Raw genomic sequence first — 72,089 nt, forward strand, 5'->3', positions numbered from 1 at the left:
GGAAGAAATACAGTGCACTATAACCTGGCAAAACATTGTGTGCCTAAGTTCTTTATATGGACTAGGGAATGAACTTCAAGTCGAAATAGAAGAAAAGCCAGGAGCTGCCAGAGAGGGTGCAGTGAAGGCTACAGAGATGATTTGGGCTCTGGAGGAGACTGTGGGAGCTGGGCCTGTTCAGTCCAGAGAAGGGAAGGCTGGAAGGGGATGTCAACATCTCAGAGGTATTTGTCACTAATGCCAGTGGTGCCCAGTGACAGGACAAGGAGCAATGGACATACATGAAAATACAGAAAGTGTCACCTCAGCATGAGGAGGAACTTCCTTGTATTGAGGGTGGCAGGGCACTGAACAGGCTGCCCAGTGAAGTCTCCTTTTCTGGAGACATTCCAAACCCACCTGGGCAAGTTCCTATGGCACCTGCTCTAGGTGACCCTGCCTTGGCAGGGATGATCACCAGATCCAACCTTAACAATTCGGTGTTTCTGAATCTTATGTTCATAATTTTTAATCCCTCCAGTTCCTAAGTTTATCTTCTGTTCATAGAACAATATGAGAGAATGAAAGTAACTGATTTCAATTACATAAATATGCATAGCTATTAACTAGAAGACTTTTTGGGCATAGGGCTAAAATATCAGCCCTAAATTTCAAACATTTCATAAGTGTACAGTAGTCAGTTCATATAGAGTTTATTTTCCTTATTTAAAATTCTTCAAATCTTTTATTCTCTCTGTATCAAATAGATGACTACATCTTCAATACTTAATTGTTTGCACTAAAGAAAGTAATCCCCCTTAACAGTTGAGATAATATTTAAACAGCTTTTCTTTTTTTTGTTATTATAAATTAACCAAAACATGATGCATGATGTATAAGGTAATCTACTGATGTATACATGGACATCCAAATAAGAATAAAAGAAATGTGCTTTCTCTGATCTTTGAAAATTTGCATTCCATTTTTGCATCATTTTATGCATGGTTTGGGAATCCAGACAGATTTAGTTACATGAATTTATTTGCAGAGTCATGCCATTACGAAATAGTAGCTACATTTCTTTATTTTTGCAGAAGAATATAGGTCTGTTAGACTTACCATGAATACCAGCTTCTCATTCCCGAAGTCATAGGCAGCAGCTTTTGAAGTTGGTGAGGGTGGGATCCTTACCTGAAGTCTGTGGTGAGACAGGAGAGCTTTTTCAGTTCAGATATTCTTGGAGGAAGAGGAGCTGTTTGCTTCCCCTGGGAAGCACAGGAGTCTGAACTGAATGCGAGTGGGACAGGAAAGTGGAACTTAATTTTTTCCATCTGAAATCTATTGTTAGAGATCTTAAGGAGAGTGTGGTAGAAATATTTTTGGGGGGATGTAGCTTAGTTCTAGTCTTTAAGGTATTTAACATATTTCAGTTAGATTTACTAAGAGTCTGGGATGAGTGGAACTTCAGTGAAACTTCTGGGAAGTTTCCCAAGATACACTGTGATTATTCAGCCAGCTTTATTTGTTTCTTTCAGAAGTGAGTGACCTCTCCATGTAGTGTACATCCTCATCAGCAGGAGCAGGATTTCCTGTTTAACCTGCTGTGTAACCATTTCTGTGGTACCTGGCATGCCCTCTCCTTGGCACAAATATTTCCTGTGTAAAATGCAGAGCACAGGAATGGGTCACAAGGAGTCACTGGTGGTCCTTTCCATATTTCCATATGTGACAGAGGATCCCACATTGGCTTGGAGTGGCTGTGATGATGTATTTAAAATAAGTGCTTGCTGTACAACAGGATGTCAGAAATATAGACTTACACACACAAAAAATGATTGTAAAAAGTGTGGAGGTGAAACTATGTGAAATTTGATCTGTGGACAGTGAGAGCAAGTGAGGGTTTTGACATAAATCCAGGTTTCCAAAGAATCATGGGTATCCTCTGAGAAAACCCTTCCTGTGCTTATGCATTTTGATTTCTGTGCTTTCCTAGTTCTGCATAAATCACATGTCAGTTTATCTGGAGGACAGAAAAAGAGAAAATACTAGAAAGGGGTTAACTGTGAGAGCTTCAGGCTGCCTCCTACAAAAGCACCTCTGCAATAAGGGGAGAGGCTTCCCTCTGCTCAAGATGTGGGCAGACAGGTAAAGATGTGCCCACAACAAGAGGAGAAAGTGGTGGGCATCCTCCTTCTTCCTAGCTCTGCATCCATGGTTTGGGACATGTCCCAGCAGAGCAGAGGCTGCTGGAGGAAAGGGATTTCCACATCCTCACCCAGATTACACCCACTTATGGAAACAACCACTTTCCAAATAAAGTTCTGTAACGTGTTATGAGGCTGTGTGGGGGTTTGTGTTGAAACACCCTCCTCTGGAGAGCTCTGAAACACAAGCTATGAGTGTTCTTGAAGACATGTCACTCAGCAGGCTTTGCTGTGATGTCTGGTGACTCCCTGGCATGGAATGTGTGGGGCAGCCTTGCCCACGTGGGGTAACACAGCCCCCTTTTCTTGCCCTATAGACTGGTGCCTGTATTAAAACACCAGTCCTTGCTTGGGACATCCTTGTGAGTGCTGACATACTCGGTAGATTCAAGCCACTGGGGAGTCCTCTGGGATGATTTTCTCCCTCTCAGTGCCTCCAGTAGCCTGTGCTGGTGTGTGTGACCCCCTGTCTCCCCAGGGGACAGCAGGAGGGGCAGGGTGACACCAGGGAAAGCTGCATGTGAAGTGCTTTGGCACAGCACTGGCAGTGAGTGACTTGCTGGCCTGGAGGAAAGGGAGAGTGGAAAAGGCAGGGAGGGAGCAGAGAGGTAAGTGTCATGCAGCAAGGAAGAGACTTGACAGATCTGTGCTGGCATTTTGTGTTCATAAGCCATCCTGTGACTGATGAGCTCCACAATGAAATCCCTACTGTCTGCAGAGACTGCAGAAATGACCCTTTTTGTTGGGGGGAAGAAAGCACAGACAAAAGAGGGAGGGGGTGAACTCATATTTCTCAACATTTCATCTGAGAAATGTCTCCAATGCATTCTTATGAAAGAAAAAGCTCTCCATCAGCCCGTGCTGCACTGGCTCACCATGACACAGAGTGAAGGTGACCAGTGCAGGAAGAGCCATTCAGCATTTCAGAGCCCCAAGGAGTTTCTCTGTGTGCCATTTTCCGTGTAAGGCCAGGGAGGAGGGGAAGGTGGGGTCAGAGTGAGCATAGTCTCATTGCCAACAAGTGGCCTCTGCCAGTTGTATCATGATGGGCTGTAAATTGGGCAGTAGCTCTGAGATCTTACTTCTCATGATCAGCAGTGATAGATAGATAGTCCCTGCTCGCAGGGGCACTTCTGACAGAAATTAAATTTGTGTTTGTTCAAGCAAGTAGCAGAGACAGAGAGGGAGGTGTTGCTGCCATGCTGAAGAAAACATCTTAACCTCCATCCTCACTCCAGTGTCACCCTCACCAGCTGCTCCACTCCCAAAAGCAGGGGTGTTGCTATAGGACACGAGAAAGCACAACACGAGCCACTACAATGGCAAGGTAAAAAGAATAAGGTTTATTTTCTGACTCTAACTTTTATATTTTTCCAAAGGTGACAGTGGATTGGAGAGTGAATGGGCCACCTCTCCAAAGACATTGGACAAACCACCAGTACATCAAGTCCTCCACCCCCACGAAGGAATGCAAAACAATATGTTGCTTATAGAAAATGTGTGGGAAAGTTTTCTAACAGAATGTAAACTCAGAAGGCTTTAGAAAATCTTAAGAATCAGGGCGACACAGGGGTCGTTCTGAGAACCTGCATTCAGGGAGACATCCCGAGGAGGCAGAGAAAGAGCAGCAGCCACAGCTCCTCTGAGCACTTCATCTGTCTCCCTGGAGGCAAAATCCCCTTCCTCTGGCTCCAGGGCAGAGCTGAGTTACATAATGCCTTTGGTCTGCCATCAGAAGGGGAAGGCTGTGTCAACACCGAAAATGCTGTTTGCTGACAGGTTGTTAGAGACAAAAGAGATGCAGTCAAGATCAAGAATAAAAATAGAAGTTCTCAAGTAAAAAAGATGTGAGAAAAGAGGGAAGATTGATTGTTGAAGTCACAAAAGACAGAAAAATGAAGGGAAAAGTAAAAAGACTATTAAATCAAATATGCCTGCCCTTTAGAATAGCATTGCTAAAGACTGTGGATGTGAAGGGTAAAGGTTGAGACACAGCTAACTGAGGGTCTCATCTGAAAATTTATGGTTAGGGAATAAATAGATCATTTGGTTGATGTGAGTATTGTTTCTAAACCATCAGATATTAGAGGGCTGGAAGGAACACATCACTATAAACATGAAGCAGGTGTCTGAAGACCATCCAGCTATGGAAAAAAAAATAAAAAGAGCTTATGTTTATTTCTTTGCTTGCTTCACTCTCCCCTCCTGCTTGCTGCAGAGAAGTCAGCTCAAAACTAAGTAAGACAACACACATTTTTTGTTCCCTGTTATAACTGGCCATATGAGAAAAAATGCTTTAATGATGTCTTAGATTTCTAATGAAATGCCTGTTAAGCTTTATGGTATAAGTGCAAAAAAGATTTAGGAGTGTTCCTTCTTCAGGTCAGCCTGGGTCAGAGAAGAGTGAGTGCAATTAAAAGAAGCAAGAATTATTAGAAAAACCTGGATAGAGACAGAAGTAATCAAGAAAAGGTTGATTATGCTGAATGAGTAGACTCCTTATATAGATATATTAATATTGTAAATTGTGTCAGCCTGTGCAGGGGCCCAACCTCTTGGTAGCTGCATCTGTTTCTTTTCTGTCAGCTGCAGAATCAAATACAGTCATCAGGAAACAGACACATTTCCAGAGTGCAATTGTACCACACTGGCTGGAGCCCACCAAAATAGCTGGATCATTCCCTCGTTGCCTCACAGTTCCCTAAATCTCCCCTTTTTTTTTTTTTTTTTTTTTTTTTGCCTGCCACTTTTCAAGTCTGCATGTACCTGCTCTCCAAATCAAACACAACTCTTCCTTGGATTGCTTTTTTTTTTTTCTGAAGTGTTTTCTTTGAGGCCTATTCTATGCAATGCCTTCTCTCCATCAAATAGGGAGAAAAATGCAAATCTCAAGAGTATAATTTACAAAGACAGACTGTTGAATCCTTCTCTGAGCTCTTTTGCTTGAAGCCTATAATTGTATTCTCTAAAAAGCCAAACTGATTTTGCTCACCCTGGAGAGCATTGTGTTGTAAAAAATCAAATCAGATTTCAGCAGTTGATAATGGGAATAACTTCCTTTAACTGATGTAAAAGCGATTTATATTATGAAATGTATGTGATTACTATGAAATTATGTATTTATAATATGGGAATTCAGAGCCTTCAATGATACACTTCCATTACAGTTTTTCCAGACTCTCTCAATTGTTTGTTTTGGAGAAGGTATCGAGAACTATACTCTTTTAGCCAGGGTCCCAGACTGTAATTAAATGGAAATGTGCACCCCTTCTTGTCATCACTGAGGAGACTGGGGTGGTGCTGGGGATTCTGCACCCGCTTGTCTTACATGGAGAAAAGTCTGATGGATGTGTAAAACACATGACCTGGTGAACTGAACTGGCCTCTTGTCCAGACACACCAAAGATTTCCTATGTGCCAACATTTGTGTGTAATTGCACCTCTCTAAAATGGTACTATGGTTTCTCACCTTCATCAGGGAAAGCCTCTGACCTCTGCAAGTGTTTGGTGTTATTGATAAAGGCAGAGCCTCTCACTCCTGAGTTCTGGGCTCTTCCCTGACACCCTGAGCCTCAGGTGGTGCTCGTGATCTCTCTGACCAGCACTGCACGGTGCTATAGCTCAACACTGCCCATGGGCACCCTTCTGCACTGAAGGATTAAGTGTTTACTACCATTTACACCAGTTTGGATCCAAAGAAGCAGAAGTGTATATGTATAAAACCTGTATTAGTGTGCAGATTTGTGCATATGCGTCTGTAAGACAGAGGACACATCCTTATTCCTTGGAAACTTTAAAGATTTTCTGCATGATCTTCTGAAGTGACTGTGAACTTTCACATCTCAGATTTGGGATTTACATGGTGGTCAGTGGCTTTTACTTGTCAGTCCTCTGGATTTTCTTTTCTCTTTTCATTCGATGCCAGACTCTCAGTACTCTTTTCTTTCTGTTCACTTACAAATAGCAGGACTAACAGCCAGAAATCGCCTGAAAACTGACTTGGGTCTTCCTGAACTAGCCCAAAAAAACAGTGTATTGGTGGAGTTCACTACTAAGGTTGTTTTTGGTTTTGGTTTTTATTTTTTTTTTGCCATTTTTTGAGGCCTAAAAGTAAGCTCACTTCTCAGCACAGGATATTTCTTACTTGATCTGAGCTCTGACCAATTTGGTGTGACAGATATTTGTTGCAGGAAAAAAACCCTAGCTTCCTGGATTTTATGAAGTTGGTCCAACTTCACTGAAAATACCTCCCAAAGGAAATTATTCTCTTCTTCCTGAATTCTTTCTTTCTGCTACGAATCGTTCACCTCCGGGAACCCATTGTTCCCAACGTTGGAAATTTCTGCATCTTTCCAGTTATTTCATGCTTTTGAAAGTAGCAACTCCCCTTACTTCACTCTGCTTTTAGGACTTATCCAGTGAAATTCCTGGTGGCTTCCTCTGTTTTTGTCATTGTTGTCCTGTCACAAGGGACTTCTCAGCTGCTGTGTTATCCTGCTTTGAGTTAAGGATGAACTGGGTTTGTGTCTCAAGGAAATAATGCAAGACCTCCAGAGAAAAGAAGGACCTGCTCAAGGCATTCTGCCAAAGTCAATGGCCTTCATTTCCAAATAAATAAGAAAAGGGAAAAAAAAAAAAACAAACCCAAGGCCACCGTGGAGAAACCACAAGCCAGCTCTGAGCTGTGTGAGAAAGAGAACTGCAATTTCAGAGGATGGAGTAACACCCTGACTACTGGTTGCAGCATGGGAGGGAAGTGTTACTTGTCATTCAATCATATGTGATAACTGGAAAATACATGTTGCAGTATCAACCCTTTAGTGATGAAAAATTCGTGACTGAATAATATCTGCTGGTGATACGAGCCAGGCACCAAGAAGCTCCCTTTATGATTTGTGCTCTGAGGTCAACATGTTTGGGTTATTTCATCCTTGCACTTCTTTACCACTTTCAGTACTGGCAGACACATTTTTCTGCTCAATCTTTGTCCTTCTACAGCCTTTTCCTATAATATGCCTGTCCTCCTCTCCATTCCTCCCCTTCTGTGGCCTTACCTCTTACCCTCCACTGGAATCTTGACCGCCCTTCACCAGCATTCTCTTCATGATATCCTGGATCACCCCAGACCTCTATGGCAGCGCATTTCAAATTACTTTCCCACCTCTGCCTCCTTCCCTAATTTCTGCCTTTCTAGATACTGTTGCCAGTCACTTCGTTGTGGCAAAATACATATTCCTTATTCATAATCCTCACCCATGCTCTTCAGATTTTTCCCCTCTAACTCTACACCTTCAGGACACTTCTAAATCCTAATCCCCATTCTTTGCCTCTAAAATTTGCATTTCTACTCCTCATTCCCCAGTCTACTTCCAAAACCCGCTGTTTCAGATGTTTCTCAGGGTAAGGTTTTGTTTGAGCAATATTTTTTTCTTGAAACATGGAATAAAATGTTTGGGTGTGACTTTTGTGGAACCCCAGAATGAACCTTCAGATTATTAATTAGGAGGAAATTGTAATAAAATAAAATAGAAAACTTTTTCATTTGAACACAAATTAAATTTAATCCAGCATTAGAAAAAAAAAATCCCACAATGTCATTTTGGAGTTCTTTTTCATAACACAGGGTGTTGTAATAGCTATAACCCCATTCCCAATAATATGTGCAACAGATGGATAAGGAAGAATGGGGAAGTTGCTTTCTCTCCTTCACACTAGCTTGGTTTGAACTGTGCCCCAAGGCCTCAGTTCCTACACCAGCAGATGTGTAGGTCACTGCCAGATAGCTCTGGGTCTGATTGCTTGTTGCTTTGTGCCATATGTCAGCTGCTGTGCCTGTGCAAAAGCTGATGCAGGCTTTTGCTCTCTCTTAATGCCTCCAAGGTAGTTCTCCCCTTATGCCAGCTATGTTTAGCTGCAATTTCACTGTTGAACTTTGCAAAATTGAGCTGAAGAGGAAGAAAAAAAAAAAAAAACCAAAAAAAAAGAGGGTGGTAGTCAAGTCGAATAGGGATTATGCTAAAGGCCAGCAGTGCAGCATGCCTGTGGATGCTGTTCTGAGCTTCCCAGACAGACATATGTCTGATAGTCACCTCTGCTTTGTGCTTTCAGGGTCACTTGTTTGGCCTTGGGATGGGGTTTAAAGGAGAACATGAGGCAGGGTTTGCCAGAGAACAGGTTAAGGTGGGAACTGGCTCTGGAAGGGACTTAGACATTTCTGGGGCTGAGAGATGTGAGGAAGAGGGAAAAGCAGCAGTGCACTGAGTCATCACTGCTTGGAAAGTGCTTGGTTAGGAGAAGGCAATCCCCACTGTGCTTGCTAATGTGTAGTTAGTGCATTGTTACAAGCTTTGGGAAACTCAAAAAGGAAATCTTGTCTAAAGGTGTGGCTGTGCTCCTCACACGCAATCCTCATTTCCTTTCAGCAGACCTTTTGGATCACTCTACCAAAAGGGTTTTTTTCCCTCGTTATGTTTTAGGAATTCCTCAAATCCCAGCAAGAATCCCAGCAGTAGCCAGGGGATAACAATGGCCCTGCAACGCACTGATGCAAAAACAGTGAGCTGTGTGCTCCACATTGCCCACAAACCAAAGAAACTAATTCCTGTTCCCACTTACATGGCTCTGGCTGCATATCCCCTTCTGTAAACCACACCAGCTCTCTCTTACAACTGCAACTGTTAAGGATATCTCTATTCTTGCAGTCCAAATAAGTCCTCCACCTCCTGCAGATGCCCCCTTGAGTAGATCTGTACGTTCTCCCCCCATAAATCAGTTTTATTATCTGCATTCATCCCCAACTTTCAAAAGCCTGATGGTAAACTCACTTTTCCTCCCTTCTACTCACACAGATAGGTGCTCCTAGAGAGGGAAAAATTTAGATTGGCAACTGCTTCCTGAAATGCTTCCTATTATTTTGCTTATCTTCCTGTAAGTATGTTCAGAGGAAATGTTTAGTGTGGGGCAGATAATGTAGTTACTGATAATGGATCCTCGATGCTGGGAGCCTTGCAGTGATTTACCTCCATCAAATTAAATAAGAGCAGGTGTTGCCAGCTCAGTTCCAAATCAGAAGGTGAGCAGGTGCCACTAAGTTGCATCTGGCAGTAGGAGCAAACAAATCTCAGCCAGAGAATTGTTGAATGAGATGGTTTTTAATTTAGGTACACAACCTAAGCAATTAGAAGCAGCTTTCCAAGGGTTCTTCTGCACACCCCTCTCGAACCTATTTAAGAAACAGTGGCAGAGGGACGCTGTGAGAAAACAGTATTTGGGTTAGGGATGATTGCAAACATTGCCTCTGCCACTTGAGGCATTTTGTCTCTTTGGGAGGGAGACATTAAGGTTGATATGCTTCAAAGTAATTTTCCTGGTGTTGGAAAGGCTGAGGAGGGCAGACCTCTGGGGCAGAGAAGGGAGAGCACTGTGATGAGCTGCAGTGATTCTACAAATTGTTGAGTCTGTTTCTACATTGCAAACAGCCTCCTGTAAGGATGAAGCTTCACTGCAGAAATGCAGCGTGTTACTTAGGGATGCTCTGACACTGTCATAGCCTGTGGGTGGTTCCAGGGCTAGACCTGAAATGAGACATGTTTCTCCCTCAGAATATCTCGGGCTGTTACTTTGGTAATGAGCAGTGTCTCCATATTTGGCTAAAATCTGTGTTTTTGAAAGCATGGATTAAGTCCTCTCCCGGCTGTATGTAAAAGCATTTTTGACTAAGTCATTTTCAACCAAACAGTGCTCATTCAGGGCAGTAAATCACACAAACAATGTTAATCACTTTTCATCATGTTAATGGCCTTAAGCTCCTCAGAAATCGCTTCACCTAATTTTATTTCACTGAGGCTCTGTAAGGGGGTCCAGCTGCAAGTAACCACTCTCAGAATCAAGACTGAATTACTGCAAATACCCCAGTAAAGGTAAGAAGGCAGATCCTCAGATCATGTAAATCCCTGCAGTCCTGCTGATATCTGTGATGTTCTGCTGATTGACACAAGCAGGGCTAGTTGATACAGGTAAAGTAAATTGCCTGCAGTTTTAAATGCGTGATGCTAATGGGTCCCATGGTAAATCAGTGGCTGACTTGTTTGTTTTTCTTTATAATGGACTCAAGAGGTACATTAATGGTAAAACAAAAACAAACAAAAAAACCCAACAAAACAAACAAACAAACAAAAAAACAACAAAAAAAAAAATCAAAAAACCCCAACAAAATCCACCATCTTAGCAAAGCAGTGGGCAACCCAGGTAGCACTGCAGTCAGTAGTGCTCACATTTGCAATTAGACACAGGGGCTGGTTTGTTAGCAGAGTGATGCTTGTGCCAGTACTCCAAGGGTCTAGACAAGTCCTGATCCCCACACAAACCACGTCCTGCCCAAGATGAGGATATGACCTTCTCTGGTTGGGATCTTACCTGCATGTCTCCGGTCTCCTGAGAATTAAAGCCTAAAAATTAAAGCTAAAGAATCAAAGAATTCTACTTCCCAGCCCTCTTAAGGGTCAAGAAACAGATGGCCTTGAGCACTCTTCCAGTGAGAAATACTACACCTGGATGGGGATGAGCTTCCTCACCCTGTTAGGGTTTTCAAGAATTCCAGTATTTTTCCAATGTCCAACCAGGGATGAAAGGTCCTTTTAAAACTTGGATGAAAATTTCCAAAATAAAATCAGGATGGGGCCAAGCTAAATATTTTACTTTAATAATGTTCAAAGAGTTTATTTAGATTGTGACCTTTCAAAGCAGTTGTCTCTTTTTAGTACAAAAGGAACGTGGGGTTTTTGCTTGTTTCCTTCAATTACAAAATAAAACTTTTCACTTTTAAAAATGTCAAAACAGCCATCCTTCATCATGAAATGGTCCTTTTGCAATTTTTTTAAGCTGAGAGACTTGTTGAGATGAAACCATTGCTATCAATCAGCTTCAGTTTTGACAGGTGACTGGGTTTTTTTTCGTTGTATGTGAAGAGAAAAGAAAATTTTAGTCCAAAAATTCCTGACCACTGCTAGAAGTTTTTACCTCAATTCTGAAAATCTTCTGCCTTACATAGGTTTTCAGCCCAGTTAAATGTGGCTGCACTGGGCAGTGTAAATGCACGAAGTGCAATTTTTTTCTTTAGTTCATTTTTAAAATAAATATTTTAATCTTTTTTTTTCTTTTTTTCTATCAGTGACCAACATGATTTATAGAATTGCTAAGTGATTTATATTCTGCTTGCATGATTTAGTGTCCTGAATGAATGCAGTTTGGTTGAAAATGGCTTAATGAAAAATGGTTTCTTTATAGCATAGATGGAGCTTAATCCATGTTTTCAAAAATCATTCTGATTAAAGCCTTATAAGGATCAGACCAAGACAGTGTCTGTTGCCAAGGTATCTGCTACAAATATGGTTCCCAGGGAAAAACTTAAAGGCTTTATGTCATGAAAGAAGAAAGACTTTCTGAAAATGTACTTACTTTCCAAAATGTAGTGTTGATGAGAAAACTTTATGGATTTCTAGCTCAGAAAGCAACAAAGCAATGCTTTCAGGAGAAAACAGGGAAATAAAACCAACCTGATTAAAAAATTAAGAAAGAAAGCCTCCAAAGAGCTGCTCACCTGATGTTTTATGCCAACTAAGATCACTGTCTGTATCCTAGTTTTTCAAATTCTGCATGCTTGGCTCTGACGTGATGCTCCTGACCACAGTTTCTGGCCATCTGTCCTTGGATAGGTGTATGAAATTTTCAAATAATTTTGGGTAAGGTTTTATAATATGGGTTGCATATCCAGTGACTTTGTCAGAAAGTGGCAATTAGTGACACGTTTCATTTAAAATTGTCTCATCTTAATTTGAGTATTTGTTTACACCACTTCTCTGCTAAATGCCACAAATACCAAATACATCCTTGAAGGTGTTTAGGCTCCGTGAGGTGAAATGGAGTTAGAGTATTTATGGTTTTCCTTCATTTGGAGACTGTCTACAAGGCAGGATTTTCAGACCCAAATATACCCTACACTCAATGAAGATTTTACTTTTTCTTGGTAGTTCAAGCCAAAGTTTAAGGACAACTGAGCAATTTCAGTTCCTCAGCTGTGTCCACCGAGAGTAAATTTGATGCAGGAGTGTCAGCACAATGCAGTGCTTGATGCTGGCAGGTTTTGTGATCAGCCCCCATGAGCAATGTTTTTTACCTTCTGGCTTCATTTTTGTACACCGACTTGATGATGCAGGTAAGTGTTTTTGGTTTTAGTTGTTTTATTTTTTCATTGTTTTCAGGTTAAGCACCCACACAAGGATTTTTAAGTGTGTATCTGATTTTGTTACAGCCAGTATGAACTGAACTCAAATAAACCACATTTCTGTGTATAAAGTGATGGCAAAGTAGCAGAAAGCTCTTAAGGGATGCTGCAGACTGTCAAGAAGCAAAACTTCCAGAACTTGGCTCTCCAAAGCAAGAGGAGCAGCATTCCCACAGTATTCCCAGCTGGCAGTGGCTGCCCTGCTGCACCACTGTGGTACAGGCTTTGCAAGCACAGTGGCCCTTCTAATGCCACAGCCTAAATATTCTGGCTTATTCTTGACTTTCCTGAAGAGAACTACAAGACTCTCCTCCCTTCCCACACCACTGGTGAACTTCTGGGCACAGTTCACTGAACATGGATGTGTTGTTCTTCCTGCACATGCCTTTAGAGCTGGGCTGATCTGCCTACATGCATAAGTTTACTACATGTTACTTGATGTTTAGCAAACATCAGAGTGTCCAGCAACCACAAAAAAATGGGCCCCATCTGCTTCACCTAAGAATTTCAATGTAGAAAACAAGATATAATAGGGGAAATGTGGAAGAATGGTGCCTTGTCCTACTGCACCTTTCTGCCATCTGTGTCACACAAAGGAAACGTCTGATCAGAATTGCCAGGGTTGTGTCACACAAATTAAACCCCTGATCAGACTTGCCAGGGTTGAGTCACACATAACCAGGGTGTGACTGTGTGTCCAAAGTCATCAGAGCAGCAACACACTGATGATCCTGCCCAAACCCTGTTACCACTCTGCAAATAAATGCAACTCTCTTGAAGCATCTGTTGGGGGGTCTGCTGCCCACTACTCATCCTTAAGTCTTACTTCACCTCCAGGTAATGAAGGTCATTCTCCCATCCTTGGAGCACAGATTGCTGCTGCTGCAGCGGTTTGGAAGGTGGCAGCACCACCACAGGTGTGCCCACCTGCCTTCCAGTCATACCTGTGCTTTTCCAGCCAGCACCTTGCTCACCCAGCTGCAAATCACAGCAGTCCTGCCAAAGAAGAGTGATGTGCAGTAGGTAACTGGAATAGACCAAGGCTTCATGATTACTGTATTTTCACAGCCTTATAGCTTACTTTGCCACATGCATCTCTGCAAAGTGATTCAGAGCAAAGCTTGCAGAAACAGCGTTAATTCTGTGCATTTAATGAGGTGGTGGTGCAAGTGATTATGCACGGTGCAAGTGGTAAAGGAGCTGGAGCTTGTATTTGCATTTATGTGGCTTTCTATTGTTTTTACAGTCCCTCAGCCTTCAGCAAATGCAGTTGGGTGACTCTTGGTGCACAGGAAGGGAAAGCTGCAGTCAGACAGTGGAATTACACTGGCAGGTTAGACATCAGAGGTTTGTGTGGTCAGGGGAGGGCAGTCAGGTACACAGGTGAGTTTCCCACAGGTAACCAGGATAAGCAACAAATAGAAGGGATTAAGTGTCAAAGAGGGCATTGTCTCTTAAGATGGCTGCTGAAAAATAGACTAAACAGTAAAAGAATTTTAAGGACATTTACCTTAACATGCAAGGTATAGGCAGCAGTTCAAAGGAATGCCTTTAGTTAAGCTGCACGCCTGCTGGTCTCTGAGCACATGTTTAGATGTTCTCAGCAAGGAGGAGCACACCTGCCTCAGTGCTGTCCTGAGGAGAGGCCTGGATGATGAAGGAAATGGTGAGATTATTTTCCCTGCGGCAGCAGAACTTTGATTCACTTTTCACCTTCTTTTTCAACAGTCTGTTTATTTTCATTGAGCACTGGTTTGAATTCTTGTGTTTTGGCAATAACAGTCTTGACCGTTCCTCGTTCCTTGTGTTGTTCTCCCCCACCACTGCCACCTCTGAAGTTCAGTCTGTTTTTTGTACTTTCTGTGTTTGGAAGTGGGGGAGTGGAGGAGTTGCTGACAGAAGTAGCCAGTGATGGTTACTAAATGTGTCTGCTTGGTTAAAAGTAAAGAAGCACATAACAAATGGTAAAGGGAACAAAACGGATTGTTTGTTATTCTTGGGGGGATTCTACCCTTAAAGTGATAGCCCAGAAATCCAGCTGGAATGTTAAATAAAAGCCAAAGGCTCCTCACAATTGTCTTAGCAGAGACAAACTCCTCACAGTGAGGCCTTTGAAAATTAGAACGCAAAAATAATCCTCCATAATGGAAAAATTCTCCTAAGAAAACAGCAAGCAAGGAAATTTAAGGCATAATGAGGACTGGTCACAGCACTTAGGTTGTGCAGGATCTATCAAGAAAAATGCTGTTGACACAAACCCCTGACTATTTTCACTGTACAAATACACATGCTCACACTTTATTTGGAATAGCCCTAAGTTTGCCTTGAGATCACCAACTGAGCTTTTAAATTAACACAGGATGTTCACACTGCCGTGGGCCATCCTAATGGCCTTCCAGAAAACTGCTCTTTACATACAGAAAAGCATGTGTGACTGCTTTCTATTTCCCTTTCCATCTCCCTGAAAGGCATCGAGAAAGTTAAGAAAACATTAGGGAAAGGAACGTGCACCAGTTATTATTCTGGAAAATTATATATATATTTGTTTTTTGGGGTATTTTTCCTATGCTCTTGAGGTTACCCTATCTGTCTTCTTCTCCTTCCTCTCAAGTGATCCTCACTGTCCTACATGTCAGAGACTTTCTTTAGTAAAGAATAATCTTGCTGTGTTGATTTAACACCAGAGAGGCTCTGCCCCATTAAACTCAGAGAGAATTCATTAGTTAGATAAAAAGGACATGAGTCTTTCCTTTACAGGCCAGAGGAGCTGCATGTCCTAAACACAAAGGTGTGGAATGATAGACCCGGAACGTTATTCTTATTCTAAAAGTGGACAGAACATTAATAGGAGTTGTACTGACTTATCACTTTGCTGATATGCCTCAAATGTCCTGCTGTGTGTGAGAAAATGGACCACTTTTGTGTTTGCTGGGTCACAACCTTCCCTTTTGAGATGCTCAGTGAGTTTACCCAATGTTGCCAATTCAGATGTTGTGTCAGTGACCAGACAATTGGCAACCCAAAAGTAATAAAGCTTGTCCCAGTGCCCTGAAGTCTTTGAACACAACCTTGTACTGGGTTTTTCTTCTGGATACAGTTCTCTTCTTAATTATGTTCTCTCTAGCTTCCATGAAAAGCATTCATGGATTTTCAGAGGGTGGCACAGAATGATGGAAGGCACATAAACTGCTTGTCTCAGCCTCCATGTCAGGTCCCACAGCTGGGAGGTAAAGGGGAGAAAGTGCATTCTTCCCATTATATTATCTGGTGACTCCCATCCATGCCTTTTTAGAAAGTCTTGATAGACTAGATTTGGCTCTGTTCCATCAAAAATATCTCTTGTACATGTTTGATTTTAAAAGAAAATGTTTGTAACATGTCTGTACAAAGGGGTGTCACATCTGCAGACAAACAGACTCTTCAGGCTGGAGTGAAATTCACTCATCAGGTGAACCATAATGATGGTGCCAGTGGATCTGGGCATATTCCTAACAAGCAGTGAACTGACACCATTGATCCATTTTGTGTAAATCATCAGCAACTCTTCAGATTACAGGCATGTTTTGTCATGGACCAAATTGAATCAGTTGACAGAGCATGTACGAGGCCTACTCTCCATTTCCAATCAGCTGATGACTAATCTGGACCACTAGAATTTGTAAAGTAACAAATACTTGTGCAGTTATAAACTTAGTGCCCTCAGTCCAAAATAAACGAGGGATATGTGTGCTAATTACCTTCAAGTAATGCTATAGGAATTTATTAGTTCCTCAGATTTTCAAATTAAAACATACATTCCAGAGAAAAAGATTATCTGTCCACTTCATCACAGCTACTTTTAAGAGCCTTAACCAGGATATTATGGTTGTGCTGTGTGGAAGACACGATACCCCAGAGCCATAATGACACTTTATATGAAATTAAGTGTACTTCAAACTCTTCTTGTGCATCAGCTCAAATCTGTCATAAAACTTGACATGGAAAGTATCCTGAATAGTAAAATGCCTTCAGTAGTATAAAATTATGGTACCCATTCAACAGCCCTTCAATAGGTCTAAAGAAAAAGGTTTTAATCCACTTTTTAGTCTTCGAAACTGAGTTGGCTATGCATGGATTTTTGTTCATTAATTAAAACTGCAGAACTCATAAATGGATCAGAGATTTTACAGTAAAGTAAGAATTTGGACACTAGATGTCCCAGGGACTGTTAAAGTGCTTAAAGAATAATTGTTGGTTTTTCGGTGAAATGCATCAATCCTCTGCCAAATCTATAATGAATCAACACCTCAGCATGAGATTAGGAGTATCCATATTCTACAAAACATGCAGTGTGTTGCAGTCCTTTGGAGTAGGCATAAAATCCATGAACACATTGACTATTGGTCATTAAAGACCCCCAGGAAACTTTAAGCATAAAGACCTTGTAACAGATGGTCTGGGTGAAAAATTCTAACTCATGTCTGATATTCATCTGTTGGTATAAATCAGCATTGTTGCTGTAGCTTTGGTAACTCAGTAAAGATTTTCATCAAAAGATTTCCTGGCCCTGGCTGCCTAAACAGTCCCCTGTTCCTTTAATGTTCTTTTTATTTTATGTTTATGAAATTTTATGTTATTTCTTGTCCCCTCTACTGGGAACAGAAAGCAGCTTCCAGTGCCTGCATTTATGGATGATGGGAATCAAGGAGTGTATCTTTTAAATGTCTCCTTATTCCTCGTGGTCAAGTTATCTCCCATTTTCTTTATGGTGTAGGAGCTTGCACAGGCAAAAAGTGATACAAATACAAAGGCATAATCACCCAAGCTTAAAGCAAGTTGTTTTTCTTTATGCACCAGCAGGGAAATAGAGGCCTGAAGTGAATGTCAAGTTTTACAAAATCACAATGTTGGGCATTTTAATACTCAATTATCCTGGTGTATATAATTCAGCAAATTGCAGAGCAATGCATAGTCAAGTCTCACTTACTGCTACTGAAAAATTGTCACTCATAAGGAGCTACCTAAGTGCTGGATATTATGCTGGAGTATTTAGGATGTACAGTTAATTTCAGGGCAATAATTATAGACAGTATCTCAAACACTATTGCTGATAACTGAGCTTAACTTTTCAATAGCTGGTACATCTCTGATGAGGTGATGCCCAACTACACCACTGAGAACCATCTGAAGATAAAGCCAGCTGCATGCAATTTGGTGCTAAACCATAACTTGCCATTAAAAGTATTGCCTTCTGAGGTTTCAGCAGTGTGGTGTCACCTGGAATTGTATGCCAGTGCAGAAGTTCCTAGAGAGTTTTTCAGCACTTCCAAAGGGAGTGAGCAACTTAGAGGCATTACCTACAGCCTAGCTTAGACCTGCTTCACTGCACCAAGGGAGCTGACCCTTTCACAAGCACATTCAAGTTATAGTTTATGTATGCTCATTCTACTCCTTTTCTCCTGGGCGTGTTGGCAACCTGGGGATCCTTCTTCTAAGGAAGCAGATTCAGACACGGTCATTTAAATCAGCAAGATAAAGCTAGCCAGGACAGATGTTTGCCTCTAGATTCTAGACAGCAATTTACAGTTAAATTAATCATAAGTAATATCAGGAACATCATATTAGCATTTCCCAGGATAATGAGTTGGCTCACTTTAAGTCACCAATCCTGTTATCAAGGCAGCATGTGCAGCAGCAGCTGCAGTGGGTGCTTCCCATGCTAGGGCCTCTTTTATATGGCCTTTGGTGATTAGGAACAGCACACTGTCTCACAAGGGCTGCTTCCAAACAAGCAGAAATGGGAAAACGTTGGTTCCAAGAAATAGAAAATCTGCAAAAGCAATCCTGCCAAAGTTTGGCAGCAGAAGGGAGGAAAGTAACCACCTTCACTTTATCACATTAGCTTTTGTACCTAATTATTATAAAATGCATCCCAAGAGCTGAATCAGTAGCACAGAAGTTGCTCATGCAATTTTTCTCTTTATGTATGACACTGTTCTGTTAGGGCCTGTGGACCTTCTGGAGGAGAGATCCAGTTCACCCAAGAAGACTTAACATTAAATAACTTTCACAGCATTATTATTTTTATTACTGTAGTGCATGGAAGTTATAGTAATAGAACAGACTCCCACTGTGTTAGGGACCTTAAAAACAGAGTATAAAAAGACACTGTTTTCCCAAAAGAGTTTCAAATTAATTTATCCTTCTTCATTCCGGCCACAGTCTCTGTACCTACAGCAAAGAAAAATCTTGTTTGCTTATTTATTTTGCTTGATTCAATTTAGAATAGACAGCTCAGTTTATTTTTCCATTAAAAAGATGATGCCAAGCTGAGTGCTAACATACATGAACTACAACCCCTTTGTTTTTAATAGGGGAGGAAAGAGGTAAATACTTGTGATTAATTTGGCTCATCCTGGTTGAAAAACAATAAAGACTTGTCTTAACTGGCCATAAGTAGAGTGGACACTTTAAACACAAGTAAGCTACCTCTCAAACTGTGGGTGATAGATTATCTGGGATATGGTATGAAAAATTAGCCAACACATTTACCATACCGTCTAGGAAGGCCTGTGATTAAATTTAACATAGCTGACCTTGTTGTCCTAAGTCTAATGAGCCAGAATGGGTAGAAACGTCCTTGATCCAGCTGGTGGTTTTTAGTGTCAGGCTTTAGTCTTATATAATTTATCCACTTTAACCCCAGCACTGGTGCAATTGCTTAATGCACTGGCCTGTCACCTTTCAAATGGAATTTTTGGTCTGCTTGATGTAAAGTGAAATTAGACTCAACTGCTTGCTGAGGCAAGGATGCATGGATTCAGCCTAAGCCAGCAAAGTCAGGGTTTTACTCTGGGACCTATCCTGGTACAAAGGTGAGGGCTGAGCACTCCCCAATACACTGAAATTTGTTTCAGAAGTGCAGGGAAGTGTCTTGAATACTTCTGCAGGAGCTCCCGGTTAGAGCAAACACTCACTTGTGCTGTGATAATTCTCTTTTGTGACTGCTCTTTCAGATAATGTATCCAATTTCTACAAATTTATGCATGACTTAACCTAAGTATTGTGCATCATGTATCCAGCACATGCTATCCAAAACAAGCAGAAGAAAAGAATTCTCAAACAAAAGGATTACAAAATGCATTTTTGCTGCCTGAGTTACATTTCCAGTCTAGAGCTGTAGTCTTCAGTTTCTTAAATCTGTCTCTACAACCATGAAACAAGCATGCAACTTTTTGTAGCAAAATTTCAAGATTTTTTCTGCCGTGTCAGATCTTTCACCGTGAAAAGAGATTCAACCCTTCCTTGTGCAGATCCTTTCCCAGAGTTGCAAGAGGGAGCTGGCTTTGCCCAAACAAAGCTGGCCAAGGACCCACAGGCTGTGTTTAGCTGACAGCACACACTGGGACAACTCTGGAGGAGTCTGCAGGACTGTGAGGGAAGGAAATCAAATCCCAGGAGTGTCAAAGGCCACCCTAGATTGTGGGGTGGCTTTGTGTGGTGGAAAAACTTCTCCTCCAAGCCGTGCTTCCAAAGAAAGGCTCAGCAGTCTCTCTTGTTGGGTCTCAAGGCAGTTTATTGCAAGTTATCTAAAAGATTTTCTTCTGGGGCTGCTGTGGTTTGCTCACAGCTCAGGCAGAGGCACACACACACCCTGACATCCTCTCTGACCCCGACTGCTTCTTCTCTCCCACCCAGGGCTGCTGCTGTCTTTTATATGGGACATTACGTGTTCCATGGTTACAGTTTTTCCCAATGCCTATTACCTATATTAAATGGTGATTTTCTATCTTTTATATGGTACATTACGTGTTCCATGGTTACAGTTTTTCCCAATGCCTATTACCTATATTAAATGGTGCTTCTCTATCTTTTATATGGTACATTATGTGTTACATGTTTACAGATTTTCCCCAATGCCTATTACCTATATTAAATGGTGCTTTTCTATCTTTTATAGGGTACATTACGTGTTACATGTTTACAGTTTTTCCCCAATGCCTATTACCTATATTAAAAGGTGCTTTTCTACTCTAAACCAATCTGAGTGCCAACATCACCAAGAACATGGAGGTGAGGAAGAAGAAAGAGGGAAGACAGGGCAGGCCCAAATCCTTCCATCTTAAACTTCTGACCCCCACGTACAAGACCTAAAACCCCCCTGTACAGCACTCAAAAATTCTTCCCTCTACTTTGTGACTACTTCTACTATAATATCTAAACTTTTGTGACTTCTTGTTCTTCCTGCAAGGTTGGTAAATCATTCTATGGCTCAAACCCAAAATCACAGCTGTTTCCAGCTGCTTGCCAGGGTCTCAGATGCTTTTGACCTGGACCCAGAACCTCCAAAAATGTCTGAGGGACATTTTGAGTTCTCACACAGGAGATGCCCAGCCTTTCTTCTGGGCAGCTGGGACACAGGAAGGGGCAGAGAGCTGCCACTCAAGCCGCCAGCAAGTGTCCCATGCTGACACTTTCCTGTACTCAGGGGCCAACACACAGCAATGCAGGACATACTTAACTCACAGCGTGGAGGATATTTTTTCTAACAGAAGAAATCACACCTGTGTTTTTACAGCCCACAGTAAGGTAACAGAGTGAGGCACAGCACTATCATGGCCACTTATGCAATTTCTTCTGCTTCCAACACTCAAGACTAGCAGAAACCTTTAATGAAACCCTTGGTTTCTGTCTTTTTTTCCCCTGTCTCTCATACCATGTCTCGATGGGATATTTCCTGAATAAGGTAAGGGTAGTTTTCCAAAAGGCTTGACCCAGAAACCCTTCCATCAGGCAATGCAAAATTGCAAGTTTTTGTTTTGGTTTGGTTTGTTTTTTTTGTCCCAAACCTAGAGTGAGGATGTCCCTCAGTTCCTTACACTGAAGCAAATATGAAATGCCTTCGGAAGTTGGGGACATTCATATTTAAAACTAAAGCTGTTCACAGCAGTTGTAAGTTTTTTCAGTGGCATTGCACTGAAGCCATAAGCCATCCCCTGGACACTTTGTATGCCAGATGAGTCACAAGGGGAAAACTGACAAACTTTTCAGCAGGGTGAATAAAAGCAACAATAAATCATCTGATTACTAGAAATTAATATAGTTTCTGAGTATACCTCTATGCTGGAGCACTTCACAATGCATATGAAATGCTCACACATCCTTCTTGCTATTCCACATTTTTGGACTCAGAACTGACTCAGTATTAAAACTGGGTTCTTCCTAATTCTTATGCTGTCTGTAATTAAGAACACAGATTCAAATAGGGAAAAAAAAAAAAAACCTGCTTACTAGAATAATAAATTTGTGTTTTTATAAAAGAATCCAATTAATTCAAAAGAGTTTACACATATATTTCCATGCTTTTCTTCCTGCTCCTGATCATGTGATGGTATGTGTATGTATGTGTGTGTATATATGTGGTTGGGTTATTTTCCCCAGCTATTTGGAAACACTCAGATTTCTAGAGAGTATAAATGCCCAGAGCAGTGTCTAGATGCATTATTGCAGGGATCAACAACATAGCAGAAGCTACAGGGAGCTGCCCCTGATTGTTTCCTGAGCATGGAGCCAGTATCTGTCCCTGAAGAAATCCCTTTACAATCAGACTTCACTGGATGCAATATCAGGCACCCAGTGAAAAAGATAATTAAAAACAATTTTTTTTTTTTTTTTTTTTTTTTTTTTTTTTTGTCTCAGGGGGTTGTACTGTTTGAAAGCAAAGCAAGGCAGACATGAGAGTCTTCATAAATCTGAATGGCAAGAGAAACCTCTGAGAAGCACCAAGGTGGTGGCACTCTCAAGCAATGAGGGTGGTGATCAATGGCCTAGGATGAAATCCTCTGTGATGGAATATGGTCATCAGTTCAGCTGAGACACAATTTCTGTCTTGTCTTGAGGAGATGATCTTCATTGAGTGGGCTTGAGGCATTTGCAGAACATTATTTTAAAGATATTTAGGTGTCTGATTTAGGTTTTAGATGTAGGAATGGCTCTACATGGCTCTGACCCTGCAATTTTGATGTTTAATCATTAACTTAGTGACTGTGAGATTAAAGTTTTGCAGCAGAAGAAAGATGAAGCTTCCAGAATTGCTAATGATATATTATCTACTCTCCATTGAGTCAAAACAACACTTGTAGAGTAGGCTTGCTACTTCTATACTTTTTTGTGTAATAAAGTTTTGGCAGGAACAAGTGTGCTCAGATCCTTGCAAAGGAATAAAGGCATAGGTGTTATTAGAAGAATTCATTTTCTCAATTTTTTTGAGAATAGAAAATACTGTTAACAGTATCACGTCTTAAGAAGACTGGTTTTCAGATAGTCTCAGGCTCTGGTAGCTTAATTTTTCTATAATTTCTTTTTTAAATTGTGTTGGTTATGGGAATCCAAGAGTGACTGCTGTTGTTATTCTCATTGTCTTCCCTTGGTTTGCTTATTTTGCTTTTTGGCAGTCAGTAACAGTAGTTCACATTTTCCCAGCAGCTTTCTTGAGCCTAGATTTAGCTAAAGCTCCAAGACCCTGATCATTCTTGTTCTTTGATCCAAGTGGGGTTTCTGTCTGAAGCTGAAGAGACTGTTCTTACCCTCCAAGTCAGACTCTAAAACACTGCAGTGGGGTTTCCATTCTATACATAAATGGCAAAGGACCTGGCCAAACCTCCTTAATTCAGTGGAAAGGCTCTCTTTGACTTCACCCAGGTCTGGATCAAAGACAAATGAAGGGGGTATTTTTCTTGTGGGCAGCATTTCAGTGTCGATACTGTAGCAGTCAGATTGAAGGAGATGATGGAAGGAGGAGTACTGAAAGTAAATGTCAAAGGGATAAAATATGGGTAGAAGTAATTTAATTTTTCTTCTTTGTTGGGTCAGTTCATTTCATCTCAAAACTGAATACAAGCTCAGCTCACAGATCTTTGCAAAATCTTCCAGACATAATGTGATTTGGGAAAATAAGTGGTCCACATTTGTTTGATGTGACAACATATGGGTATTAGCATTTTTTAATTTCTCCAATCAATATATGTAAAACATGCAGAAGGAAAACAACTTATGCAATAGGACTTGGATTATTTTTTAATACTGTCAAGATTTTATCAGTCAGCAAATTAGATAAAGAAAGGATAAGTCAATTTGAAATTACATTGGACAGCAGTGAAGCAGACTCTCTTCTCTCAATTTGTGTCAGATTTTGGATTTCTTTACAAAAGAAATACAAGTATTTTAGTAAGCACATGGAATGGAAATAGAGAAGGACTCTGCATTGTTTCTCTGCAATCCCTTTGTGAAAGCTGCTCTTTTAATTTCCCAGAGGTTACCAGCATACTAACTTTTTTTTTTTTTTTGTATTTTAATTTGTATTATGAAGAGTAGGAGCAGAGGGATCTTGTTCAAAAATCCTTTTATTTTGCTCCCTGAAAAGAAAATTCTTCACAATTAGGAATGTCTAATTAAAAAGTCTTTTTGTGTGTGTGTGTGCGTGTTTGTGTGTGTGAGCGTGTTGGTTTTTTCCTTTCTCTTACTCACTTCATATATCAGTTTCCCTGGCATTGCCACAAAAGATAAAATTTACTGTGTAATTGGATTGTGGCATAGGAAAAAAAGGTAGCTGTCTGTATTAAGTTATTATTTTACAATGTTACCAAGCATTTGCCCACCTGAAATGGTTCAAGCGTGGCAACAGAATTAAGGGAATATAATTTGATTTTGCTGTAAAGAAAACATTAGAACACTTTCCTGCTCCCCAGCAAACAGTACAAAAAAAAAAAAAAAAAAAAAACCAGAGGCAAAAAATACTAAGATGCAATTAAGGAGATACAATACATGTATCTCAAACTTGTAGTTAGGGCTGACTTAAACAGAATTTAATATACCAGACACATTTCATTCCAAGTGAATTCTCATTTCGACAAAACACTAACAGATGTTTAATCAATAAGATGGACCATAAAGGGCAACACAATTAGTAGGTCTGAGAAATGTTCTCCTGTGATGTTAGAAAGCTGTAATTATGGACCAGATCTCATAAGTGTTTTGCACAGATGACACATAATACCAGTATTCTTGCTCATAGAAAAGGCTGCATGGCACTTTTAATACAATTACAGGCAAAAAGATACAACAACCCTGATCTTAGAAAATCTTTTTAAGCAAATATCAAAATTGTCACTGAATTAAAGGGGAAAAAAACCCCAAAACTAAAATCAGCTCCTTTGATCCAATTCCCTGCTGCATTTTTGGTCCTATTTTTGCTCAGATGGGCACTGAAAACAACCCCACTTTCCTCTTACACCTTAAGGTGGGAAAGTCAAAACTGTTCCACCCCTCTCCTCAGGATGGGAGGTCACATACAGCTGATGCAAACCATGGTCCTGCTGGCAGGAGATGGCACAGAAGGGAGCAGCCAAAGCAGATGAAAGCATCCTGAGGAACTCTGGTTTTGCTGGAGGAGCAACACTTCTAGGTCTCACCAATAACTTGGTTTATATTGCATACTCCAATGTGATTGGGACACCAGCTAATCAGCAGCCCATCATAGTGCCTCTGCCATCTGTTATTGGTAGGAGGGAGAGGTTCCCTGCTCCTGGAGAAGCACAGAAAGGAGAATTACTGAAGTGATTTTTTGAGTTCTTGAGTCCTTGATTTTTTGACAGTGCAATCATAATGTTGAGCAGAATGGCAGCTGGGAGCATCACTGGGTTCATGGCTGTGGTGAGAGTTTTTTACCCCGTCTTCCCCTCATAGTTCTTTGCCTTTGTCAGAATATGACTAAAAAACAGTGGAAGAAGTTAAAAAAAACCAAAACATTATCCCTCTTAAAATAAAATAAAAGGTTGTGCATCCTGGTCTTGAGTTTCTTCAGCAGAAAGAAGCCATTAGTTAGACAAGTGCTCTCCCATCCATTCCACATTTGGAAACATAATCCTCCTAAATTGCTGGGATTTCAAAAATGTCGCCTTTGTGCATGAATTTGAACTTCCATATTTAATGGTTTAAAAGAATCAATATAGCAATGTTGAGCAGTCTGGATTTGCCATACTTAACCTGTAATTACAGCTCCTTACGGAAACTTATAGCTGCAGCCCTTCAAATCTTAGATTAATCAGACTCAGCTTAGCGTCCCTGCCTATAAATTCCAGAAAGTTAAATTTATTTCAATATAGTGAATCATGAAGGTTTTGGCAACAACCAGAAGAGTGTATTTTTTCTATGGGAAAGTGAAGGAAGAAATATGGTTGGATGGATTATGTAGAGGGGAAAAAAAGTCCCCTTCAAAATCATGTCCTACAACTTAATTAATAAATAGGCCACTGATTGGCTGGTGCAGTGATAGGATTCATTGTAGCTAATGAAGCTTCATCAATGTATGCCAGATGAGAATCTAAAAAATAATTCTTCATGTAAGATTTATAAATAGTACAGAGGAAATATGTTGTCATAAAATGTGAATGGTAGCCCTATTAATGCATCCTTTTAATTTAGTTATTCCCAAGGAGCATTCATCTCATTGCTCCAAGCCTGACATAGTGGAGATCTGTGGGAATCCAGGGCTTCCCTCTGGCTGCCCTGGCAGGTCTGGGACGCTGGCAGGGGTCAGGAACCCCCTGGACAGAGCCCCCAGAGACACTGGCTGTGATCTCTGCCCATGGAAAAGAGTTTTCTATCTTACAGCATGAATTACCAGCTCTGAGTGTTTGATATCAGTAATAATTAAGTGTGGCACGGGTGCAAAAGTAAAATTTTAGGATTCTAGATGAGGGGTCCAAAGGGGACAAGATGGAGGAAATTGGGTGTGCCTGTCCTTTTTCTCCTTCTTCATGCCCTCCATGTCTCAATGTGGTGTTGGCATTTTTCTGTTGGTTCAGGCTGGGGACACACTGTCCAACGTGGGTGACAGATATTGGCACGTTCTTGTAAATCCAGCCCAGGGAGTTTCTGGTATTTAATGTTTGTCACATCCCACTGAGGGCAGAGCCCCACACGCTGCCCTGCAGGACAGAGCTGGGCAGGGCAGCAGAACATGTGAGAGATCAACAGAATAAACAACCTGGAAACCAGCACAGACCAATTATGGCTTCTGCTTTGGCAGGGGGCTGACAGACAGAGACTTTCTACAATCTGGGAATCATCTCAATACCACAGACCCTGACAGGGGTCATTTTATCCTGTGTTATGCCCCAGGCACATCCCATAACGTGTGTCCTATGAAGTGCAGCTCCAGGCTGACCCACGGACACACACAGGTGGGTCAGTGGGCAGCAGAACTGGGACAGTAACAACACCTGAACCTGCTGGGCACAGCTCCCTGGGTGCTCCCTTCTCCCAGCCACCAGTCCCTGCCATGAGGACCTTCATCCCCACCTTTTGTGAGAGTGGCACCTGAAGGAGGGGGAACCTCAGCCATCAAGGGGGTGTCTCTGTGCCAAGAGACAACAACTGATACAGGAGCAGGTGGGGAGGAGGACTGTGAGAACAGGGGGAATAGAGCTCCTGTCTTCTGAGAGCAAACTGGGAAAAGCCTGGATTCTCTAGCCTAGCAAAATGAAAGCTGAGATGGGATCTGATTGCTATCCATAAATGCATTACGAGGGTAAACACCAGGGTGGGAGGAGAGCAATTTAAGCCAAAGGACAATGCTGACACAGGAACAAACGGGTCTAAGCAGGCAATGAATAATTTTTGGCTGTGTAATAGAGCAAAGTTTCTGAGCATTGAAAGAGACTCTGAAGCAGCCGGAGGAGACAAGGTAGAGCTTAAATCCTTTGGAGATAGTGTAGTGACATGGCACAGAGACGTGTGCCAGCTGTGAGCTGGACCTGGTAACCCAGATCATCACTTTCCACCCTCTGCCTGCCCCTTCTGAGTTGTCAGCAGGAGGGATGTACCCCCAGCTTAGACTTTGTGTACTTCTACTGCTGTCTTTCACTGGAAATGTCAGTAGTCCTCAGCTGTGAGGCACTCTTGGTTTGGATAGGAACTGTGCTTGTCTTCTGTATATTCTCTGTAAGTCAGAAATTCAACTTACCTTGTGAATGAGTATATATATTTTCAAATAGGATGCCTTTTTAAATGGGATCAATTTTCTTCAAATTGAAGCAAAAAAGCAGTAGAAAAAGTCAGAAGTTTGAAAAACTGATGAAGAATTTGATGTAATTCTGCTGCTGATTTGTATTCATAAAAGCCTTTTTGGAAGGAGTCAGACTAACTATAAAAATATTTTTGGATTATTTTTGATTGTTTTTTTTCATGACCTTACCTTTTTTTCTTTCCAGCAAGTATATGAATACATAATCTAATTTGATGTATCTCATAAGAACAAAGTTAAATCCAATTTTTGTGTATGGAAGCATCTTTTAATATTTGAGATGACATATAGTACTTGGGCAAAATAGCTGGGATTTTCTTACCTGTTTTACTTCTCTGATAGTCTTTGCTGCTCATAACTACAAGTTTGTAACTGCTTATGTGTACATATATGTGTGTCCATACATGTAGTTAGGTTTTATTTCATGTATTAATTTTTTTCTGAATGCTTTCCAGGAGACACAAATTTGTTCTCAACTGTGTTTTAAATTTTCAGCTATAGCAAAAGATACCAAAAACCAGTTCAGATGTCAGCACTTTCTTAAAGTCATCAAGCCCCAGTTTTATTCAGCAACTCTTGGTTCAGGACATTTACCTTGTAGGATATAGGTACAGATTAAGTCCCTCTCTGCTCGAGGGCATCTTAAAATCCCAGCACCTCTATTTCCAGTGACATGTCCCAAGGCTTCGATTTGCACTCTGTTCTCAATCCTTCCTGTTGGTGTTAGTCCATTTTGGATAAACAACTGGGTCCCTGATGTTTTAGCATTCTGACCAGCTGCAGAATCGCTTGTGCTCCCTCACCAAATATTTAAGTATGCTATTCAAAGTGGAGCAGTTTGGGCAAACCAGCCTGAGGGAGGCCAGCTTCAGTGTGCACTAATAACTTAGCAGCTGAGAGAGAGACTTACTTGAGAGGTAAGAAACCTTGGATCAAATCATTGCTCTGAATCTGTAAAGTGCAAAATAATAATAAAAGTACCTACTTTAATCTTGTCCCTATTTTCACCTGTTGTAAACGGGTATTATTTATTATTTCAATCAATTTTGTTTTATTATTATTTAATCAAACCAATATTTTTTTCCCGGCTCAGCTGCCAAACTGAACATTTCCTGCTGATGTGTGGTGGGTTCACATAGAATATTTCATGATGCTGCAGTACCATTTTGTCCCATCGATTGCCTAAGCACACATTGCAAGTCTCAGGACGTGCAGGCAGCACACCACGTTGTACAGCACACAGACATTTGAACTGGTTTTAGTTATCTCGGGTACTGAAGCAGAATAGCCACATTAGCATGATACAAAAGTAGAGTAAATTAGCCCTGGAAATGTTGCACCCATTACTGTCACTACCAATTACAATAATTAATGTTATTCATCTCTAGGCAGCGGATTAAAACTGAACTAACCCATTAGTAACTGAATGTCACTGCGGCTGGAGGGTCGTTGGATTGCCTGCGTGAAGGTGGTGATTTCATTTCAGTTCCTACTGGCAAATGGCCATGTTCTTTAAATGAATAATAAATGAATACACAACAAGCAAAATCTTGGCTCCCTGGAGCTCTCCATTAACTGAAATGGTGCAGGACACAAACACATCTGTGTCAATTATTGAAAACTTTATCATGATACCAGATATTTCTAGGTTTCAGTACGGAAAGGAGTCGATAATAGAATGGATCATGGAGACTGAGGGGTTCCATTTCTCCTTTAGAAAATCCCTCTAGAATAAGGGTGTTCACGTACCATTTATAAGATTTTAGTAGATGAATGAGTGCCTGCTCCACTGTTGCTTGTTTGCACTATTTCCTGTTTGTTTATTAAATGATCGCTTACAATGAAACACAGGACACGGTGTGGGCAGAAATCACCCCTCAGTCACAGCACATTGCATTACTATAATGAGATTATTTTATGCATTTCTCTATAAGCACACACTAATCAGTTCTCCAGGACTGTTCCAAAAAATAAAATAGAGCCTGAGTTTTAGAAATCCATTAGTTGTAATTTGCTAAGCATGGGAAAGAAAGCCTTATATTCAGTTCTATAAATAGCTACTGCAATTAGACAACAGTTAAGCCACTTCAGCTGATTTACTTAATTTGTCTGTAGGGTGTTTTCCAAATCTGATATTTTCTAATCCTTATACTCTTAGCTCCCCTTTAACATATCCATTGGCAAGATGACACACTTTGACACCTGACCTCCCAATATGGTTTCTTCTTGCTTGCCCCTTGGTGAAGGAGAAATAAGCAAGGAGACTTAAACTCAAAGGAAAAAAAACAAAACTCATGCAATTTATTAAAGAAAACTATGAACAAGTTCCATCTGGAGGGTTTTTTTTTTATTGGGGTGGCTTTTTAGGAGGGTTGGATTGGATATTTTTTGTTGTTGTATTTTTTAACATGACCTTTTCTATGCAATGTACAAGACTAGATACGGGCCAAAATTTTAACCCTAATGTGGAACTGACAACATCTAACTACTAGTCTGCAGAAAAATAAGTATTTGTTGTGTCTGTTGCTGGAGCCCATAGCAAAGATGAGAAGTTAACCTTGTCGTCTTGATAGAGGGTGTTGAATGGGAAGGAATGACTTCTCTGAGCTGCATACGATATAATTATCACGTTTTGGATGAACCCAGAGCAGAAACAGCTTCCTCTGCATCTCACTTCTTGGATGCCTTGCATGCCTTTCCTCTGGGAGAAGATAAACTCATATGGAAGAAAATGTAATTTTCACTTTTTTCCCAGCTGTGGCACCCAATTGCCATGGTTTTCTCCTCTCTTTTGAGCTCCTCAGCATATAGCCATGTCCTGTTCCACTCTAGGCTGTCATGTAAACTGAGCAAGACACTTTCAGGTATGGAATTTGAGAGAAAATCAATTATGCAATGATTACAGAGCAAGCCTCTCAAATTTCCAGGTTATAGTCCATGAACTCCCAGCACAGGATAAAGGTGTAAATAATTATTAGACTCCTACTGCTTCTCAGATGCTTATCTCTGCATTTTGTCTACAGCATTAATAGAGACACAGCTTTCTAATTGCATTATATACATTATGTTACATTTCAGTCTTGGTAAAGCAAATTAATCGGCCGTGTCTAAAAATAATGACCGTGGCTCTTTAAGCTAACTGTGCATCCCAGCCATCAAAAATCTAACTCCTACGTGGTTTGCAGTATCGCCCATGCTCATAGACAAGCAAGATGTTCATGCTGCAACATTTAGATTCTGTAACTCTTTCAATATGTGAGGTGCTAATCTGCTAAAATGCTCCTGATAATCATTTTTTCTATGCTTTATTTATCCTTATTAAATTACTGAAAGCCCTGGGCTGGGACTTTGGTATATTTGCCTCTGTCCTACACAATCCTCTTTAGCTCTAAGAGCTGACCCATGGGATGGAGCTTTAGATCAGAGTTTCAGATACTGAGAAAGATTTATCTGTGTCAGTCAAGGTAAGCACCACAGGTCTGTCCAGGAGGCTGCACAAGAGACGAGAGCCCCACAACAGGAAGCAGCACAAATGGCAGGAAGCATGATGGAATATACACACATCTCTAGTTCCAACCAGAGGAAGATGGCTTTAAACTCTTTGTGGGACCTCATTTGTGGAGACGGCCAGAATGGAAATGGTTTGTGTCCCATGTGCCCTGCATTCATCATCTCTACACAGCCCTGAAAACCTTCAAGATAGACCCAGCTGGTAGACAGTGGCTTTGCCTGTGCCAGTAAGAATATATTAGATTGCTGAAGGGGAGATTAGAGAAAAAGGGTTTTACTTTTTCTCCCTGTGTTGCAAGAAAAGGATATGTTTCACAGTTTGTGCCAATTGGAGAACTCTCCTGAGCCTGTGTTTTATAAAGGAGCTTGTTTACTCTCCAGCAGATGAGTTGCCCAGCAGTCAAGACTCCTGAGTCAGCTGTGCCCTTAGTGCTGCTGATTCAGAGCTGCAAGTTTAGTAAGCTGCAGAGAAATCTCACTGGAAAGATATGGGTACAGAAAGGCACACTGAGGCTCTGTCAAACACAGGGAAGAAAGTTTTTGTTCTTAATGCAGCAGTAAATCCCTCACTGTACAAACTGCAGTAGCAATAACAGCATCCCATATCTCTACACGGGGCAGTGGCATGACTTAGTAGGTGGGAAGCTCTCAGTAATCCATTCAGCTGTTTTCTTCCCTGCAGACCCCAAAATGTAGCTGAACTCACTAAGTCCTTGTTGGGATTTTCTTTTTCTGTTGCCTCTTTTTACAAGACACATCTGGCACTTCTATTCAGTACCCATCAGTACACCAGTTGCAATGCCTTACTGCAATCTCTCTGCCTCCACTGTCGCCCTGTTTTCTGTTGTGCTGCTGTAAATGAATTGATTTGTGCAATTAGCACTGGAGCTCTAAAGTGCCTAATAACAAGGAAAACAGGAGCCTGTGAACCTGGAGCCTGAGAAAACAAGGTGCACAACCAGGCTGGGTTGCATTTTCTTCATGAGAAGAAGAATATACTCATTGCAGCTTCAAGGTATCTGGAAGTATTATAACAGTAAAGGTCTCAGCCAGATGGTTCTGTAAGTAGCTGGGAGGTACCACTGATAGTAAACTTAACATAGACTTTTCAGGGTGTGCCTTTTTATTTCAGTGTAATGTGCTTGAGAATCAGCAGAATTGGTGTTCAAAGTGGTCATTGGCTAAAATAAAACTTTACATAAAACCAAGACTGTCCAGGACTTTTTTGCCTAAATAAATGGAAATGTTCAATCTTTCTCACAGTGAAATATGGCAGTCTGGGCACTCTGCTGGCACAATGGAAACAAGGTGAGAGAGCACACAGAGTGCAATTTGACAGCAGCTAGTCTTGCATTTGAAGCCTGCACTAGCTGGAATTTAAAGGGGCCTCAAGCTAGATTTAAGTTGTACATGAATGATCCTAATAGCATGTGGCAGAGATCCAAGGCTTCAAAAACACATGCAGAAAATGTAGGGCCACAGCTCCATGTGATGGAACCCAGCTGTATTGTGTTCTCTGGTTTGGTGAGGATGAGGAAGCTTGTCCTAAAATGCTGCCCTGACCTTTAGAGAGGATCTCAGACTGACATGTTCATGTATGGCTGTCTGAATTTAAAGGATATAGCACCAGTAGCCACTAAATAAGTTTTGTTTTTTTTTTTAATATAGTTTTTCATTGAATCCAGTGGAACTGCTCAAGTGTGTAAATGTTACTCAGCTGTATGTACAGTGTCAGGGCCTCAGACATGATGGGCAAGTTCATTATAAATAGATCAAAATATTGATGATGCTCAAGCTGCAGTTGTAAATTTTACATTAGTTTTTAAGACTACTCTCATATATTCATATTCAGCCTGCTCTCATACCTGGACTAACTGCTCTAAGGTAACAAAGCAAGTCTGATATTGATGACAGATCTGTTCATTCTTCTTGACTCTGTGGAGATGAATTGATGGAGACAATGTGATGGATTTTTTTCAAGCACCTATAACCCTTGTATCTCAGTGTTGGTATAGTGCAGACATGGAAAGCAAGAATTTGAGGACATCCACTTCAGGGCTACAAGGTTTAGAACCTAACAACTCTTACTTAGTGGTAGAGATACACATACTCCACACAGTGTGAATAATCACTCACTACAGAACTATCTCATGCTATAATACAGGATCTTTCGAGATTTTCTAGGTTCCTCTTTTCCTCTTTGTCCTATGCTATCACACAAAATCCATTTAACTAGAGATAATAAGAGTGAATGGGAGGTAGATTCCTAGACTGAGCCATCATTTTTATGTCAAACATCCATTCTCCTTCAGCTTTTAAAAAGAGAATAAAGCTCATGTGTACTAACCCACAGCTGACACACACTGCCCCTCCCAGCACCACCAGGTTAAAAGATGTTCTGATATTTATGAATGCACAAAGTCACATGTCCCATTTATCTGCAGACCTGAGGCCCCATTATCATGTTAGCTCACTTGCTCAACCTGAAACTCTTATGGAGAGAAATTAAATAAAAAGCTGTAACAGAACAAATATCCCTTAATCAATTGCCCTCTGACACCTCTCACTCAGAGGCTGGCACTTGCAAAATGAATTAGTGTAATAAGCTCAGTATGTACAGCAGATGGCATGGACATTATAATAAAAGTAGATGAAATAAAACCTCAAATAACTTGTAATGATTTATGACTATTGATCCCACTAAAGCATTTCTCTTCCTTCAGGGGTGGGTGTAAGGAAGGAACATTAGCTAGGTTCTTTCTTATATATTGTAATTTTCTTTTTCCACTTTATACTGAGGTGTAAAAAGCATTGGATGTAGAACACCTCTAAGCATTCAGGTAAAAAACCTTTTATATAAAAGTTTAAATAAATTTTCTATCTATTTGAAGGAGTTTAAATACGATTTGAAGGTGATATTTTAAACAAAACTGCTTTATGAAGTGATTTTTTGGGGGGGAAACTACATATCAAAATCTCTCAGCTTTATGGGGCATATCCATCTGCATCAGTCACATTGCATTATGTTGTTTCACAAAATGTCATAACATCTCATAGGACATATTTTTTTCTGAAAATCATTTTTACCTAAATGGTAGGGTATGCTATTCACAAGGAAAGTGAGATTAGCTGGCAAGATATGACAATACAGAGCTGAAGGGAAAACAGAAAAGCCAAAGACAAGAACCCTAATTCAACTTTTCCATAGAAATAATATATTCTGAAGAAAGGGAGGGAACAAAATCCAAAAAACAGTGCTCCTGCACGTGTATTAGCAGGCGATAAAAAATGCCTAAGCCTTGATTTATGCAAGTTCAATCTCAGATCCCAGCTCAGAAAATATTTTCTCCTAACGGGGGCTGCACGTATGTCATTGTGATTGCTACAGCGAGGAGTTTCATTTCCAAAGCCCAGAAGATGAAAGAAATAATATAAAGAGTTTAAGTATAACTGAGTTATTTGCTGGTTACGTGCTTCCCAGTTCAGGGAACTATTTGCACAGCTTAACTCTGTCTTTAGGCTAGCATTTGTTTAATACAACTGACCTCGAAACTGCTTCAGCACAGAGGGAAAGTTACACACTAAATTAAAGCTGTCATGCAGACTTAAGACCTTGTTAAATTAGTTAACCTATTAGCGTAGCTGAGAATTAATTTTGGTAAAAGCAATTTACCCCTGTTAATTTACAGACCTTAACAATGTCTCGTATTCAGAATACAGGTAAGTTACATGTGGTGCTTTTATTCACCCAAACACCACTGATTTGCACAAACAGCTGCAATTCTTTTCCTTGGGGAGAGGAGAAAGCCTTGCAGACCCCTGCTGAAAGGAGGGAGCCTTTCAGATCCCTTAGACGGGTCCCACTGACAAAAAAATGGGATTACTGATTACTGGAGATAAGGGTTTTATAAGATTACATGATTTGCCATTTAGGACACCATGTGTGAAATTGGGTGGTGACTGAAAATTGCCAAAATTGGTATTAGTGGGTTTATTAACAGTTTCAATAAGCAGCTGAAGTTCCTAACTGAAAAGCAGCACCTTGTTACACCCAGTGCTGTACTAGCCCCTCTTGAAGGGCAATACTTGTCTGAAATGAGCTTTGCACTCCCTGGTGCAAATGAAGGCTTTTTAAAGGAGGGGAGCATCCTTTCTTAGGAAATTTTTTGAGCTGTTTCCATCTTCCTTGGTAAAGAATGGTCTCATTTTTTTTTTTTTTAATACCATTATCTGTGCCACTTCATCAGTTTTAATCACAGTGGGATTTGAAATTCTTACGGAATCATTCTGCTTGTTGTGATTAAAGATAAAGTATGGAGAAAAAATGGCATTTTTTCTCACCTGAAACTATACTGAAAAACCTTTCTTTAAACCTCTCCCAACCAAAACAAAACAAAACAAAACAAAAAAAAAAAAAAAAAAAAACCCAAAAAAAAACCAAAACAAAAAAAAAAAGACATGTGACAGGCTGTCATTATAACTATATAGGAGACTAAAGTGAATAATCAAAAGAGGCTAGAGCACAGGAAGGCTGAGGCTGTGCTGTGTTCAGCTCCTGGAATGCTATTTTTGCCTCACCACATGCTGTAAGCCTTGTGGTGGGCTGCCATCGTGCTGGGGGAAGTGAATGTCCCACACAGCCCTGGTGTCAAGGAGGGAATCCAGGGCTTCCCTCTGGCTGCCCTGGCAGGTCTGGGACCCTGGCAGGGGTCAGGAACCCCCCTGGACAGAGCCCCCAGAGACACTGGCTGTGATCTCTGTCCATGGAAAAGAGTTTTCAATCTTACAGCATGAACTACCAGCTCTGAGTGTTTGATATAAGTAATAATTAAGTGTGGCACGGGTGCAAAAGTAAAATTTTGGGATTCTAGATTAGGGGTCCAAAGGGGACAAGCTGGAGGAAATTGGGTGTGCCTTGTCCTTTTTCTCCTTCTTCATGCCCTCCATGTGTCACTGTGGTGTTGGTATTTTTCTGTTGGTTCAGGCTGGGGACACACTGTCCAACGTAGGTGACAGATATTGGCACGTTCTTGTAAATCCAGCCCAGGGAGTTTCTGGTATTTAATGTTTGTCACATCCCACTGAGGACAGAGCCCCACACGCTGCCCTGCAGGACAGAGCTGGGCAGGGCAGCAGAACATGTGAGAGATAAACAGAATAAACAACCTGGAAACCAGCACAGACCAATTATGGCTTCTGCTTTGGCAGGGGGCTGACAGACAGAGACTTTCTACAATCTCAGAATCATCAATACCTCAGATTCTGAGAGGCAGCAAATCCAGCTTTGCCCCCGAGGAGGGAATGCCCAGCTGGGCACGAGTGGGGCACGAGGCTGGGCTGGCAGAGCAGTTTGGCTTTGGGTGGGTGTCAGTCCCACCCTGTGCACACAAATATCAGCACAACCAACTCCTGCATGGGTGCTGGTGCAGCTGAGCCTCCCAGGCACCTACAAGGCAAACACAGCTGCTCTTTTATCTGCAGGGTGATTTGTGAGACGCCCTCCAGGTTTTTGTGGGGAACTTTGCAGAACTGTTTACAGTATTCTGCCTGTAGAGATGTTTAGGTGTCTTTAATAGCATTTAATTTCATGGAGCTGTATGCAGCACAGCTTCCAAGCCCAAACACTAAATTCTTTCAGCTATCAAGAAAATTTTGTTAATAAATTAAAGCCATGCCCTTCCTTTTAGATGCGTGGAGTGAAACCTAATAATGTCTGTCTTTTTTCATGCTCTGATATACATAAGATATATACAGATTTCTTTTGCCCTTGCAGTCCCTTAGTGGCCCCCAGCCTCTTGCCAACACCAAGTGGCAGAAAGGTGGCATTCAAAAAACATGAATTGGGTTTGGTCCAAGCAAAACTTTACTTCAAGTTGAAATACTATTGAGAAATTGCAACATGTCATTTCTGAGAGTTCATTTGGAAAGAGCTGGGAGGAAATTTGCTCAAGCTGTATTGAGCAGGCCTGTCAGACCAGTCAGCATCCCTTCAGGAGGATTTCCATGGATTTTTAAGGGACTATTTGAGTAAGACCAGACTACTTCTGTCTTTTAACCCAGGCCTGCTCTCCATGGTTGAACCTGGATTTTGCAAGTAGATTTTCTGCAAGACCTTGTAGTGTGTGTTTTTTGATGTACCCCCAGGCAAGCAACAAGATACCTGCTGTCTCATTTGTCATGATATAATTGTTAACCATGGCACAGCAGGTTATGCAAGCTTTGCAGTGTGAAGGGGCTGTCCTCCTGAAAAACCTTTCAACAATACTTCTTATTTAGAAGGCATGGTGTGAATATAAGGGAGGGGCAGAATCCTTTTCTTTTGCTTTTGAATGAGAAAACTAAAAAAATCTTAGCAACACATACTAAATTCTGTCCCCAGCCCAACAATAAAAAGCAGCTATAGATTAATCTCTAGGAGAGAAAAATTCTTCTCAAATTCTGAATGAAAGAGACTTTTTCATTTTTCATTGCCATTTTCTTTTTTTTTTCTATTATCAAACATTTTAACTACCTTTCCTTCCACATATTTAGCCTTCTGTTTAAAGCTTTTGTTATTGAAGGTTTTTAAAAAAAAATGCATTAGAGAAAGGCAAAGTAAACAACAAAAACCCCTACCTTAACATAGCCACATTTAGTCACACTTTACTGGGGCTGAAGGATGGTGGTTTTATGAAAATCCATGAAGAATGTCTCCTAAGACATCACTCCCAAGAAACATGGTGGCTGCAAGGGTGATAATCACTCTGCAGTATGAAAAAAGCAAAATAGCTTAGGTTGAGTGCTGGCAGTGCTCTGACTGCACCCTCCTGCCCCACCTGAACCCTCAGCACACCCACTTTCACACAGGTGAGCTGTACAGTGGCACAAAAGGTAGTCACCCTGAGATAATTCCTACTTTTCCAGAAGGGGATTAAATAAAAAGCTCCTGTAGCTCAAGTAAATGAGAAAATCCTTTCTGTGCTTTGGGATTCTTAAAGGTTGGGAAAAGCAGAAGTCACCAGCAGTTAGGAACAACTGGAAATAAAGCCCCTGAAAGAGACAAAAAGAAATAAGGTAAAGAAGGGGAATCATAGCTGGGTCTTGGGTATTGTTTAGATTCCAACAAGCTTTCATGGCTGTTTGTACAATCTCATTTTTCAGACCTTCCCCCTCCCACTGTGCTAATGAGGCAGGAACTGACCTGCCTACTTATTTTCTGGCTTCATACTTAGCAGTGGGGCAACATGCTGAATAGCTGGCTGCATGCACCTCATTGTGGATCAAATCTGTGCTCTTTTGTGACTGATGCTTATTACATCTCTGAAAAAGCATACACCAAGTTCCACATTTGTATTTGCTTTGGGTAGATAATGGCATTTTCTCTCAAGCAAGCTTTCCTTTCTCCGCAGCATGATCATCAGTCGTCATGCTGAAGTGACATATATTATTCTAATTAATTCCCTTAGATTTAAGGAAGAATGCCTCTGTATCTGCATGGAGCTTCATAGAAATTGCCCCTGAACTCCACACATTTCACTCAGTACTTGCAGGCTATGAGCAGCTCGCAGGTGTGCCAGCTCTCCACCCTCTCCTGGGCAAGGAGTTTCCCTCTGACTTCTCTTTCCCTGGCAGGCTGTAGCCTTGGTCTCCTTCCCATTTATGAATGTTTCTTGGAAGCCTTGAGTACAGACTGAGGTGACATTGCCACTGGTGGCACATCTAATAAAAACTGCTCAGGATGGCAGAGCTGTGAGCTGGCACCAATTTGTGACTCTGTGCCCTCTGCAGGTGATGTTTATTCTGTCCAGCAGGTGTTCATCGTGCGTGCCTCCAGAGTATCCCACTTTTGCCTTTGAAGTATCTCTGAGAACACAGAAAATTGAGAGAAATGTGGGGCTGCTGTGGGAGTTTCGGGCACTGATGTGGACACAGGATGAGATGTGCTTATAAACAATGTGAGCCAGGAAGAAGGAGTAAGTAAGAAACAGAGAGGATGTAACCCTTGATTTGGAGTGATATTAGATTTTCCCCAGTCTGGACACAACTGCATTTTCCTTTTTCCTCTCTAACAAAATCCCACGGGGATTCACCTGGAGAGCACAGTGGGCTAGGAAGAAGTAAAGCCTCAGCTGGAAACCAAATGCTTTCCAGTTTCATGAGCTTGCTAGATCAGCACAGTAAAACAATACAGCTGCATACCTGCAGACAATATAATGGCAGAGCAAATTGCTCTCCCAGAATAAAAGCTGTGTTGCTGTACCAGAAGACGCTTTCAAAACTCCGTGGGAGAGCTGTGTGGATCGCTTTGACAAAGGCAGGAAAAGCATTTCTTTGTGCAGAAGGTGAAATGACAGCTTTTAAACTATGAAAGCAGCTACAAGTTGCATGTATAAGTTTCCTGAGACGTAACAGGCTTTCAAATCAAGTAACAAGCCTTAAACTGGGGAACATAATCAGACATAGTTGAGACAGGAGCTGAACCTAATGCAGGATTTCTCTCCCTAGTGCATACTAAGTTATGTTTCACATCCACATAGCCTGAAGCTTCAGCATTTCTCAGGAGGAAATATATGTGCAGGTGAAGTTCTGGAAGAACATTCACTTACTTGAATAATTTTTTTTTGAAAATATTATTTCCTGACCAAATTTTGTCAAAGAATGTATACTCAGCTTTGTATAAATGCTCAGAGCACCATGTAGAAAACAGAGTATACTCCTTTGGCTACATCAGACAGGCTCCTGAAAATAGGTAGTTTTCTTCTTCTGGCTCTTACTTGCTGTTTTGTTTCACCTTGCAGAGGACACTGGACATTTTTATCTCCTCATATGTTCAATCCGTGGAGATACTGTGACTAATTCAGGGGAACTCTGATCTCCCCTGTCACACCACAGCGATGCTGTAATCTAAGTAACAGCAGCCACATCTCTTAATTAAAAGACCACGTGGAGCCACATGGCACCGCTGCACATCAAACTGCTGCCACGTGTAACTCTGGCTGCTGTGTGCCCATGTATGTGCTGCTTCAGCTTTTCAGCCACCAGATTCTGAAGAACAGCAAGGCTGATGACTGCACTGAATCTTTGTTAAAGAGCAGCAGAAAAGATCCCTGAGGAACACCGGCTTCATGTGAAAAATGAAACATCCATTGCGTTAATTTAGTCCTGTTTAACTGTACATTGGGAAGGCATCATTTGAGTTTTCCCCCCAGTTAAAGGGTTCCATGTGCAGTGCACCCAACCAGCCAGGAATTAGGGAGATCTACCCTGGGACTTCTCACAGACAGTGAAGGTTGCAAGCAGTTCTCATTAGCATGCAGCCCACTAAATGAAGCGTAAGTAAGGCTTTGCATTAAGAAAGGAAAAAGTCTGTGCCCCAGAATACTGATTTCTGTGAACAGCAATGCTACAGTGGAAGGCATTAGATGGGAGAATGCTTTTGAGAGCAGAGTATAAAGAGGGTTTGGCTGTTTCAGGTCAAGCACTTGATTTTAAGAGATTCTTGATCAGTTTATACCCTAAAACTGGAGTAAGCATCTTTCTGCTTTGTACAATGAAGGTCTTGGGAATTGCATTTTCTCTTCAGGACAAGTGTAGTAAAAATCAAGGGTCATTTTGAGTTACCAAGATTGTATATCACATAACTGAAGCTGAACTTGCAAAATCACTTCAGGATTTTGGTGTGGCTCTTTGAGAATTTAATGGGATGGGGACAGAATAGAGGCAAACTGCCTGCCAAGCAGGCACGAGGTTCAGATCTCAGCTTTTTCTCCAGGAACTCACAGCTTCAGGGGCTTAGGCTCACCTTCCTCACTGATCCAAGGGGCATGACTGTGTTGCTCTCAGTCAATCCACAGATTTTTCATGAAAACAATCAAAAAAAAAAAAAAAAAGCAGTCACCACCTCAAACCTGAGAGCTGTAGTCAATAAATACAACTGCATACAAATTGCTTCCCCCCATGCAGAGTGTCCTTGCATCTGTCAGAGCTGATGCCTCTCCTCAGATAATGCTGGAGCTCCCTGGTGCCAGCAGCTCCCAAGAGAACTGAAACAAAGGAGGGCAGTGCAGGGAGGCATGCTGCACACATTCCCACTCTGCTGAGCTCTCAGACCCTCCTAGAGCCTCCAGGAGTGTCTGTTTCTTGTTTCAAGACCTGATAGACATTTTGAATAGCACAGTTCGGTGCCGAGTCTCAAAATACATCTGTGAATGAGGTAATATATTTGAAGAAGTTGTGATAATGAATTACCTTCTGCATTGTACTTAGCCTTAAGGTTACTCAGGCAACCTAGATATCAATATGCACATAACCAACTGGGTACTGGAACAATTACTGTTTTGCACACAGCATTTGCAGTCTGCACATTGTTATGAAAGTGATCTTCTGGCACCATCAATCAGTACTTGCCTTGCCTACATAACCTTATTACTAGAAATAGAGTCTTGTAATTATTACCTAAAAGCACAGGTATTTGAACTACTTTCCCATTTTGAAGCTGGTTTTTAAGTGGCATGTTTTTGGTTCTTATTGATATATTTCTGTAGCAGAGGATTTTCAGGGCTTCATTTGGATGTATTATCTAGAGAATGCTTTTATAGGAAATTTTTGTATTAGAAAAGGGGAGTCTGCAAGTCCTGCTCAAAATTTGTTCTCCATCATCTTCTTTATCAATGATGTTGTAATGGAAAAGTCTTTGAAAACACTCTGCCCCATTCATTTACAAGGAAAAAGTTGCACATACTATGTGTGGTTTTTCATAGGCCTCCTACAAATTCTTCTAAAGCTTTGCTACATACCAATTTCCTTCAGAAGCCACAAAAACAGTGACAGTGGTTGATGTTTGAAAAGAACTAGCTAGCTTTGTCCTGGAAGTGTCCTGCTCTGGGATCCAGATAAAACAGGCCACGTTTTTCAGTTTCATAGAGTCATAGGTTGAATTGGAATGGAATGGTTGAATGGAATGGAATGGTCATGGGTTGAATTGGAATGGAATGGAATTGAATGGTTTGAATTGGAAAGGACCTTAAAGATCATCTCATTCCAACCCCCTGCCATGGGCTGGGACACCTTTCACTATCCCAGCTTGCTCAGAGCCCCATCCAACCTGGCTTTGGACATCCAGGGATGCAGCATCCACAACTCTTTTGGGCAACCACTCCCAGTGCCTCACCACTCCCACAGTGAAGAATTTCTTCTGTATATGTCGCTATAGGAAACGTGAAAGCACAACGTGAGCCACTTGCTATTTGCAAGGTAAAGAAGAAGGTTTATTTTCTGACTCCAACTTTTATACTTTTCCAAAGGTGACAGTGAATGGGCCACCTCCCCAAAGACATTGGACAAACCACCAGTACATCAAGTTTCTCCACCCCGATGAAGGAATGCAAAATAATATGTTGTTTATAGAAATTTTGTGGGAAAGTTTTCTAACAGAATGTAAACTCAGAAGACTTTAGAAAATCTTAAGAATCAGGGTGACATGTATAAACCTAAATTTCCCCTCTTTTAGCTTGAACCCATTAGTCCTTGTCTTATCCCTACAGCTCTTGATGAAGAGTCCCTGTCCATCTGTCCATCTTCCTCACAGGCCCCCTTCAAACAATGGAAGGTTGCTATGAGGTCTCCACACAGCCTTGTCCTTCAGCCAGGATGAGCACCCTCAGCCTCTCAGCTTACCAGATAGATTTGTTTTTCTTTGATTGAGAAAGTGCAATCAAAATGTAATAACGTGCCTGTACAGTCTGAGATGCAACAGGCATCAGACACAGCATGCTTAGAGAGTGACACCTCCAGCTGTCATCAGAGGTGGGGTCTGTGTTGTTTTGAGCCCTACCAGTGGCAGAATGGATCATCCCTCTGCCAGGAGTGGTAAGAGTTGCCTACCCATGGCAGAGGTCCCGTGCTTCTCCATCTGTGCTCCAGGGGAACCAAGGTGTGTTAATGGCACCCAGGTGTATTCCCTCATCTGGAGCACATCACTTGCTGGTTTTCCCTCCAGAATTCAATAAGAACAGACAGGTTTATAAGAATTACCACTGAACTCTGCTAGTGCATATTTGCAAATCTCTCTGGATGTCTCTTTTGAGCAAAATATGGTAAGACAGTGAAAGCTTGTCCCAGTTCATTTTTAGGACATGCTTGATTTTACGTACATGAGCAGTCTTACTTGTGTTCAGTGGAAGTACAGAATTCTTTAAATGAAGTATTGAGATTCATTACAGAATCTGGCCCAGAAATGTGATCTGTGAAACTTTGACTTCTAAGCATTAAACTTTTCTTTCCCTGTTAACAAAAAACCCAAAAAACCCCAAAAAAACTCAAAAAACCCCCAAAAAACAACACAAAAAAATCCAAAAAACCCCAAAAAAAAATCAAAAAAACCCCAAAAAAACAACACAAAAAAATCCAAAAAACCCCAAAAAACAGAAAAACAAAAAAACCAGAATCACCTGTTTAAGAAAAACAAAACCAATAAAACCTAAACTATTCTAGTACTGAGATTCTAGTATTTTTAGAGTATTGATAATGTTCCATAGTCATAGATTGGTAAGTGCACAGTAAATGCATATTTAACTTCACCCTCTACACCTCAGAGCAGAAACAAAGCTGTAGCTTAGTATAACCTGGTTCTTTATTTGTTCAGTCTTTGCAACACAATGGTTTGTAATTAGGACAGTCTGAAGACTGTTTCTAGACCACCATTAATGTGCATGCCTGATAAACAGCTTTGGAGGTCACAGGTATTTTCAGTATAATATCTTGGAGCAGACTGATTTTCAGATGGCTGGTAGCTTAACACTTCCCAAAATTGGAGCTCCATCAGTAGGGATTTTAGGGAGTGTCAAAATGGACAGTGTGGAGCATCAGAGCTTTCCCCACTATAGCTACAGCTACAAATTGAAACAGATGACAGACAGCTATAGACACAGCAATTTATTCAGCTATATTTATCTTCAGAGACTTCCTAGATATTACCATCTTAAACTTTTCTTGGTCTGAGCACTTTTAAGACAGTTTTTGCCTTGATTAAACCACTTGAATAAAGAAATTATTATAAATGCGTCAGGAATGATCAAAAAGACATGCCATGCTTTCATGCATCAGATTTTTCAGTCTTAAATTTAGTAGGGATTGAGTATTCAGGTTTCATTCACAGCTTAGGTCGCAAGGAAAGACAAAACAAAGCAGAACAACAAAAAATAAAAGCAATGTGGTGGTGAAGGAGGCTTGCAGGTAGGATAGGGAGACCTTGATTATTGGGAGGGAGCTGTTTGATATATTGAATTGTTTGGTTCTGAGCTCCCAGTCTTGACCAGCCAAGATGGGGCTACAGGAGGACTCTGCTGGTCTCAGCAAGAGGTGGCCAGGAGCACCCAACACAGCCAATATTTGTACAATTGATTACAAATAATCATTACTAACGTTGGTTACTTGCTGTATACCCTTCCCATCAACCTTTTTCCAGCAGTAACAGAGGAAATTATTGTCCCTTTAGCTTTGTACCCATGCTCTGGCAGTCATTCATACTGGAGAAAGGGACACAAACCCATAAAGTGTCTGGCTGACTCAGGGCTGTGCATTCACTTTCTGAAGCTGAGCTACCTTGTGCTTTTAAATGCTCAGAATGTGTAGCCCTGTGCATAAAGAATTTGTAGCTGATTAATTTTTCTAGAGCTGGTCTAATTAGTAGTCTCTATCAGTTACCCAGACAGGAAATTACCAAATATATTGTAATTTACATCTTCTATTACACTAGTATAATACTTTTAAAATAATAATAATAATAATTTGGTAATAATTTATGCAAAGAAATATAAATCTGTGCAATTTGATTTTGATTACTCACTGCTTGCTAATATTTTTAACAAAGTACAGGCATCAAAATCACATCCTACTCTTTTTGCTTCCTTATTTGACATCTAAATATCTATCAAATTTTGTGTGTTTGGTCTGAATTTTCATGCTAATTAGCATAAATTTCCATAATATGGACATTTCAAATGTTTTATAAACATTTCCAGAAAAAACATTACAAACGTAAAAATTCTAAAGTACTGTGATTATAGCAGCTCAAAAATCTGGATTAATGTTGTAGGAAGTTCTGAAAGAGTGAAAGGTTTGTCCTTATTTTGGAATGAAAATCAAATGTGTACAACTGCTGAGTGAAGAGCGAACACAAAATATGACATCTGAGAATTGTTAATAATGAAAATTAATAATCAGCACTTCTTTATTTGTGTTGTAACCTTGGCCATACTGAAAGATTAAAGAACAGCCTGAAAAGCCCACCAAGAAAAGTGAAGTGGCTAAGTGATCTGGAATTCTGAGTCATGACTGCATTTTTCTAGGCTTCCAAAATTTCTTCCACTAAGTCAAAAAAAATCAGAGTTTCTGATAGCTTTTGTGGAGTAAAGACTGATTGAAGTGTCACTGATTTCAGCTGTGCTTTGTATTACAAAGTTACAAATTCTTTTTTCCATTTAAGCAAAACAATCCCAGGTAATGGAGATGACAGGATAAAGGTCAATGGTCAAAGATGTAAGCTCTTTAGTGAAATTTACTGAAACAGGAAAAAATACTGATTATATCTCTGTGCTTCTCTTTCATTTATATTTTTTTAATTAAGTAAAAAGGCCTGCAACAAAGAAATTTCTTTCCAATGTTGCTTGGTGTGATTTGGCAGAGCCCTGAGATAACTGCCTTTCTAACCCCTCATTAGCTCAGTTTCACTGAGCTATTTCTGTAAACATTTCACTTTCAAGTGACATTGTTTTCTTTAAAGAAAACATTGAAATTGCATTGAAAAATATATGCTGAACTCTGATGAGTGATGTCGATCCATAAACAACTTTGTTGACTTGCATAAATATTGACTGTCAGTGTAATGAAAAATTCTAGTTTTGAATGTGCATTTTAAATGATATTTGATTGATTTCTACAGGTTCTTTAGAATTTCTGTAGCACATTTCAAACAGTATTCTGCTTTATGTGTGGAGAAACATGTTTTCTCCAGTAAAAAAGGATGCCCTTTGCAAAAGATCCATTTTCTTGAGGTAAGGTGAATGAGTGTACTGTTTAATTATTTAGGAAGTGAAAGCTAATGGACTTCCTATAATGTGGGTTCTTATAATTTCCTAAAGCATCCTTCTCTGTATACCTATGTGTGGTTCATCTCTGTCCTCATAAATCAAATCTCATTATCAATTGCAGGAATATTTGGGAAGCAGAGCACAATGTTTCAAAGAAATTTCTTTGTGCCAGGATATCATTCACTTCATTTAAAAGAATAAGTAAATGAAAGAGAAGCACAGAGATATAATCAGTAATTTTTTTTTTCTATTGCAGTAAATTTCACTAAAGAGCTCACGTCTTCGACTCTTGACCTTTATCCTGTCATCTCTGTTTCTTGAGATTGTTTTGCTTAAATTGAGTAGGGCATGTGTAACTGCAATGCAAAACACAGCTGAAAACACTGGCACTTCAATCAGTCTTTATTGTGCTGAAGTCACTGTTGGATGTCCCTTACTTAAGCTGCAGTGTCACAATAAAACAGAGTTGATTTTAGCAGAAGAAGGCATGGCAATCATATGCAAATATATAAATGTCAGTGCAAACAAAGGGCAATGTGCAAACAGATTTGCTCTCTGCAGAATTTGTTTTAATTTTCAAATGTAATAAAATAGAGTAGATGAAAAGAATCACAGAAAAGAGGCATGATTAACTAGTCATCTCACCTCCTGGCTGAAGTCTTCAAAGTCCTGCTGTTCAGCATTGAGAGCAGTTACCTGAAAAGTGTGAATGCTGCAGCAGAGCCTAAGTTAAGCTTTCTCAAGACATTTAGAAAACATATTTAATCCTAAATGTTCCTGATCCAAATGTTACACGATTGAGTGCAGATCTGTGATGTGAAAACAGTATGCTGGCTTCCATCCACAAAAGAAATTAATGTTCAAACAAATCAGTGTTGTCTAAAATGCATGTTAGAAGAATAAGTAGCAGATGACATTAAAGCACTCCACAAATGTATGTGATCAAATAATTTCAGAGGATGCCTGCAAGCACCTCAAAAAATGCTAAATTAGTAGCATAGTAGAAAAATATACAATGAAAGTAGAAAGGAAAATGTGAACATTGCCACAGTCCACAAATAGCAAAATTCAAATAGTATAAACAGGTGGAGAGGGCTCAGCAAGGAGCTCAGTGGATTATTCTTGGATTACTTTTAAATATGTGTTCAAATCCTCATTTTTACTGCAACTGAAATAAGCAATCGATGATGTGAATTTTTTCTGCAATGGAAAGTAATCCACATGCTAAAGACTTCAGGAGTCAGAAGAGGTTCTTCATGTTTCTAGGTGACTTAGAGCAGCCAGGATCTACATCCACGTCCAGGCCCAGATCCTCTGTCTGTCTTTTGATGTATAGCCTCACCTCAGTAGATAGGCAAACCTGACCATTTTTACTTACTTACAGCATATCTGTGGGAGAAAAAAAATATGTAGGAACTCAAAAATATTCTCACATAACCTGGACAATAACACAGAGTCTGTGAGGATGCTGAATTTCATATTTAAAGGGTGACCCAAGGTGTGATATTTACATGCAGCTTCTCGGGCCAAAATAGCTGCTGTGTCAGTGAAGCATGAGGAGAATGCATGCACACACATTTCCATGGATTCACAGTCTCCAGGCTTTTAGAACAACTGTGGGTTAAGAGCTCCTCATCTCTGAGATGAATGCACATCCAGCCTGCCAGTCCCATCACCCATGGGACCCCCAGTCCCTGTTATGGGACACATTCCAGTCCAGCCCTGGGGCCATTCCCACTGGAACCACACAGGCACCCACCCTGCTCACAGGCTGGGATATCTTAGAGTTTACAGCTCTTTCTGAGAAGTGATACATCTCTTTCAGCCAAGTATATTTCCATTTCACAGCTCCATTTCTTCAGGGTGACACTCACCCTCTCGCAGGGAGATGGTGCCATCACCTTGTCCAACCCAGGTGACAGAGCTGCTGCCAGACTGTGGGGCATCAGCCACGAAGCTCACAGGAGAGCTGGTGTGTGCTGGCTTGGTCACTGTCAGAACTCAAAATGTCCCTCAGACATTTTTGGAGGTTCTGGGCCCAGGTCAGAAGCATTTGAGACCCTGGCAGGCAGCTGGAAACAGCTGTGATTTTGGGTTTGAGCCATGGGATGATTTACCAACCTTGCAGGAAGAACAAGAAGTCACAAAAGTTGATATTAGAGTAGAAGTAGTCACAAAGTAGAGGGAAGAATTTTTGAGTGCTGTACAGGGGGGTTTTGGTTTTGTACATGGGGGTCAGAAGTTTTAAGATGGAAGGATTTGAGCCTGCCCTATCCTCCCTCTTTCTCCTTCCTTATCTCCATGTTCTTGGTGATGTTGGCACTCACAGATTGGTTTAGAGTAGAAAATCACCATTTAATATAGGTAATAGGCATTGGGGAAAAACTGTAACCATGTAACATGTAATGTCCCATATAAAAGATAGAAAATCACCATTTAATATAGGTAATAGGCATTGGGGAAAAACTGTAACCATGTAGCACGTAATGTACCATATAAAAGAGAGCAGCAGCCCTGGGCAGGGAGAGAAGAAGCAGTCGGGGTCAGAGAGGATGTCAGGGTGTGTGTGTGCCTCTGCCTGAGCTCTGAGCAAACCACAGCAGCCCCAGAAGAAAATCTTTTAGATAACTTGCAATAAACTGCCTTGAGACCCGACAACAGAAGACTTCTGAGCTTTTTTTTGAAAGCACGGGTTGGAGGAGAGACTTTTCCACCACACGGAGCCACCCTGACCCAGGGTGAGCTCTGGCAGGTGACTCCTGCAGAACATGCCCTGCACACCACTGCTGGAGCCTCCCTGCTCCAGCTCAGCCACTCCTCCCTCCCTTGCCTGCTTCTGGACGAGTAAGCAAAGCACATCCTGAGCATTCTACAGGCCCCCAGATATATTTACCTCAGGGGATTTCCTGACCCTGGTGTTGTTGGCCTGTATCTCCCAGCAGCTCTAATCTCCAGTGGCTTTTCCCATATGTGTCCCTGGAATCGTGTCAAGTTTTGCATCCTCAGACTTGTTTGCGTACTTAGCAGTGTGGCTGTTGTGTTTTGACCCTCAGCTGTGACTGCTTCTTTTGATTTGTCTTCTCCTGACATTTTTCTGTGACCTAGCATAGGTTAGAAGCTGTAAGAGGAAAGACATAATTAAACAGAAAGCATACATGTACTGACAAGGGGTGGTGGAGTACCGAAGCTATATGAGGCCAAGAGGTACAAGATCATGTAACCTCAGCTGAATTTGGCTTAATATTTGATAGAGTCTATTCAAAGCAGTGTAATAAACTCAGAACATCTGCTTTTCATTGTCACTATTAATGTGGATTTTATATGTGACTGGCTCATAAAAAAAAAAATAAAAAGATTCTGCTCTAAGGTGTTGTTTGTTCAGCATTGAGCTGAAGCACATGCCAGCTTTTCTACCCCCTGATGCAACAAGAGCCTGACTCCTTTACAATGTAGTATTTGGAACTTAAGCAATATTTGTTTATAAGTGCTCACCCAACCGTTGGTGTTTCCTAGCATCTTAAAAGTTACACAATTTCAGAGTTTTCTGTTGGCTGTAAAAATTATGCAAGCGCATATTTCTTTTTCACCTTTTTGCTACATTCATTGAGTCAAACATTACATAGTTATGATTACATAGTTATTTCTTTTACATTTGCTTTCAAATGCACTTTTTTTCTTCTTTCTTTCAGGAAGAATTTCTCCACTGAAAGGATTGTCAAGCATTGAAACAGATTGCCTAGGGAAGTGATGGAGTCACCATTCATGGAAGCATTCAAGAAATGACTGGAAAAAGGCAAAAAGTGACGCAGTTTTGTTGCCAACATGGTATTTAGTCAAAGGCTGAACTCAATGATCTTGGAGGTCTTTTTGAACCTTAATGATTCTATGATTCTATTCTATGATCCCTGTCTCTTTTCTGGAGCTCTTATCCCAAATCTTGACAGGGGTCAATATTTTTTCTCCTTCTCATCAGCAAGCTTTATTTTCAGCATTCAGCCCAGCCTCCGTTTTCAACTTTCATGTCAAACACCTGTGTAGATGCCTGATAAAAAAAGGGGACTTCATGTTTTTAAAATGAAGCTAGTTCTTAAAACAAATATTTGTAGCTGCCATTCCCACCCCTCCCATTTTGCAGAGGCAGACTTGCTGTTGCCTTCTCTGAACATTTCTCACCTGTTGCCCCTGCTCTCTCCTTCCCCCATCACTACATCCCTTGTACCTCCCTGGTGGTCTTGGCACGATATCAGTTCATGTGCAAGTAAAAATAAGCATGGCTGTATGTCAATTTTATTTTGTTCTTTGCTTTCCTATTCTTTAAGAGGGAAAGGGAGTCAGAGTTACCCCAGCCAGGAATGTGGGGTTAAAAAAGCACTTGCTTTTCAGAGGGACAGAGCTATTCCTGTATAGTTTATGCCTTTGCCACTGCTCTAGAAGCCCTCTGGCATCACAGCCTTGTCCTGTTCATGCCCCTTGTTCCATATCTGCATGCTTTAAGCCTTTCAGCACGCATCGTGTGTGAATTACCAATCTAGCAGCAGAAGTTCACAGAAGGGACAGTGTATTTTAGCAAAACTTCTCTCTTTATACCCTCTTGTAGAAAACATAGCTAGCTAAATCCTATCCAATATCCTTTTCAACATGGCATGCATACCACATAGAGTAAGCTAGGCCGTTCATTCCTTGGGTGAGCAGGATTTTATGGAACAGAGCTAGATGATTCTTACAAATCAGTAAGAGTAATAAGATGAAAAAAATGGAGTCCCGCTTTAATTATCTGTTCAGAGGAAAAAAATGAGTCAACATTGACAATGTATTCGTCTTAATGAGGACAAATATTTATACCAAACAAAATTAACATATCAGAAAATGCAAGAGAGGCATATAATTAACAAAAGGCAAGGGAATTGGCATAACGCTGTTAAATTTTTCATTAATAAAATAGCTGTTTTAAAATGTCAAAATGAATATATTTTATTCATAAATTGTGTAGAATTTAGCACACTAATTAAAGACATAGATATTTACATGGCAATTAAATCACAATGCCAGTGACCCAGCCAAATTAATGTTGGCCCCAGCTTAAAAGTAGACTGTATAAATAAATAATTCACACAATCACCAATGTCTTTGCTTAACCAAACAGTTCAGTGTAGAAAATTCTGGGAATTATGAATGACTTTGATGTGCATTAAAAAAACACAACAAAATAAAATGCAAAATAAAACACAAATGTTTTATTAGAGACTCAGATTCCAATCTAAGTTATATCAACAGTGATGGGAAGAACGCAGGCACAGCAGGTGATAAGTGTCCAGCTGTCTTTTTAAAGCAACTAAATCTACTTTACAGATTCTTAAGCAGCAGAAGGCCTCTGCTTATAGTTCCACACAAGAGTCCTCCAGATCCTCAGGCATTGTCATTGGTTTTGACTGGGCCATTTATCACATAAGAGTTATCAGGCTTGTGCCTCACCCTAATTCTTGTTCCTGGGAAGAAAGGGAAAAATAATCAGAAGCACGCTAAGAACATGAGAAGAAAGGAATGGGCACATTTTATATTACCATTTGATTGTGCATGTTCATGTTGGTGGCATGTGGAATTCCCTCTTCCCAGGAATTCAAACTGTCAGCAAGGAGCAGCAACATATAAAGGTATGTTTAACAGTAGCTTGATCACAGTAAAATCCTACGAGGAGATAACCACCCTGGCAGTGTTCCTGCAGAATCAGCCACTTGCTTTTAGAGTCGGGTGCAAAAAAGGGCACTGCTTCATCCTTGGCCAGGTTGAGAAAGGAGGGAACAGGCATGGCCTGTGTGCCCAAAGGTAGAGCTGCTGCATGCTGATGCTCTGTATCTGCCTATGTTCACTAAGAACCTGGGGCAGAATCACCAGCAGATGAGACTGACTAACCAAAGGAAGTGTATAAAAGAAGTGCAATGCCAAGCACAAGTCCCAGGGCTAGGTCAGGATGAGTTCAAGGTGATCCAGAAAAGGAGGGGCCCGGAATGATGCTTGTGTTTTATTCTTCCCATTACAACATCCTGTCTTGATCCTTCCTGGTGCCCAATGAAAACCATACCCCACAGGAAACATACCACAAAAGAGGGAGGAAAAGGGCCATAAAATTTAATTAAAAAATCAGCTTTGTCATATGCTGTGGTCTGTTTGCACAGAGGTGACTAACTTTTGTAACTAATAGAGGTAAACAGACTGGCAGTGTAAAGCATGCAATCCATTCTCAGAACATCTCCCACCTCAAAACAGGTCTCAGAAATGCAATTTAGGTATCATGCTGGTTATCTGCAAAGAAGTGAATCTAACCACTATATCTCTTCAGTACCTGATTTAAAAATTGGACTGGAAAATATCCATGAAGTGTTTATCATTTTCACAGGTCAAAAAGGCTGGAGGACCATGAAGCAGGTCCAGTTTGCTCTGAGCATCAGGGTTTTTTCCCCTAGCTGTGTCCCATGTGAGGTACACAGTGTTGTTATACATGCCATGCAGAAGAGACCACCAACATCTTATGGCTCAGGGTTACTGGAATGCAGCATTTAAATTTTTTGCAATTACTTACAGGGCTTAATAATGCAAAGTCCTTCTGAAGTAATGATTCTCCTAAACCAGTGGATATAATCCTAGGTTGTTCTGTTCCAGAAAATATTGATAGGTTGGAAGGTTTTCAGAGAAAAGTAACAGATGTGTTTAAGGCACTGAAGGGACTGATTTATGGAAGGAAATTGCCAGAAATAAAAATGAACATTATATTGAAGCTTTGACCAACCCAGAATGAACTGGGAGGCTGATGTGACAACAATGTATGGGGTTTTTGAAAGGTGCAAGGTTCATTTATGGAAAGGAATTCATGTGCAGGTCATCCAAGGGCTAAGATAGTAGGATGTAAAATCATGGGTAGAAGTATCAGGGAAAAAATGAAATATAAGAGATTGGTTAGCAGAGTTGCATCCCACGAGAAGCTACTGAAATATTTTAAACAAGCTTTGGTAATACACTGGGGGCTGTACCATAAGGGAAAAATCCTACATAATCAGGGAGAGAGACTTAGTAATGTTTTCTCTTTCTAATTTCAGTGACTCAGCACCTCACTTTGTAATATCTGCTGTTGCAATTATCCTTTCCTTTCACTTTTTCAGATTTTTTTTTTTTAACTCACATGTGCCACTCAGCCAGTAGTTACAATGATTTCATACTAAAATGTCCAGTTTTCTGTCCTAGAAGTCCCCTGACCATGAGGAGTTGCACCAAGTCTCTGGGGAGAGTGCCTGCAGTCAGATCCTCCTCTTCCCATCCAACCTCTCCTCTGCAAATTTGATTTTTTGAGGTTAGCTCAGCTTTTGGGCCCACACCATTGAAATGCTGTGTGTGCTTGGTTTGGGTTCATCCTTCAGGACTGCCCATAGTTCAGCATAGAGGGCATGTCACTAAATCATAATATATCAAGTCTGGTACTTAATTTGTTCCATAATAACTCTTCCTGATACAGCTCAACTGATCTTGTCTCAGTCTTTCTTGAGTTCCAATACTTTAGCTGCATGATTGAAAGCTCTCATTTTTGGGGGCAGGATTTCCAGAATAGGAAAGTGATCCTGATATTGGCTCCTTCTCTGCTTTCGAGCCATTGCTGCATGCAATTTTTCTTGTAATGTACTTTTCCAGTAATGGATTCAAGCAAACATCACTTCAGCCAAGGTCAAAATTTTGGACTGAGCAAGGTAACAGATCTGTTTATATGCAATTCCAACAAAAGCTCTTACAAAGACAGCAGTTTCTGGTAAGTATTAGCAGAGCCAGTTGTGACCTGATCTTGCAAGCTCATCCAGACTCTACGACTTTGTCCGGAGTTTTTGATACACAAGGGAATATTTCACTCCACAGTCCCAGTTAAAATGAGGATCCAGTTCCTGAATGGATATTTTGAACATTCTTCCAGGAGTAAACCAGCAATAACAGCTTCAAACTCAATTCTTTTTATAAACTTTATAAAAACACCTTAGAGAATAAATTAATATCATTGTCTCTATATCCCCTTAAAAATTCCACTCCTTGTCCTGAATGAAAGACCAGTGATGTTTTTTTCCTTCATCACACATACTTTTAAACGTGTCCCTAAAGACCTCCAACAAAACTCATCTCCGGGAAATCTATTCTGTCATTTTAATACTCTCAATGTTAAAACTTTTCTAAATTACAGCTAACCTGATTATTTCTGGTCATAATGTAAGCCTGTCACTGCCTGTCTGCCTTGCTGGGGGCTTTGAAGAGTCAGCCATGCCTGTGCTCTCTGCTGCAATCAGAACTCATTCAATTTTCTGTATTTTTTTTTTCATGAACTCCACTACATTCCTTTCTATTGATCCCTACATTTTTTGAGGTGCTCTGCCCAAAACTGTGCAGTTGTTCTAATATTCAGCTGAAGCTATATGGAATTCTGAATAGAGGTCAAAGTCTATTTCACTTATTCCTAGTTATACGTTCTGATACAGCATTGAATTTTTACAAAATAGCACAAAAATATCTTTTTCTTTTTTTTTTTTTTTGAGTGTTTGGATCCCCAGATCTGTTCTGTAGAAATGCTACCTATAGTTATTTTTGAGCCTGAGTTTATTCATGGTGATGATTCCTCTCCATGTGCTATCTACTCAGCCCTACTGAATTACAGTCTCTTTTTAGAACTCCAGTTCTATCCCCTTCTAGGGCATTCCAGGTTTATCCTGTCTTCTGACACACCTGCAGATCCACTTAGTTTGATCACCTTCTCCAGATTTTAATAATCTCCATCTGAATAGTCATTGATGAAAATATAAGTATCACTGCATCACAGACAAACACTTTTAAAACTCCAGAAGCACAGTGTAACTTGTCAAAAAAACTCATGTTTTCCCTCCAATTATAGCTTTCCTACCTCATTTATTACTCTGCTCTGATACATTCATCCATTCTGTGCTCCCCTAGCTTGTTTATGTGGTCTTCCTGAGATATCCCACAAAAAAAATGTGTTAAACTTATATTATATAATGGGTATATTTTTCCTAACCACAAAGGGAAAACATGTTATTATCTTCCTGAAATGAATGAGTTGTTGGGTATGGTTTCTCTCTAACAAATACTGCCTGTTGGCTCATCTTCTTGTTTTCTTTCATGCATTTACAACTAGGTGGGCTTCTTTCTTTCAATAATTTTCCTTCCTTCCCTTTCTATAATGCTAGTTGCTTTGTTTGCCTTTCTCCTGTCATTTGCATATGTTGTTTTCTGTGAATTATTCCTTCCTACAATCTCTTTTCTGAGTTCCTTTACATTTTTTTTTTTTTGTCAGAAGATGTGATTTGTTGCGTATAGACAAGCAGAGATGTTTTATGACTTGGAGCATGTTCTGTGTTGAATCAATTTCTACATGATTTTGAATAAGTAACCTTAATGGAGAAGGCATCATAAAGCTGATTTGCCAGGATAATTCTGATTTTCCTGATATTTTTATACACTGACTGAAACAGAAGCATTTAAAAATAATGATCTTTTAAGCCAGAAGCATACTACTTCCAGATTATGCTCAAGCAGAGCTGAGAACCTCTGAGTGTTCTGGTATATCTTGGTTCTTGCACTGTCTGAAACAAAGACAATGATTGTTTCCAGGAAAATGTAGACTCTACATTAAGGACAACTTTCTGCAATATTTTGCTTCCAATAGTTCACTAATTTCTAGGGAGGAAATAAAAAATCCAGTAAATGGTAATAAAGCACTGCCCTTTTGACAATGAAAGTTGTCATTTCACCCCCAATGTTACTTTTATAGTTTCAAAACTTGTTCTTGGCTACATTTCAAATATTTATAGCTCTCATATAATGTGTCTCAAGCAAATAGCTGGTCTTGCCAACTCTTGCACATGTGCTAAACTCTGCTATGTGAGGTTGTTAAGCATGGGAGTGCTAGCAACAGCAGAGCCCCAGCATTAGAAGAGTACAACTTAAATCACACTGACAGACCAAAGCAACTGCTGCATGTTTCACAGACACTTGTGGGGATCTGTGCAGGACTGGAACCTTTACAAGGTGACAAGAAACGGAGATAATGCAAGACCACATGGAAAAAGTCCAGCATAAAGATGGGACATTGGATAAAATGACTTCACAAATCAGTCCATGCAGTCTGCACTTAAGTTGCTGTTTATATTCCCTTTTTTTCAATGATCTAAAGTAAGCTTGTCTGCTTTCAGCATCATGAGGCACTCAGAGAAGAGCAAGCTCCATTCCTCACTGAAGGTTTTGGAACTGACATTCAGGACAGTCAGATCTCTGAAACAGGGAAAAAGAATAAATAAATGCATTTTTCTTTCTTATACATTTATGACCATAATTGGACTTTTTCAGTCTTCAGCTTCTGTTTATTGTTATCAAAATTTCAGCCCACTGTCTGTGCCCAGACTTTGCATACATGAAAACAGCACAAAAATGGCCAACAAACTCATGCTACAAGGTCCTTTTAAGTCTAATGAAAAACTAAACTACCTATTTAAGAAGTGACACCTAAATTATTTTCCTTTCTAATCCAATAACCCCTAAAGACCCACAAAGTGGATTTTTCTACCCAATTACAAGATACCACCTAAACCCAAGAAGAAAAAGGAAGAAGAGAGAAGAAAGGAATTTGAGAAAACATCCTATATCCTCCATCTTGAACCCATCTATAACATACTAAAAATCCTAAAACCTAAATTTCTCACCCATGTGACATACTACACTACTCTCTACAATCTATTTCACCCTTTTGTGGTCCCTAGTCTACTTTGAGGCTTAGGAGGCCTTCTCCATGAATGAGGGTGAAAGTCACAATTCTCCTGGGAGTCAGGGCACCCCAGGGCAGACAGGGGGATATTCCCCCTGCCCTGGGTTCCCACACCACGGCCCCTGGCTGTGTTCTTCTTCATGGATCCTTGCTGTTGACCATTTTGTCCAAACAGCTGCTGCCCTCTCTTGGGATGTGGGACAGCTTGGCCTGAGCATTGTGTGAAGGGTGGACAGACACATCATCCTCTTTTGGCCGGGAGGTATGTAAGTAATTGACCATAATGCACTGATTTACTTCATGGCTGCTCAGCTCAGTGGCAGATTGTGGGAATCCAGGACTTCCCTCTGGCTGCCCTGGCAGGGGTCAGGAACCCCCCTGGGACAGAGCCCCAGAGACACTGGCTGTGATCTCTGTCCATGGAAATGAGTTTTCAATCTTACAGGATGAATTACAAGCTCTGAGTGTTTGATATGAGTAATAATTAAGTGTGGCATGGGTGCAAAAGTAAAATTTTAGGATTCTAGATGAGGGGTCCAAAGGGCACAAGCTGGAGGAAATTGGGTGTGCCTTGTCCTTTTTCTCCTCCTTCATGCCCTCCATGTGTCACTGTGGTGTTGGCATTTTTCTGTTGGTTCAGGCTGGGGACACACTGTCCAACGTAGGTGACAGATATTGGCACGTTATTGTAAATGCAGCCCAGGGAGTTTCTGGTATTTAATGTTTGTCACATCCCACTGAGGGCAGAGCCCCACACGCTGCCCTGCAGGACAGAGCTGGGCAGGGCAGCAGAACATGTGAGAGATAAACAGAATAAACAACCTGGAAACCAGCACAGACCAATTATGGCTTCTGCTTTGGCAGCGGGGCTGAGAGACAGAGACTTTTACAATCTCAGAATCATCAATAGCACAGATTCTGACAGCAGATGAGACTTTGCATAGCAGCTTTGGCCCTCACTTTTCTGCCCCTTTACACCCCTGTGCTTCCTGTGTCACCCCCCTCCACCCCTGCTGCCCCCACGTCCCCTCGGGTACTCCTCTGTGTGCTCTGCCTCCCCACCTCCCTGCAGCCCTTGTCACAGCTTCTCCTGCCTCCTGCTCATGGGTGTGAGAAACCCAGGCTTGCTCTGGGGTCCCATGTGGTGGTGAAATTCCTCCTCCAACCCGTGATTCCAAAGAAAAACTCCACAGCCTCTTGTTGTTTGGTCTCACTCTATTGTGAGTTATCTAAAAGATTTTCTTCTGGGGCTGTGGCTGTTTGGTCAGCAGCCCAGGCAGAGGCACACACACACCCTGACATCCTCTCTGTCTCTGTCTTCTTCTCTCCCCCCACCCAGGGCTGCTGCTATCTTTTATATGATATATTACGTATTACATGTTTATAGTTTTCCCCCAATACCTACTACCTATATTACAAAGTGCTTTTCTACTCTAAACCAATCTGTGAGTGCCAACATCACCAAGAACATGGAGATAAGGAAGGAGAAAGAGGAAGAACAGGATCAGCCCACTTTCCTCCATCTTAGAACTTCTGACCCCCATGTACAAAGTAAAAAACCCCCTGTATATGTGCTAAAAACCCCCTGTACAATACTAAAAAAATTTCCCCTCTGTTTTGTAACTACTTTTACTATACTATCTAACCCTTTGTGGCTGCTTGTTCCACCTCCAAAGTTGGTAACCCATTCCATGGCTCAAACTCAAAATCTCAGCTGTTTCCAGCTGCCTGCCAGGGTCTAAAATGCTTCTGACCAAGGCCTGGAACCTCTAAAAATGTCTGAGAGACATTTTGAGTTCCAACAAGCTGTGGTGCAAGTTTTATTTTTGTGTCTATTTTTCAAGTGTTTCTTTTCTGGCCCTGTGATTTTTCTACACCATTTTCTGTTTTAACCCTTATTCTACTGGTGACTGTTCTGCATGTACACAGAGACTCCTGCAAACACACTTACCACAACTTTTTCCTGCCTGCTGCTGCTTTCCTCTATGGTAGTTTAATGTCAGTGCATAGTGAATTTCTATTTGCTTTCAAACCATGTCAGAGAAAAAGCAATTCCTGCAAATTTTTTAAGGCACCTTAGTTTTGTAGAAGACTAAGCCTCCCTTAGATGCTCAGGGACTTGAGTGAATTTAGATGAGAAAAAGGAGTCAGCTGCTTAAGGCCAAAAATCTTCAAGATGTGTAAATAACTTTAGACTAGACTGAAAATGAGTTTTTAAAACCCATACCTCACATCACCTACAAAACTTCCAGTAGATATTTTTAATCCCACTAGACATTCATTTTTACGTATCAACCTTCATTTATAAACCCTTCAGTTTTAAATGATCCCAGGATACTTCTGAAAATTGTTTCCTTATACATTTTTCACCCAGTGTTTGAGCCATGACACCAGTTGGTGTCCTCTACAGATGTTTAATATTTATTTGGGGGTAGAAGACTGACAAGTCTGATAACAGCATGTTCTAACCTAGTTATTAAATGTTAACCTCTTGAGGTTAAACAATTTCTTCTGATATCATTAAAAATGCCCCAGGAATCCTCATGTACCCTCCTCACATTTGCACCACTTGTTTAAGGAGAAAAATATTGTAGTTCTTCCCACTCCAGCCACCTTGTGCAGAGCAGTAAGACAAGAAGTCTTTGTGCCCTTAAGTCATTTTTTCTTCCTGTTCTGACAGGACCCCCTGCCAGAAAAACTCCCCAAACCATCTGCAGTTTGCAGGGATTTGAAGGTATAAGAGTCTAGGAGGGCCCAGTGTGAAACAGAGTAAAGCAACCTCCCTTTACCATTTACTTATTTCAGAAAATCAGGGCCACTTTCAGTCCTTCTGCCAACAATCCCATACCAAGGCGTGCTCCATCCCTGAACAGTTAACCCTTTGGGAGATTTTGGAAGAACTGCACCCTGCAATGTCAAGGAGCATTACAGCTGCTTGGTCTTTATGACTGCTGAGCCATTTATTGATGTGCCTGTGTTCGGATTTATGTCTCACTCAGACGGGAACAATTCAGCTTATTACTCACCCTCCCCAAAATGATACGTCCACAGAGTGACATTTAATGGTACATTCACCCAGAAGAAGGGATGAGATGTCCAAAGCAGTTAAAGGAAGAGGCATTTTCATTCCTAATAGCAGTCAGGATATTGGGAACGGATGCATCCATCAGCCGAGTCAAACCTCTGGATGTTCCTGTTGCAGTGCAGATTTCTATTACAGCCTCATTGAGAGTGCTCAGTAATCTCTCAATGAAGTGCACTGTACACAGTAATCGACGTGTAACCTTTCTTCAGGACACAAAATGTAGTCCATGAATAAAAGCTGGCTGTTTAGGGCTGCACACAGGTCTGGGGTATAGTTCTGCTATCTCTCATCTCCCTGGTGCATGCAAAAGAGGGAACACCTGCAACTGCTTGGCAGGAGGGTTTTGTGATTAAAATGTTCTTTTTGTGAAGGTGAGAAGCTTCTGACTTAAAAAAAAAAACTACTTTTGCCCTTACGTAGGGGTCCCTCAATGAACTGGCATCCTGTGTAGTTGCTGTGGTTTGTGCTGGGCTCCTTTCCTACCACACAGTGGTGTCACTGCCCTCCTTCTCCCACCATGGAAATGGAGAAAGACCACACTTCCATGCCTGACTACATGGAGGACTCAGTGGGACATTTGTGAGCCCTTTGGGCATAGCCAGTTTATTCTCACTCACCATGCCTCTGCACCAAGCATGTAGAGCACACATTGCTTATTTTGAATCTGCAGGGCCTGAATTAGCCTTGACACGATGCAAAAATTGGCTTGAATTCCTTCCCTGGGATTTTCTAATTGTTCCTTTTTTAATCATGGATGACTTCTTGCTACAGGTGTAACATCTTCTGTCTATCACTCAGATAAAAAGATTGTTGCTAGCTGCAGAGATCATAGCTGAGAAGAGGGCTGTAACAGAAACATGCTTTTTGACTAAATGTTTGTAAGATTGGAAGTCAGTGCAAAAAGTATTGCAGAAGTGTTGCTTGGCTGTCTGACAGAGAAAGTGATCACTTTTTACTGTTGCTGCAAAATTGCCATATAAGGTTACTTTAAAGTTGTGCACTACATCTAACTTTCTCTTTAAATAACCAGGACATAGGGAGAGGAAAGCTAGAGGGTGGGGAGACTGCACCGAGGCTGTCTGTAATAACATGTTTGATGATGTTTACTTTTTGCTTTTGAAAGAGGAATGAAGTGCCTTCTCTTTAGAGAGAGACAAGAAAACACTTCTTTCTAAAGTACCTGGGGCCAGGATCAACTTCTGTTCACAGACACTGACACACCATTTCCCTTGTCTTCAGCAGGAGCTGCTCATGCATCTGAAGAGAGCCCCTAGGCTCTACAGGTTTGATAAGTTCCCAGCCAAGGAGTGCATGTTTCTCCCTTCTCAGTTTTTATCATTTACTCACTATCCTCCAGACACATCCTTTGTTAAATGGAAAGCCTTGAGAGAAAGCACCCGTCTCTCCAAGTCCCTGCTCGTGTGTGTAAAAGGCAATTATGATTCTTCCATGTGGAAGATTTTAATAGACACCTCCAGCTTGATTTGTACTCTTTGCCTAGCCTACCTGAGAAGCCCAGAAATGGAGAGTGCACAGTGATTGTGTTCCTGCATGGCTCTGTGCATGGGCTCAGCACACTGTGCAGCAGAGTCCCTGCTCAGCACTGCCAGTCTCTGTTTCTAAGGGACCTTCCCCTGCTTTTGCCCTTGTAGCTCTCTTCCCTAACCTCTGAATAACCATTAGCAACAACAGACCCTTGAGTTTGCAGTAAGGGTGTAGGGTATTTCTCTTAGCAGACAGATTAAAAGGTTTCTTACATGTCAAAGGTCTTTCTGCCAGAACCACCTTGTGAAGGGTGGGATCAGCTGAGACACTGGGGGCTTTCTCTACAGCAAATCCCAGAATTACCAGACATTAATGTGGCACTGGCATTTCCCTTCTGGCCACATGTACAAGAACACCTCTTTTGAGGGTGCTGCAGAGTTTGTCACCTACCCTGCAGCTGTGCCCTGGCAGATACACATGTGAGATGCTCCTCCTTTAACCCTCCTGCCAGTCTGCAATGTGGGAACTGCTCTTTAAACTCCTGGAATGAGAAGTTCTTCACTACAGGCCATCCTGTCTGCCCTCCTTGAGCACAAGAGAGAAAAATTATGATCTTCACAACCGAGAGTTAAAAGCTGTAAATCGTGAACGAAACCACACATAAATCTTAGGAAGCACCAAGATTTAGGATGCACCTTAGCTTTCCCTTTTCCTGTTGTCTTTCTTAGAAGGTTTCCTTCTTAATCTTCTGCAGGTCTCAAGCCCTGTTCTGTGGTGTGGAATTCTCCCTGTGCACAAACAAGGGCCCTGGTTTGGACATCACAGAGCCCTGGAGGGGACTGGATATGATTAACAAGATGTGTGCTGCTTTTCCCAGTTTCTGAGCACAAAGCATTCATTGTGCCATTAATAATATATATCCTTGTGTGGAGTGTGAGCTTGTACAAGTCCGTACTGCTCTGGGATTGAAGGCATACACTAGTTTTTCAGTCTTACCACAATAACGTGTGTTTCAGCGTACTTTAATACCTTCAAAATTTTGTCAACATTTCCTAGCGGGGGGATCTTTTCTGCTTCACTTGTTATCCATATGACAGTAAAATAAATAGTCCGTTGGAAGTATACAAAGAAATTTTAGACTTAAAAGTTAGAATGCAGTTTTTTTTTTTTTTTTTTTTTTTTCCTTTAAGGGAACACTTAAATTTTGTTTTAGGAGATGTGAGGTTTTGCCAATTTCTTGTTCATATTCATAAGGTATGAAGTCTGAGTAATACATGAAAAATGCAAGTATCCATGTAGCTAGGAACTGCAAGCTGAGAGTCATAGATAAGAATATGAATATGATCCCAGTAAAATGTTTCCATGTTGCTTAAACCCTGACATTAAGTTACTTCTAGTGAAACATGCTGCAAAGTGAAGTTTTCCAATTTTTGGAAGAAAAAGACACAACACAGCGACAAAATAAGCCTCCTACAGATTTTCTTTCAGTCTGTCTTCACCAGCTGTAAAAAACTAAAACAAGATGGAGCTGAAAATCCTGTTATCCCATCAAGGCACCTTCCCACCATTTCTGACAGTAGTGGCAATTGTGACTCTGGATCCAAAAAGTGAAGAAAATGTTTCTTGCACGTTGGCTTATTAACAACCACCATTAACACCTACCAATATCCCATCTACTGCAGAATCCAGAATTAGAGCCTGGTCATGTGTAAATGTGTTCAGTAAACATGCAGAAAATCAGGTACTTTTTTTTATTTTCCAGTGAACATTTTGTCAAGGATGCTTACAGATCTGTCTCAGACATAGAGGTCTGTACAGTAAGCATGGCAAAGACTCCACTCCAAATATTTTCATATTTTTTCCAAAGCAATAAGTATCCTTTTAAGGTGCTCAATAGCAGCCACCATCAGAGTTTCACTGAAGATTACAACACTTAAAAATAACTACATGATCTCTTGGCTTTGAGGGAAGTTTTTCTGTAACCCAGGAAAGCTGGAAGTTGCTAAGGGCCTGATGCAGGAACAAGGATTTTCTTTTGAAAATCATCCTATGAGTAATATGACATTATTTTTTAGTCTTTCTATAATAAGTATTTTTCATTATAAATGGATATTTCTATTCTTTTTAGATATGACTCACTCCTTTCAGTAGCCTTTTTTCCCCCTCAGTTTTGCTGAGGTCAGCAAATACAGGAATTTTCCTTTTTATCAGTCTGACAGTTATTATCTTTTTTATTTCCTCCTAGTTATTCTATTACAAGATAAAGCCCAAAAAAGGGAGATTCTGACCTTTGTAGAGCCAACCAGTATTTTGTGCACTCCTATCTGCATGAGCTAAAAAAATGCCTATTCAAAAATATTTATTTTTTTGTTGCTGTAAATCAGTCAAATTTAATGTGGATATTACATGGAAAAATATTACATGGAAAAGTGATTCTGATGGAACATGGCCATCAACTGGAAGAAGCTCAATGAGTTTGAATGTTTAATTTATTTGAATGTTGCTAGAAGAGCATTATCAGTATCATGTGTCTGAACAAGGTCTATGTAGATTGTATTTAATTTCTAAAGGCATAGGAAAGAGTTGTCCCTTCAACTGGTTGGTTTCCAGCCATGGTTTTCATGCATTGTCAGCATGTTCTGTTCTGCAAGTATTTTTTGAAAGACGCCCTTAGCTGTAGCATTTGTCCATTCCTCTGAATTATGACATTCTTAGGGAAAAAAAAAAAATTACTTCAAAGATCTTAGAGAACCCCCAGCTGGAATATGATTAAAAAGATTCTGCAAAGATAATATATGCATTAATACTATCCCAGACTGATCCTTCTAGAGGCTAAGCATTTTTCTTCCAAATTTTGTTTATAATTTCACTGAGCTTTCTCAATAGCCATTTATTCATCTGTCTCTCACCAAGAAAAGTCATGCACTCAGTGTCTACCAACACCAATGACTTTCAGAAGCTGTTGTCTTGTGGGTGCCATGAAATATTCACTAGACAGCACAAGCTATTTTGCAAATATAAATATCTGTCTGTGGATTGCTTCCAGAGGCAGATGGGGCACAAATCAAAATTCATATGAATCTTATTTTAAAAAAATAACCCTATAACAAAAGAGCTTGTTTGGATGAATTACAGAATAGATAAAGGAAGTTATCACTGCAATAAAGTACTCATTAAATTAAATATTTTTCAATTATTAAAAGAAATCCATCTTAATCTACTAGGAAAAAGTTATGTGCTAAGGCACAAATGACATTGATTTATGCATAATTGGGTATAAAAGAGCAAAATAGTATTGAGCTTTCAGATATGAAAATGTATCTTAAGAACAAACTGAAGGATTCCTGGACATTTTTATAGACTAACAATAGTCAGTGCCCTTACATTTAATCTTTAAATCATAATATCAAAGGATGCAGTCTACTTCCTTGAGCTTCAGGAATCCAGCAACATGGCACACAGCCCATGCTTATCAAGGAAAAAAAAATTGGGCATTTTCAGAGAATAATTATTGCTTGTATTTAAGACTCCTGTAATGGGGTGGAAGAAGGCAGCTGTTTTTTCTTGAGCTCAAGAATGCTGAAAGGTTACACTGGATTGCCAAGTGCCTGCACTTCTAGCTCATGATGGAGTAACAGAGAGATGTGCTCCATGAATGAAAAAATGGGCAAATTGAGATTGAGACATCTCAATTTCACTGTACAGGAGGGAGGTGAGAGTTTTGGAGGAAGGGAAAAGTGTGGGCCCTATGCAGTGGGAAATGGGCCTGGATACTGGTATTGATTTGGGAAGCTGGGAGAGCTTATGTTAACAAGTACCAGCTCATGATTTTCTGATCAAAAAAGGATTACCCTTTAAGGAAATCGAATCTGTGTTTATGGGTGTATGTGTTGTGTTTAGGGGAATTTGGGTGGTCCACAGCCATCAAGAGCTGTACTAAATGTTGAGCTGTGAACACCAGAAATAGGCACCCCAGCTTCAGATTCTCTAGATCCCCTCTGCTCCACTCTACAGCAAAAGGAAAATAGGAAAATGGGTGGGTGTGGGGATGTAGGGAAAGTATCAGCCAGCTAAGAGTGAAAAACTTGAATTTGTCAATCTAATAAATACAGCTTCCAGAACAGTGCTGTATATCAGCAGGAGCACAACTGGTATCCTGCTCTCAGATAAGAACCATTTTACCATGCTTTCATAAATCCATCCCCTTGAGAGGGGGTGACAGTATCTTGGGTACTCAGATAATGGTACTGGGTGATAGTGGATGGTGTCCAGTGTCTGAAGCAAAACATCTATCACAGGCATTTTTATCTTGTTTAAATTATGAGAGATAATGCTAAGAATGCATCCTCAGTTATTTATCCTCTACACCTTTTCCCCAAAGCTTGCATTATCTAATTTCAGAGCCATTTTCACTTGCTTTTTAGTCCATACATGTTCAGGGCACATCTTTGGAAGGCAAAAGTGTAAGTTGATGGTATAATGTCAGCAGCACTGGTAGTACAGCTAGGAAGGTTAAAAATAAATAAATCCTTTCTAGCATAATCTGCTTCATTTGGGTATTGTGTGAGTTATGAAGATCACCTTTTGCAGAGCTCAGGAAACCTCAGACATGCTTGTGACCATCACAAAGCACAACAGTACTTTTCAGTCTGCAGGAGGGACTTGTTATCCCCAAAAGTCTTTCTTCTTCCTCTGATTATTTAGTACCTGCCAGCCACAAGCTTAAACATTGGTGACTATAGGATGAATGACCAGAAAATGACTATTTTTCTAGGAGACAGGGAAAGAGCAGCAGGGATTTGCCTGCATTTAGTTTTCCTAACCTGTTTTCCACTATCTCAGTGTTTAGGTTATGTGGTGTTTACAGACACTATTTCAACCAAACAAAATGACAAAAAGGAAAATAAAAGCATAATTCACGGATGGGAACTAGTCTACCACCAGCCTGCATAAACATATGTCAGGACCTGTGACTGAGGGAGTGCAGATCATCTTCTCTAGTGAAATGGCTCCTCCACCTACCTGTCACGGTTGGAAAGCGAAGGAGAGATCAGAATCCCCCTAAATGGAAATTATAAATGCCTTATTATGCCACAATAAAAAGCCCATACTCACCTATCCGTCAGTCTCTTCCAGCAGGAAGAATTCATATATATATATATATATATTAAAAAAAATATGTATAGGGTTTTTTGAGTTTTGGTGGGTTTTTTTTGGTTTTGGGGTCTTTTTTGTTTGTTTTTTGGGGGGGGCTTTTGTGTTTGAAAGGGATAATTGCACCAGATTTCATCCCAGTCCTCCTGTGGTGGCTTTCTTTGAAGCTGAGCAGATAAACAGTGTCTTCAGGGACTCTGTCTAAACTCTTTACACACATTTGTTCAAAATGAAAATGTGAGCTGGCAGCAAGCCAGACTTCCCCTGTCTTCTCCCGTTTTCCTTCTGACCCCCGAGAGACACCAGGGATGTGTACACACACTGCACATGGGCTTTTCTGCCCAGAATTCTGATCATCTTAGAGCTGGGCCACTGCTAGAGAGAGAAAGCCTAGGTGTTCAGCTAATCCCTGGATGGTTTTACATTTTTATGGCTACTAAATGTATTCAGAATTCACCTTTCCTTTCCTAATTGCATGGCAGTGTAAGCCTGTACATTTTAGGGGGTTATATACCTCACCTTCAGAGACGATTTGCACAGCTTCTGGTTCCTGCATTTGCTTCACTTGTAGAAGTACAAATCCGTGCTGCAGGTCCACTCAATTATTGTGGAAGGGTCACTGAGTAGTCAGAGGCAGGAAAAGTTGGCCATCAATAAAAACAATAAAAATTCAGTAGAACTTTTGATGCACTCTACAAATCAGTGACATTGTTCTTTTAGGTGTCAAACAAAAATGCGTTGCCATTTACAAGACAAGCTTAGAGAAGAGCTAAAAATCAAACAGAAATTTCTTAGCTACCTCCTTGTCAGCTGAGAGTATCACCAAGACCATGGCTACCAGCATACCTAGTGAGCTTGCTGCATGCAAATAGCACTTATTTCACAAACTCCCAGATAAACCCAGTGATCATTTGAATTGCTGTTAGCCTGAAGCACACTACAGAAGCAAGGGGAACACTCAGGAAACAAAAACTCAGGGAAATATGTGTGAAATGTAATCCTGTTACCATTTGCCACATACTGAAGGCGTGTGTCATCAGCACAGGAAATGAACAGCTATAGATCAGGAGTATCCCCTGGACCTAGGAGAAAAGCTGCAGAGGATTTTTCATTGAGCTAACCTCATAATCTAGACAAGCTTTCAAAATGTGTAGACACTGCTCTCCTTATCCTGGCAATGCCGCCCACATTTCTTCCCTTGCTTCATGTTTATTATTGCACTTAATTGGCCAAAATGATTGACATGTTTCTGCTTCAATACAAATTCTCCTGGGTGGAGGGTTGGGGCTTAGCAAGGGGATTAGAAATAGGCCTTACTTGATGTTAATGGATTCCTGTCGAGTACAAAGCAAGCAAGGATGAAAACAATAATACTACATTCTTCCAGTGGAATCATTCCTGCTTCTTTTCTTCAGCCCTCAAAATTAAAAATGTTCTTTATATTTCCATTTTTGATGTGGCATCAAATCATGAGCATTAATGTTTGCTGCGATGCAGTTTATAATCAGCTTATTCATTATTTAATGGTGGACTTACTGCTTTTTCCTCCACTCATATCTAGGAAACCATTTTTACATTACATTTTTAGTTTCTGAAGATATAATTGATCTAAGCATGTGGTGTACAAAGCAAAAAGCAGATGGGGTTGTCACCTGTGAAGAGATTGAGAACAAGTTTTATTTCCCTCAAGGAATCTTCTATCTGTATGCCACTATCATGAATATGTCCATTTTCTGGCTCCAAGCTTAAGACAAAGAAGTTCCTGCCAAGCAATTACCTGCCTGCTTTGGAATTCACTGCCTGCTTTCAGTCTCACAGCCCTACATTCCTGCAGGTGGGACAGGAAGTTCACAGGTTGGGATTATCTGGGTGACTGACAAAGCCAACACTGTGATAATACTTCATACTGCCTTTATTTCTCCTTAGCAATTGAAGCTGTGACACTCCCTGTGCTCCTAAAGGGGAAATGCCAATGGTGCTGTACAGTTGCAGTGCTAAATCCATTGCTAGTAAAAGTCACCCATGAGCTGAGGGTGGCTAAGCTACCTGAATCCATGGGGCTTGAAGTGTAGAATTTAGTTAATTACCAAAAATGTCTGTATCTGCTATGATCATCAGCAAAAGCACTGTCCTAGTTCTGCTTCCTGCTGTTTCCTGCCCCTGCTACAGGTGCATGACTATGGAGGTGAAGGTCTGCTGCCTAAAAAGATTTCCCAAATCTTCTGAGATCTCATCATGACTACAAGCTCCAAATGTCTGTTTTTACTATGTCTTTGAGAATCCTGCTGTTGTATTTGAAATTCAAGTGAAATTCTCTTTGGACATCTTGAGTCTGCACACATCATGTGCCAAGCAGCAAGGCGTGCTCAGGAAAGCTGGAATTTATTTTTGACATACAGCATTATGAAATTTGGAAAAGTAAATTTGAAAACACTCAAAAAGGAGGTTTTGAATGCTTTGCACCTTTTTTTCTGAGGTTCACAGTGTCAAAAACACATATGTGGCAGTGCCCCCTTCCTCCTGGTCATTCTTCCACTGGCTGTCACAGAGCTCTCAGACAAAAATCAGCTTCCAGCTGCCTTGCCTTGCAGTCCACACTCCCAGCTGTGGATAAGAGCTTTACATTCAGAGCCTAAGGAACATTTGCAGTAACAGCTCTTTAGGGAAGGTAAACTATAGGTAGGGTAATCCCTGCCTCTGCTCCACAGTGAGAGTGAGAGCTCTGTGACACAAGCATCCTAAAGGAGGAAGATTTGGCTGAAGACATCCAGAGCACACCCTTCCCTTGATGTACTTTGCTCCTCTACTGACTTTTTTTTCCTGTGTTATCATGAAAATCGGTCATGGGGCCGACATTACTGAGGCAGAACCTTAGGGCAGGGGGCATTTATTTAATCTGGCTGAGGATGGCATGTGTGTCTGTTCTCTCTTCTTGTTTAAACTGTGCTGAGTCATTTGTGATGAATAGCTCTAATGGCCCTGCAGATCAACTATACTGCTGGGTTTAGGTGTACCAGGAAGGTAGGGTAAGGATTATTGAGGCTTTACAGAGGAGATTAAGTGTAACCCACATTGAAGATATAGCAAAGACAGCAGAAGCAAAAGAGAAAAAAAAAAAAAAAAACCCACCAAAAAACCCCCAAACAAACAAAACCAAAAACCTTAAAGAAAAATTATTGTGAAAAAGTCATTTTGTGATTCAGGAGTGCTTAGAAAGAATACACCTTATGGTTATACATTTTAATTCTCATTGGCAGCAAGACTAGAAACTCTCTGGAAAACACTTGTGGCCTGAACTTTGCAAAATACACCAAAAAAGGGTTACTAAAAGGCCTCAAAGTACTTGATCACTTTAAAATTTGTTTTTTGGGAATGAACTTTTGTGTCACTTGATATGTCACACCTGACATGCATTTTCTTTTGCCAGGGTCTCTACATTCAAGTTGCAAGCAGGGGGAATGGAGGAAGAGATGAAAGCAGACAGCCAGGATTCCTAGTCTTTGAAATGACCCTCCCAAGAGCTTTAAGTGAAAACATGTGTAGATTTTTTAAAAATGTAAATAAATCCTTCACAACTGATCTAGAATTCTTACCCGTTTTGTTCAGCTTTGCTTCTAGCCAAGAAAATGTCTACATTCTTAGTCTAAACACATCCTCCTTGTCTGTAATTTTTCATAATTAAACACATTTTCCATAGTGTGTAATCCAACTGGGGCAAGTCTAGATGATTGCCTTTCCATGTTGTTATAAATCCTTGCTACAGAAGGAGGGGAGAACTCTCTGAGCATGCCCAAGTAAAACATGAACAAGCACAAGACCCAAACCAGATTTTAATGTCTCTGCAGCTTGCCAACTCCTTCTCCGACCCCACAGCACTTGGTTGTACCAATAAAGAAGAGCAGGCACGTCTGCTGTATTTGTTGCAGCCCCAGTGGCTGCAGTGCATCTCAATTTTGAGATTGTCCCAAAGGAGAATGGTGGCTTGCAGATTTGTCCTCAGTTTTTCCCATGTGATGTCAGCAATGATGCAGATTTTTCTTACTTTGAAGTGGCAGCCTGCATATGTCAGAATTTCCTCATAGTCTGTGAGACACGTCCGAATTGCCAAGGTATTTATTGTAACTCAGGAATAGCTGACCAAGCATCCTCACAAGACTGAGGTAAAGGAAGACTAGGATGAGAAACCTTCATTTGTCTGCTTTAAAGATCTGACTCTGCTCATTGACCATGATTTGAATATGAGTGGAGTTCTGGTTGAAACATGCAGCACAGACTCTTAAAATACTGCCAGTAGCCAAGGAGAGCTGCCCTTTGCAGTTAGATAACTTCAGTGTTCAAAATTTTCAAGGAATTTCCTGTAGTAAGTAGAGAAAAGTACAAATTATACTGAAAACTTGGACACAGCTGTATCTGCATATCTTTATTAAAACTGAGAAGTTTTCAAAGGATGCTGTTCTTTGTTCCTTTCTACATCTGGTCACCTAAACACAGAGATGCAAAGTAAAGATTTCTACCAAAACCAAAAAGGATGTTTGCACGATTTCAGTTTTGTCTGAAAGCAGATCAGTTCTACAACAAGAATTTCAGAAGAATTGAGTATCTCCATAATTTTCAAAAGTCTCTCTGGTTCAAAAAGTACTCTTCTCTTTGATCTGTTTATCTTCAATTGAACAGATTCTCTGTATTGCTTTTAGTCCCCTTACTATTTAGCTCACCCTTTTTTAAACTTAATTACTTTGCTGACAGAAGATGGTTTTGTGAGTGAAGAGGTCTGAGACCCATTCCCAAGTAGTTATTCATTTCAGATGTTCCTTCTTCAAAATCATGAGATATACAGTTTGTAGGATCATAGTCCTCTGAGGAAAATAACACCAGGCAATGCTCAGCACCTTAATCCTGCTAAGAAAATGAGCAGCATCCTTCAAGGGTCCTGACACAAGGAATCAGAGGCTCTACTCAGCAGGACATATGAGGGACAGCAAACTTAGCCAAAGTATGCTTTCTCAAGTCTTTCACTTATTTTAGAAAACCACAGCAGCACTGTATATTCTTCAAGTATATTTGCTGTGTGCTTTGAAAGCACCTGCACACCCACACTCCATCACTGAAGAGCCCTGTGGCCAATATTATAATCACTGAAGCAAATAAGTACAAATCAAGTAAACTTAGACCACCATCCTTTTGAGATGATTTCATCTTTCATTTCTTATATCTTTTACAGATGATCTGTCTCCTGATATTTTCTTTGATTCTTAGTTTTACAGAGAGTTTACACCTGGAGTTTTACAGAGATTAATTTTCCTGCAGACATGTCTTGCTTATTTGTCCTGTCACCCTCTTACTTCACCATGCTTAAGTGTTTCTGTTGTTCTGCTTCTGTAGAAGTCACATGTACATTTTTATATAGCCTGTTTCTAATATTCACCAGTCATGTCTTCAAAATTAAGGACTTTGACT

The 72,089-nt window shown here is 40.6% G+C and overlaps 1 long non-coding RNA gene across 1 annotated transcript; it reads left to right on the forward strand.

The window, feature by feature from the left end:
* Positions 1-13,501: 13,501 nt before the first annotated feature.
* Positions 13,502-51,225, forward strand: LOC146768565 (uncharacterized). Its single transcript, XR_014954393.1, has 2 exons — positions 13,502-14,131; positions 49,797-51,225. It is a non-coding gene; the product is annotated as an uncharacterized LOC146768565 (long non-coding RNA).
* The last annotated feature ends 20,864 nt before the right edge of the window (positions 51,226-72,089 follow it).

This window comes from Lonchura striata, chromosome 1 (assembly GCF_050655825.1).
Source record: "Lonchura striata isolate lonStrDom1 chromosome 1, ASM5065582v1, whole genome shotgun sequence".
NCBI lineage: Eukaryota > Metazoa > Chordata > Aves > Passeriformes > Estrildidae > Lonchura > Lonchura striata.